Source organism: Ammodytes marinus (assembly GCF_949987685.1).
Source record: "Ammodytes marinus genome assembly, chromosome: 2".
Lineage (NCBI taxonomy): Eukaryota > Metazoa > Chordata > Actinopteri > Uranoscopiformes > Ammodytidae > Ammodytes > Ammodytes marinus.
This window is the reverse complement of record NC_137231.1, coordinates 17024942-17096785: the sequence shown is the minus strand read 5'-3', so window position 1 is coordinate 17096785 and position 71844 is coordinate 17024942. Positions and strand designations below refer to the sequence as shown.

Below are 71844 nucleotides of genomic sequence, written 5' to 3'. Positions count from 1 at the left end.
CGATCAAACATATTATTTATATGATATTTATATGATATTTATATTATATGATCCAAGATATTTTTGTTTGTGCATGGACAAAAGACATCCTAAAAAGAAACTTATTCTATTTATATATAAATACAGTGGTGGAAGAATCATCCCTTACTTCTTTGAGTAAAAGCAAAGGGGCGGAAATAGAAAACCGGAACCACGGTTGCAAGGGTAAAATTAAATGTTTAAAACTTGAAGATATCATCATGAAACTATGCCAGTTGATTACTGGTATTAAAACAATGAATTTTTGTATTGAAGTTTTTTCATTTTTTTTTATGTATATGCAAATTTAGCATATTTCACAGATTATGCACAAATTTGCATTGAAAAAACCCCAAAAATCGAGATATTGGATAATGCCAGAGTTGAAATCTTTATTGCATTTTGACATTATATAAGTGTGTTAAGTTTCTACAAAACAAACTTCCTCTGTGAGGAATAGTATGATCATTTTGGTTTGATAGACATGATTTGATAGTTTTTTTCACTACTCTGACCTAAAAATCTCAATTTCTAAAGCACATCAACTAAACTTTCCATAATCAGTTTTAGCAGTATTCTAAAGTTTATTACAGAAGGATTTTTCATATGTTGTTCATTGTCTGATTAATGAGACATTTTCGTCTTCAAAACATGCCGAAAATGCATTTTTAAGACCTGTACATAGTATTTTTTTAGTTATTAAATAAAAAAAGGCTGTATCTCGAATCTGTTCTGTTTGTACACAAATATGTTTTAAAAATGCAATAAAGATTTTAACTCTGGCTTTATCCAATTTCTAGATTTTTCGTTTTTAAAGATATGCATAATTTGTGAAATATGCTACATTTGCATATATATTCGATTTTTCTTTAGAAAAAAACTTCAATACAAAAATTATTTTTTAATACCAGTAATCAACTGGCAAAGTTTCATGGTGATATCTTCAAGTTAAAAAATTTCAATTTTACCCTCGCATTAAACCGTGGTTCCGATTTTCTATTTCCACCCCCTGTAGCTTTCCAGCAGTAGTTGACCAGGTTGTGATCCTTTACAGTAAGGTCCTAGATATCATTTCTGGTGAACAACCTTTTACAACATCCCATGCCGCTATTCAGAAAAAAGGGTGTTTTGCCCCCTGGGTATATAGTAAGAAGTACATACAGTATTGGAGTATAGCTGAAGAGCATGTCTGAAGTATGAGCAGTACAGCAGTGACAAACATGTGTTTATAGAATCAGAACAGAAAGCCAAACCATCATGATCCCGTCTGTCCTCTGCTGCCTGTCAATCAATGCTCATGAAACGGGCTGCTTTGGGGGACGAAATAGGCTGATGTTGAGAGTGTAAAGGCAGAATGATCAATGTGATAATCTGCCTCTCTTGCCTCCAGTAATGAAAATCCTTTCCTACTGATCAGATAATTCTACAATTCTCTTCTGCATTTTATTTAAAAAAAAAGAAGATAAAGAGTCCCCCAAAAGAAGAGCGCTCTCGCTTTCCCACTCCGAAAACACCTGAAACCAGCCGTGGTCTCTATCGTGTCTTTGTAGCTTAGCTGTAGTGAATGTGCCGACACAGGAGGTCTGATAAGGCCAACTCAGAGTAAAACACAACATGAGTTTTGGCCAAGAGAGAAACAGCTATCAAACAGGCTATTATAGGATTGGGTTACCACTCGCATTACAAGAGGCTTTGATACCTGGGATTTTATCTTTCAAGTTATCGTCTCACATCAAGAATATAAACACACACACACACACACACACACACCCGCACATACACACACACGCACACACACACGCACGCACACACACGCACACACACGCACACACACACCTGCAGTCTCCACTTACCTTTATCACCCATCTGTGAGTCAGAATTGGGTGTATGGGTTTTGTGTGTGTGTTGTGGTTTCTGGCACTGACAATGAGTGAGCAAGAATAACTAGATTTAGAATGTGTGCAGTGATGGAATGTTACCAACCTTATTTATTTAAGTTCTGTACATAAGTACAATGTTGAGGTGCTTTGTAGTTCTAGACTGCAATTTAAAAGGGAAACCTTGCACCCTAACCCTCCCCTTTTAATAGGTAAAATACTTTACCTAAGTAAATGTTGCTCTAAATACTTCTTTACAGTAATACAGCATAAGTTAGAATCGTGTAAGCGTGTGAATTTCAATACAGGACTTTTATACCTTGTAATAGTTTATTTTACCGTTGTTGTATTACTATATTTACAGTACCGATTTTGTACTCCTTCCACCACTTTGTGTGTGTGTGTGTTTGTGTGTAACTGTGAAAGAGACTGATTTTCTAAGATTCATTGCATTGCTTTACATTTCCAATTAGCACGGCGTCTGACATGCTTGCAACAATGCAAACTCTCAACACTTACACACTCTGGCCACACACGCCTACACAGGCATAGACAGGTGCACATGGAGATGCGAGAGCTCTTTGTTGAATGACGGGCTGTTTGGAGTTTGGATGGGGTGAGGGGGAGGTGGAGAGAGGTAGAAGTGGAGAAGGGAGGCAGAGGTGTGGAGGTGAAGACAGCCTGGACGTTCAGGAACAGACTGTCTTTGTGCCCGAGGCTCAGTGAGTGAATGCATGTGTTACTAGCTCAGAAGAGGTGTGTGTGTGTGTGTGTGTGTGTACGGAGGGGTGTGAGCTTCCTCTGCTCCCAGGTCTCAGCTGTGGTGTAATTGATTTAATGAATAAGAATGACATTTAGAATTAAACTACATGAATAGGGTCATATGTTGTGTGTGTGTGTGTGTGTGTGTGTGTGTGTGTGTGTGGACGTGTGATTAAAATGAAATATGAAATTAGTCATGATGAATAGCACCAAATGTATGCATGTCATTTAATTAACCACTGTGTGTTTCGGAGTGTAATCATGAATTAAACGTTCACCTGTGCTCCATCCTGCAGAGGGGGTGACAGGTTGGTCAGAGGGACGGTTTTAACAGTCAAAATGTTGTTTGCTTAATTCCTGCCCCAGTTTGTGGTGTCCAGATAAACAGTAGAGAAATTACAGTGACATGAAAGAGAGGAGAAATTACACGCAACAAATGATGATTGATTTTAACCAGGGAATCTTTGGTTCATAGCCTCAAACCCTGTATTACACTATGGTGCTCCAAAATAGTACTTTTTTAACTTAGTAAATAAGCACGACAATGGGACAATGGGACAATGTGCCATAGTACTGTATTAAAATAGTCATCATTAGCAAAAATCTTTGATTATGAAAACTGAAAATGATCATTTTTGTACTCTTTAGGTTCTTTTCAGGGTGCTTTATTATGTAGAACCCAGTTACCCAAATGTTATAGTGAATGTTTGGGAAGTCAAATCTAAAACGATGCATTCTACTCTACGAACGAGTAACTAGGTAACTAGTGACAATAGCTGTCAATAAAATGTATTGTAGTAGGAGCATCAAGTGGAAATGAATGAAGTGCAAGTACCTTGAAACTGTGCACATGAAGAATACTTCAGCTACTTACAGTAAGACCTATGGTGAGATCACAGGCTTCTGGCACAAACAGGAAACTAATATATTCTAATATCTTGGCCTGTTTGCATTGCCCACATAATCTCCTCTGACCATAGTTACTGTCAAATCCTCATTAGCTTTATAGCGACTGCATCTGTACATTTTATTATTTATTGCTCAATCAGTAGGGAGCTAGCAACCGTGACCAAACTTATGTCCGGCAGTGATGTGAGTGTACCGAGTCTGGTTGAGTCATGTGAAGATTGAAACTACCGGGTTATGACATATAGCACATAACATATCAGCCACAGAGACTCTCTGTTTGCACACACACACACACACACACACACACACACACACACACACACACACACACACACACACACACACACACACACACACACACACACACACACACACACACACACACACACACACATACGTACATATTTTTGCACATATATTCGCAGATGTGTGCATTTTACACACGCAAACAAGTCAAGCCAGGATGGCACAGTGTGGCAGAATGCAGTAGGCAGCAGAAGATTAAAGCCACAGCACACGAGCAAACAGCCCTACATGTACACCACACTGTACAAACTGAACATTAAAATAGCAAACACACTGCAGATATGCACACAAAGTAAAAAAATATCCAGAACTGTATAAAAGCTTCGGCACTTTCTTTGAAACCTGTCCAACTACAGTATCAAGGGGGGTTTGGAACAGTTTCAACTTCTTAGCAATAAAACTTTTCAATATGTATTTCAACCGCCTGCAGAATGTGGGTGGGAGGTTATTCATTTATGAGTTAAGGCTGTACTGTCCTACGGCTATAACAATAGAAAAGGTACAGGCTGCTTTGCATACACATAGCTGTGAATGCAATGTGAAGTGCCTTGTCATATGTGGCTGTTTACATTGCACACCTTGCACCTCCTGCAGTTTTGTTCTATTGACTGTTATCAACTGTTACCACCTCGTGAACAGGTTGGTGACTGGGCTCTATTCTGTTTCCAACCTCTGTTTTGTGTCTATCGAGCCCCTTGGAAAAAGCTGGGAAATACAGTAAGCCAATACATGATATACAAACTAATCCCTTCACATATCTACAGGGTAGGGTTGTTAAAGTAGTAGTAAAAGTACAATTTCTCTCAAAAATAATCTGGCATATTTGTTTCGGTGGATCAAGGAAATGACTTGATGCAACATATTAATATCACTGCAGCGAGAAAAACAGAGACGCATAACTGCATCAAAAGTTATGACAAGTATGAAGAGTTCAAAGTCAACATAAACTCGATGAAAATATACATGCATGATTTAATTGGGTGATATGTCTTGGGTGATTTTAATTTCTCCTTAACAAACAAACTCACAAGAAACACACCCGTGCCATGGTGCTCCTCAAACACTATTTGATCAGGCATGCAGGTAGGCCTATTCTACTGTCTGGGAGTGAATGCCATCAATACCAACTGCTGCTGCTTATAAAACTAATTTGCATATCCACCGCAGATTCTCACCGCACCCTTTTCTCAGGCAGGCAGCAACGCTTACCTTCGGTGTTCAAGTGGAAGGGTTGTTATTATTAATAGCAATAATAGCCTAATAATTAGGCTATAGCATTATTATACTGAAGGAAATAAAACCCGAGAACCAAACGAACTCAGATAAAGAAATATGGGCTCTCCAGTTTGACTCGATCGACTTTCACTCAAATGAATCAATCAAGTAAGATATACTGTGAGCATTAGGCCTACATCGGAAAGCCATTATTCACCTTGTTATAGTCTATACAATGAATCAATGGCACCTTACCGACGTTTTACAACTTTTATCTCCGGCATCTTCATTATGTTGTAGACTCCTGTCACACACACTCTCTCTCTCTGACTCGTGGTAGGCGGGTTTTCCGCCAACAGGGTTTGGTTGATTCTCTATTGATTTGTTGGAGGGTCAGAGGAGGAGGAGGAGGAGGAGGAGGAAAAAAGTGAAAGGGGAGGAGTGGAGGAGAAACCCCGGCCTGGCGAGGAAGATACACAGATAGAGAGAGAGAGAGATGTGATTGTGCGTGTTTTGGGGACGAGAGAGAAGAGCGCAGAGCGGTCGCGATCGAGGAGGCAAAAGTCCTACCGCGGAGGGAGCGCACTGAAATCACGTGGGGAAGTGTGGGATTTGTATGGGGGCGAAAGTAAAAGTGTCGTCCGAGTGAGTGACTTCTGCCTGCACTTTGCTTTTCCTGCTCTCTCTCTCTCTTTGCCTTTCCACCCCCTCCTCCGCACTGCATTCCGTGGAGCAGCTGTGTTTTAATGCCCCTGCGTATCCGAGGAGGAGAGAAGAGTGAGGAAGAAGAGGCAGAAGAAGAGGGAGAAGAACAAGAACAAGAGGTGAGAAGGCCTGGACACCACCCGCCCTTGCCCTTCGGAGGTCCGTCCACTCTCCCCTCCTGGCCCTGCATGGACGGGGATGGGGAGAGCCGGATGCTGTTACCGCGGGGCTGAGCGCCTCGCCTCCCCGTCTCTGGTGCGCCGCTTCCGGCCACTGCTGCTGCTGATCATCGCTCTCTGCTGCGGCGCTAACATAGGTGACTAACTGCAACAACTATAGTGTGTGTGTGTGTGTGTGTGTGTGTGTGTGTGTGTGTGTGTGTGTGTGTGTGTGTGTGTGTGTGTGTGTGTGTGTGTGTGTGTGTGTGTCGGTCATGATGATCGCAACTAATCTGTCATTTTACGCACTTTGTTATCCAATTTCCCTCTGATTGCTGTGTGCTGCGCCAACTGTAAGCATTTATCTAGAGTCTGTTGGGTTTCGTTGGGACAAATATACTTTATCATTAGTTATTAAGCGTGTGTAGAGGCATTGTGTGGTCGATCCTTGTGTTGGGCCCAGTGCTGCCTGACAATGGCTCTCTCTCCAGCGGCAGTGCAGCAGTCTGAGCACGGATCGAGTTTCTCCTCCTCTCTCCTGGGCCGTCATTCTTCTGTCTGCCCCTTAATGGCTCATGGAGGAGGGGAAGAGAAGGGGAGAGAGAGTGACTACCTCTCCTCATGTCAATGCATAACAGCTTCCAGCTTTACCTATGCACTAGGCCTATGGAAGAAAGCACAATATTTCAGTGTAAATCTGATCATAAAAAGTTAGGAACTGGGCGTTCACTTAGCCTATTGTGGAGTGCAGTTTATGTTCAATTGCATTATGCAAATGAATAGAATGCTAGAAATTGTATCAAAGTGATTAAAGAACACAAGGTAGACTCTTGAGGAAAAAGCACAGGTTAATGCTTCTCTGAACAGTAGTGTCTTGTATTCTGGATCTTTTGTTTGTTTTCTAATAAAAAACTCAGAAAACGGAGAATGAAACTAACAGATTGGATGTTCAGTGAAACCCAAATTTAAGTGAGGTGTTTGCGTAAAATGGTTATTATCATGGATCTGTTTGTGTGGAAACAAAAGCATGATTATACAAATGTTCTGGGGCTATACATGGATGTCATGGTTTGCCTACCTCTTATTTGCCACATTGCTTGTTGTGGTTAAATTGAATTGGTTAAATTTGGGAAAGGCACTCATGCATTGTTCATTCAGTGCAAATAGCTGTATAATATGCTCTTTCCAGAAGTCCTGTGTGTGTGTGCAGGGGCTCGGCTGTTGTGGCGGCTGCCTCTTGAGCAGTCACACCTCCAGTAATTAGTTTAACACGGCTCCGGCAGCAGGACAAACCCGCCTGTGCTGCACACAGCCTGGTGGGAACAGAGAGACCCACTTCACATTAAAGACCCTCTTGCTACCCTCTTGGCACCTTTTTGCTAAAAGGCGACACCTGGAAAGAATGTGTATCATTTAGTCTGTTTGGACAAACAGAATGTTTTATTTGTTATAACTTGCACTTTTTCTCAAGGCATTCTGACATGTTTCATTGTAGCTGTCATAGTAACTCAATGGTCTGTGTAAACCGGGGGGGGGGGGGGGGGGTGATGTCTGTATTGTTGACTATTGTTCTGAGTGTCTAGTCGAGGGAGAGAAAGAGTGTATGAGCTTTCTGTGGTATCTCTAAGCTTGGAGGCCTGTTTGTGTGATTTGAGCTCAGTGTGTGTGAGAGTGCACACAACAAGGTCATCAATAAGCACTTCACAGGCCATTCCTTGGGTTGAGAGAGGATCCCAGTAGATCCCTTTGTGATCTCTGGAGATCAGAGAAGTCAGAGGCTGTCGGGATATGGAGACAAAGAATCGCTAAAGCTCAAGCCTGGGAGGTTGAGCTGCTGCTGGATGCTTTGACCTCTGTGTGTGATGGTGCAGAGAAAGCCTCAGGTAAGAGAGATGACCAGGGGGCTGAGGAGGGCGGCAGGGGAATTGGGCTGCAAGGGTTTCAAAGCCCAAAAACAAAACACAGAGTTGGGCTCGGGATGGTGCCGATTTGGGAGTGGGGGGAGAAGAGATGAGACCTGTGTGATGATAAAGGCAGCGAAGGTGAATGGGGAGATGGAGTGAAAAGCACAGAAATAACACACAGTAGGGCATGGAAGGAGTGGTGTGGGCATTGCTGGCTGTTTTATTGTGTTTATATTGGCTACTTACCCTCAGGGCATGAAACAAACAAGGCTCTGGATGTGTTGCGCCCTTGTGCACTAGTTCCTCACATGAAGTGTTCTTTATTCTCTTCTCGACAGCATTGCTGTCAAGTTAGTATCCGTCTCCTCCTCGCCTCTACTTGCCACAAGCTTCCTGCCATACAGGCATAGATTGGGTTTTATTGTAAAAATGGAGGCGCATCTCAAGAGGGACATCAAGGGAAGTCTTGAAGAACAAAAAATATAAAAATATTTCTTTTGATACAGTATTTAATCAGAAACATACGAAAATCCTCGTATTGCTCAACCCCTTAAGATGGGGGACGAAAGTTCAAGGTCAGCTATAGAGTATTAGCACAATTGGATCTGATGTGAGACTTCAGCTGATGCTTGTTCGACCGAAAGGTTTTTAACTTTTCTATATAAGTTGTCGGTTGGACCCGGGTCCTTTGGTTTCAGGGTCGACTCCCTTCTTGCTGCGTCACCCTGATGGGAAAACGATCAGTGAATGAGTGCTTTTGTGTGATTTTAGAGCAGCTCATGATTCTGATACCCTTCTAAAAAAGAGATTAATCCCACTCTGATTAGATTGGGAGTGGTATTTAGGTACTGCGGGGCAGATAGCAGTAGGGAGAGAAGGAGGCTGTTGGTGCGCCAGTCAAAGATACAATGTGTCCTCAGTACTCAGGACTGTCTGTACAGTGGTGGTTGGCATGGCAGGCAGCCTGTGTGTGTGTGTGTGTGTGTGTGTGTGTGTGTGTGTGTGTGTGTGTGTGTGTGTGTGTGTCTGTGGGCTGGTGTCAGTATTTAACAGGCAGGAGAGAGATTCTGAAGCATGGCGTGAGTGGGGGTCTGTACCTGCACCCCTGATTTTCTAAAACTCAGAGCAATACTGCCCCCAAATGGTTGCTCCAAACTCTTTCATGCCCCAAAAATCAAATAAATGTTCAAAGAGGAGCTGGAAAGGGCCATTTGCTTGCATTGGTGATTGTGTCAGTGATGGTGTGAAATTAAAAACAATGTACTTCCTGGTTGAGCTTGGCTATTAGGAGATCATACCACCATCAGAAGATCACTGATTGTGTGCGTTTTATGTAGACACAACTTGCATTCTTTCTAAGACAACTTGTGTGTGTGTGTCTGTGCGCAGCTGCACATACACTGCAGAGCCTCTCTCTGGCCTAATCTAATAGGAACACACTGTGACTGATCCATTAGGTCTGGTCTCTAATCTCTCTCTCTCTCGCTCCAACTCCCTCTCTCCCTGATGATCTATGATATGAAAGGCTGGTTTGACCCTTGTTACATTCAGAAAAGTAGCAATAGATAAAGAATCAGGGGCAATTTCAGACAAAGAATCGTTCCTAGCTGTAAAGTGGTTGTACAAGGACTGAATATTCATTCTTTGGACGGGTGTACTTACTTGCTCTGGTGCCCATAAACCAACAGTGACAAGTGACAAAAAAACAAAACAACTTGAAGCTTTATTTATTAAAAGGTGAATTTTTGTTTGTGTACTTTACCTCTGTACAAGATCGCGAATACAATATCCTTAGAAACGACCACAGAATTTGATTACAAGCTTTACAAAGTCATGGTAGTGTGTCTGAACGCACAACACACTGTGTATTACCTCTCTCTTTCTGTCTATAATACCATATTCGTTATGTGCACTCTGGCTACACAAGCAGTATTATCTCACTCCTTGTGGAAAAACCTTCTTTATCTTTCTCACTGGATGTTCTTTGGTTTATTGCTTGGTTTATTACGCTCACAGAGAGCGGCACTGCTGATTGATCAAGACTTTTAACCAGCGGCCAGTTCTTTTCCCAGTTTTATTAGGTTGGATTGTAAAATGCCGGTAGCATAGTATGAAGTTTAACTTCAAAGTCGTCGGCATAGAGCAATCAGTTTCGGTCTTCTCCGTGTGCATGAACTTTCCATTTCTAGTTAGTCCAAGTTTTTAAAGATTTTTTTTTTGGCATTTTCAATGCTTTATTTATAGTGCAGAGAGACATAACTGAAATGGGGCAGAGAGGGGAATGACATGCAGAGAACTGACCATTCGAACCGGGTCTGCTGCGAGGACTTAAGCCTCATGGGGGGATGCTCTAACCACTACACCTCAAGTGCCCCCATGTGGGAATCATAGGCTGCTTTGCTGATAATATTTTTGCACCCTTCTCTGTCTTATCCAGGTCATTGCCAGGTGGCCACCCCTCAGTGCCGTATCCAGAAGTGCACCACAGACTTTGTCTCCTTGACGACCCACCTGGCGCCGGCTGTGGATGTTCTTCACACAGAGTTTTGCAAGGCTTTACGTGCGTACTCTGCCTGCACCCAGAGGACAGCCAAGTCCTGCCGGGGGAACCTGGTCTTCCACTCGGCCGTGCTCGGCATCTCTGACCTCATGAGCCAGAGGAACTGCTCCAGAGACGGGCCCACTTCCTCCACTCACCCTGAGGTGCTCCACGAGCCCTGCAACTACCACAGTCGCACCCAGCACTCCCACACACACTCCCACGTGCATGCCCATGCACACTCCCACGCTCACAGCCAAAGCCACTCTCGGCCTGGGTACCTGTTCTGCGGGCTGTTCGGGGACCCTCATCTGAGGACATTTAAGGACAGCTTCCAGACCTGTAAAGTGGAGGGGGCGTGGCCCCTCATCGATAATGACTATCTATCGGTCCAGGTCACTAATGTCCCTGTGGTACCTGGCTCCAGTGCCACAGCAACCAATAAGGTGAGGAGGGAACTGTTATAAAGGGGAAGCAGAGAGAAATGGGCCTTTTAGGCTCTAATTTGCTGTTAGTATGGCTAAAAGAGTCTTTTAAGTGAAAGCAGCTGCTGTAATCTAGTTTATTTCACTGTGTGTCTGTTAGAGAGCGAAATCTTTTTTATATAAAAACATCTAAGTTGCTTTTCTTTGCCCTAGAGTAAGACATTTTATCACTGGAAAACACCCTGCAATATGTTCCCCTTCTCTTTCGGTCTCCTTGTGAAGCAAATAGTCTGATGTTGTGGCTATCTCTTCTGACTGAAGCAGTGTTGTAAACCTAGGTTGCTTGATGGCTGCATATAGCCTGACCTCTAATAACATGGAATGAGATGTGTGAAAGGACCCACTGTTTACTTATGTGTGTTTGCAAGTATTAGTGTGTGTCTCATGAGTGGCACTCCTTGCACTCAGCTTAGAGCAGTATGTGTGTTAAAGGTCCTTATCCATATGACATAAAAAGACCAAATGGAACACACAATGTGATCTTTGTGGTGTTAGAGAAGCTATGTTGATGTTTCCCCCGATGATCTGCCCTTTCTAACTTAGTCGATAGCTTTAATTATTAAAACACATACACACCCATACAGACACTTAGCCATGTACACGCTGGCAAAAGACACACACACATTAAGCAAATAGTAGTTTGCTACACTGCTGAGCTGAAGCTTTGACCTTGAGTCAGAGGTGGGGCAAGTTATTAGTCATGATTATTAGACACACACACACACACACACACACACACACACACACACACACACACACACACACACACACACACACACACACACACACACACACACACACACACACACACACACACACACACACACACACACAACAGATCAACAGCCCTCCAGGCTTAATGGCCTGCCAGGCCTCATTCCTCACGGCTGTCATGTGAACAAAGCAGCCATTCACCGGAACTATGATGCTAGTGCTAACTGTAATGCTCACACCACACCCTGTAGCCACTGCCTCCGCTCTCCACTGGGGCCCTGTGTGTTTTAATGTTTGTGTGAGTGTGTGTGCGCATGTGTCAGCATGTTTGCATAGCTGTGTCAAATTACAACTTGTTAAAAAGTAATTTAGTAATTTCTCAAATGTAGAGTGGTGCAAGTCAATAACCTGTGTGAATGTGTTAGTGTGTGTATGTGTGTCTGTGTGTGTGTGTGTGTGTGTGCGTGTGTGTGTGTGTGTGAGAGAGGGCAACTGAGAATCAAACCTTATTGCCAGGACTGCAACATAGAACTTCTTTTTACTAACAATCAATTTGTGGACTTTCTTTTTCTGAGAGAAACACTAGAGAATGAAATGATTGACTTAAAATCGCAAATTTGTTGCAGATTAATTGCTGTTGATCAACTAATACATTTTCTGGGGCAGCAAATTATTCTCATTACCAATTAATTTTCCAATTATTTTCCCAATTAATTGATAAATCGTTAAGTCCAAATATAAAATAACATCCCATTTTCCCAAAGCGCAATCCTCAAATGATTAGTTTCTGTCTGACAAGCAAGCAGTCGAAATCCCAAAGAAATTGCATTGACTATTTGTATAGGATAAAGAAGAGATGCAAACCTTACACTTGAGTAGCCCAAAATAGTTGCAGATCATTTTCTTCTGATTGACTAATCAATTAATCAACTAGTTATTTTCAGTATGAAAAAATTATCTATGATTTCTTGTTTTAGCTGTACTCATCGCCTGATCAAAGTTATGTTTTTCCTCTATTTAAGGTATTGACTTGAGTAAATGTGAACTCTGCTATATCTCAGTTCATATCAGTTTGTCATTATCATTCATCCAACTTCTTTTTAAACTCTACAGGTCACCGTCATCTTCAAGCCCTATGAGGGTTGTACAGACCAGAGGGTCTACCAGGCCGTCACAGACAACCTGCCTGCTGCCTTTGACGATGGAACGGTGAGCAGCGGGGACCCCATCCACACATCTGCTGGCGCGGTGGACGGTGCCTCTGGGAAGGTGCGGGCTCTTTGGATCTCGGAGCGCAGCCCGGGGCGCCACATAGAGCTGCACGCCGGCTACATCGGGGTGACTGTCATTGTTCGCCAGTTGGGCCGCTACCTGACCATGGCGGTGCGGATCCCCGAGGAGCTGTCCCAGGCCTACGATGCCACCCAGGACCTGCAGCTCTGTCTGAACGGCTGCCCAAGCAGTGAGCGCATCGACCAGGCCGGGCACCTTCCCCTGCCCCTCTCCCCTCCAGCCCTCGGCCTACAGCTCCAGCAGCTGCGTCGGCCGGGCTACTCCTCACAGACTCAAGCATCCCCATACCCCGCCATGCAGGTTTTCAATGTGGAGGGGGCCAGGGAACGCTGCCGGGAGCAGCTGGAGGTGCAGGACATTTACTTCCACTCCTGCGTGTTTGACCTCCTGACCACTGGGGATGCTAACTTCACCGTGGCGGCATACAGCGCCCAGAAAGACATGGAGAGCCTCCACCCTCACAGGGACAGGTGGAGGATCTACCCCCGCGGCTCCACCAGCTCCACCATGCACTGCTCTGAGGCTCAACCAATCAAAAGGCTCCTCGCTCTGCTCCTGCTGTGTGCTCTGAGCGTGGAGTTGATGTAAGAGCAGGAGCTGTTGAGTGTGTGTGTGTGTGTGTGTGCTGGCATGCGTGTGGGCTTGTGTATGTGTGCGCACTTGACAATGTTTTTTTTGTTGCTGAGCACTGATACTGAGCACTGATTCCTCTCTCACACTGAGAGGATAAAGGCAGGCTGGACAGTTACTGGGAACTTGGGTTTTTTTTTGTAGAAGAGGTGTGTGCCCAGGAAATACATGCAAAACAAACTGCATGTTACATGGCAGGATGAGCCCTGTGGGAAATAACACAGGAGATGTGACTACGGCTTTCGCAATCTGTCTTCCCCTTTTGGATAGGGAACTTGACAGAAAGATTTGTGTCATGTTTCTGTGTGGGGGCACTGTGTGTGCGGATACACACTCCAAACTGTAAATAGCTTGTTTTCAGTGCACAGTGTAATGGCGTAGAGTTTTTTTCCCGTTGTGTCATTTGATGTGATTTTTCTTTTATACCTCAGACAGAGGATGTTTGTTTTAACAGAAGCACTTTATTTAGATTTTTATTTTTTACAAATCCGCATCAGTGTTTCTTCCTCTCACTTACTGTCCTCCACTAAATTCTCCAAAGGCTCAAGTTATGGAGCCCATCTATGATTTGATTTTTTGAAGCCTCTCAAAGTAAAAGTATGTTAATACAAGGAGCTGCCATTTTTGTTAAAGTGCATCATTCTTCCAGTATCTGACTAATTTATGGTCAGTCGGTCAATGTGAGTTTTTCTCTTTTGAATGTATTATGAATATTGTCACAGCAAATGCCATCAGCACCGTTTTGTTGCCGTATGAATTTGTTGTTTTTCCTCAGTCCTAATTTCAAATATGCGTGAGTGTCCGTGTGCGTGCGTGTGAATGTGCGAGTGTGGCTGCGTCAGTGTTGTTGTTGTTTTCTTCTGAACCAGTTGGTGAGGTATTCCCCTCTCTGTTGGCAAGAGGCTGTGACCATATCGGCTCATGTATGTTGCTCACCGTATTCTTTGTTGTGTTCATTTGAGCCAAAGACAGATAATGTATGGTTTTCATGTACAAAGGAAATCAGAACTCAGCACCAAACCAGCACCCTTACCCTACTCACCCCTTCTCCCCTCTTTATAACGTTGCTACTATAGACTGTTTTCACTCCTACTGCCAGAATGGACACGCTGCGCCATAAGGTGTAAGATACTGGAGTGTAGACGAAACACTGCAAATCACTGAGAAAAACCTTCACCACGCTGTCTAGTGAGACATGTGCTTCAGCAATGTGTTGTTGGAGATGCCAACCCCTACAACTATGAGCCTTTTTAATGTGCGCCATTATGTATAATTATGCCCTATTTTGGTTTGCCATATAGACTTAATATCAGTTTTTTGGCATTGTGATCTCTTACATCATGTGTGAGTGAGTGTCAGTTAGGTGAGCAGTGGCTGGTCAATGTTGAAATACTTAACTTATTTATGAACGTAGTGTCCTGTAGAGGAAGTTAAGCTCCATATTCTTGCTGTTGGATAATAATTTAAAAAAATGTCAGATGTGATTGTACTGCCACCTAGTGGTGTCTGTTGCTATGTGTGTTACTTCAAGCGCTCACAAAAGAAAAGAAAAGAGAAACAACTGTGTGCAAGTGTTTTATTTAAAAAACAAACAAACAATAAAGTCAAAATGGTCCAAAATGGCTTTCTTCCTGTTTATTTTTGTCACATTCTGTCACTGGAAAACTAAAAAAAGCAAAAGGTGTAAAATGTAACATGTTTATTATTTGTAAAACTATGAGTATGCAAACACATAGATCTTCCCACAAACACACAGATATGTATAACAGAATGTGCACTAACCCACCTGTCTGAGGTCAGGTTTCGATCAGATACCAGGTTTGCCCTCACAAACCCAATCTGCTGTCAACTGCCACAGTCGTCAACACCTGGGATGTCAATGACAAAAGGCTGAAAAAGGCGCGTCAAAAGATCTGTAGCGTTTGAAACCTGCTATCCCTGTGATCCTGACCGAGGATATGCCTAGCTTCCCAATTAATCCATGAGATTCCGATCCAACACTCAGAGACAATTATCATAAAGCTAACCACAGTGGCAGACAAGACCATGTCAACGTTTTCCAGTTCAGAAATCCCGATTGTCCAGACTTCAGACGAGAAAGAGTTTCCCCTCTGGGTAATGGGGTTTTTCTTTTTCATGGTCACACGGAGCATCAGAAGCCCTCTGTTTCAAACTATCTGAAAAGTCAAAAACATTGTTAAGATATTTGAAACTATTAGGCTACTTTGTATTTTGGACAAAACACATTTTCACATTGTCGTAACCATGAAGGCGAGTGAAAGGTCATTTTGCACCACTATCTTCCTTACCACTTAATAACGAAATAAGTTGTCATCAAAGTGTTAAAGACGATGATCTTGATGAGAAACAGCCTCATAACCACGACAACCACCGTGTTTGTCCACACAGCGACATCTGGAAAACCAACCACACAGACAGATGAAAGCAATCAACAACCTCTGTATAAATGACAGGGATCTTCGTAATTGTTTGCAAACAAATAAAAAGGACCTTCTATCTCTTCTTCCTTGTCGCAAATCTTGTCCCGATGATCTAAAATTATACAAAAAAAAAAAATAGAGTTCAAAACAAAAAGTGTGCTTCTTCTATTTGAAATGGCAACCGCATTCAGGATTCTTGTATCGTCGAACAATCCTACCTGATGAGGTGGTGTGGTGTTTCGCGGTGACTCTCGCCTGTCGCCTGCGACTCACAGAGCAACTGTATGACGGCCAGTCACTGGTTGCCACGGTGATGACGGCCACAGCGCCGGGGCCACGATGCTTCCTGTTAACTAGCGCGAGGCTGTATGGCGCGCTGGACACAAGGCCTTCTGATGGTGACCTCCAGCTGACCTCTAGGCGTCCTCTCCTGAAGTCACTCACTATGCAGACCAGCAGGCTCCAGCCCAGCCTCTCCCCTGACAGGTGCACTGGAGGGGCTAGAGATGCCAGCAGCACAATCCCTTCTACCCCTCCTAAAAGATGTTGGGAGGACAGAGAGAGAAGATTTAAATATATAGGACTAAATAGAAATCTTACTCAAATGCAATGAAGGCGAACACAGTGTATATACTGTAGTTGTAAACAAGAAGCTCTTTGTTTTGAGGTTTTACTGAATTTTAAAAATGTAGACATCAAAATAAATGCATAGCGTAACGGTTTCATTAAATCCTTTCTGCATTTAACATTATTGTCCAATAATAATGTGGGTGTAGTAGCTCCATGTAGAATGAGAGCATAAGCTGCAACCACTGATAGTATAAAAACCAAACAATAAAGGGTGTTGCATGTATTTCAAAACTCTTGAGCTATATAAATAATACTGACATTTTCTTAGTGGACATCTGTGATTTTTCACCAAACAGTGATGCATACATTTATAACAAACATTATAGTCATGTATTAACGAATGAAAAGCTCTTACCTGTCCATAAATAGATGATGGGAAGGTAAAATAGACCCCTGGGTGGCTCGGTCATGTCTGCTTTAGTGAGAGTAGCTCCAGTGAATACTGCCTTGCCTGTGTGTGTGTGTGTGTGTGTGTGTGTGTGTGTGTGTGTGTGTGTGTGTGTGTGTGTGTGTGTGTGAATTTAGGGCGTGCTGTATGGCTTTGCCAGGAGCATTGCATTATGGGGGATTGAAATATCTCATTGTCGTGACCTTATACTAACAATGGATAACCCCCCCCCCCCCCCCCCCCCCAACACACACACATCTCTGACCACAGCACATGCAAACCATTTTTCTCTCCCCCCACACACAAACAGGGAGACGATGTTGGGACAGGGCAGTAACTTTGACAGTAGGAAATCAGTTAAGTGTCATTAGAACAAATAACTGGAGACACACCTGCCAAAGGCTGTTACATCTGAGGTAAGAGACTGATCATATCAACACATTCAGAACATTAGACAACACTCATGTAGGGTACACCTGCACACACACACACACACACACACACACACACACACACACACACACACACACACACACACACACACACACACACACACACACACACACACACACACACACACACACACACACACACACACACACACACACACACACACGCAAACACACACACACGCACACGCACACAAACACACACACACACTGTGGGCGGGAACTGAGAAGAGAAAGTGAAACTCAACAGCAGGCACATGAAGGAAGGACAATGAAGCCAAAATGATCGAGGTAAAGCTTTTCTTTAGCATTTTCAGCTAATTTATTTATCTTAAAACATGACCACCAAAGCAGACCAAAGCATTAGTTTTTGTTTACTGAACTGCAATATTTCTAACAATGACTTCAGTTTCTGGCGATCTTGTGGGTTGTTGTTAGCTTACTAGCATAATCCTCATATTGTTTACAGTAGATGCAGCCTGCTTTGAACTGAAGTTATGTCTGTGCAGCTGTTGTCACCTTACATTTATAGCTGTGTCCTCATCTTGTTTGGTCCACATGGAAAATCTTGTTGCTCGCCTGTCACATGTTTGAGACTCCTTTAGGGAGGAGATGTGTTGTTGTGGTTGGGGCCTAAAACTCTGAACACAGCTCAGTTAGCCAGAATGAACTCAACAGAATGTGTGATGCTTTACAAAGTCCCAAACTGTTACCTTTAAACATACACACCTTACCCTCGCTGGTAGAAACAGATGACAGTGACCTTTGAAACCACAAAGGCTGGCTGGAGGTGCTGGGAAGACATTGCTTCTCTATTGGTGCGACTGGAAACAGTTTTGGTTGAACTCTATGTCATGGTCTGTCTTTGTCTTGTCTTGTTTTGGTGGTTCCCCATGTTTCCTGTTTTATTTTGGTATGTCTGTATTGTTCCTCCCCATGTCCTGTCAAGTTTCCTGTGTGATTACTGCTCCCTCCCCTAATGTGATACACCTGTCCCTCTTGTCTACCCTGTCTTGTGTGTGTGTATTTAACTCCCTGTGTGTCATTGTTCTGTGTCTTTGCATTGTACCTGTTGGTGAGTCTGTCCCTGTATGTTCTGTGTGCTTTGCCTTTGTGCCTTTTTGCGTTTCTGCAGTTTTTGTGTTTTTTTGGACAATAAATTACCCTCACTTGAAACTTTCTGCATTTGGGTCCTGCTTGCCTGTCTGCCTGTCGTCACCGTAACAGAATGCAAAGACCAGAAATGGACCCAGCAGACAGCTCTTTTGAGGTGGACCGTGAGGAGGTCATTTTTACAATATCTTGCCTCAAGAAAGCCTGGGAGAAAGGCCCCACACTCGCCCACCGAGAGGCAGCCTTGACTCTGGCACGTCGAGCTTTAGAATTACAGCCATGGCTCAGGGAGTCCCTAGCCTGGCTCCGCCCGCCCGCCTACTTCCGGCCAAATTAAATTTTCCCTTCAGTAGTCAGTCTGGGTGTACAGTGCATTTCCCAGTTTTACCGGAGAATCTACAATCGTCCAATCAGCGAACAGAGCGAGTGGCTGAGAACGATGACGTCGAAGTTGCGCTACAGTTTCAGTTGAATGCTGCGTTCCTTTATACTCGGAAGAAGGAGATTTCCAACTTGGTAGTTCCGAGTTCCGACCTGTCTGTGTTCCAGTGCATCTGCTCGCGAAAGTATGGACGCCTAAAACCTTTCTCGTCCAAATAACTAAACGTTAGGCTCTAACAAGTTACTGTTGCCAGGTACCGGTAGATTCATAGACTACAATATGTAGTGAAGTCGGAAATTTCCGAGTTCCCTGTCCAACTGGAACGCACCGTCAAAAGCCGGCTCATGACACACGTGACGACCAAACGTGATGCGATTGGTTGGCTAATCCAGAGTGGCACTGGGCAGATCCAATAGTTTTAAACTTCAACAGACACCCGCCTCCAAGTGAGTGAACGTTTGCCAATTACAGCACTTCCAGACCTTCTGTACAAATGAAATGAAGTACGATGGTCTGGTTGGACCAGGCTAGGGAGTCCCTACCGGAGTGGGCAAATAACTTTTTATACCCTCCGGAGTTTTGGTCTCCCAGCTGCCAGCACAAGCCCAAGCCTCTGCCCCCTGTCCCCAGCATCAAGCCTCTGACCCCGGTCCCCAGCTTCATACCTCTGCCCCCTGTCCCCAGCTTCATACCTCTGCCCCCTGTCCCCAGCATCAAGCCTCTGCCCCCTGTCCCCAGCATCATGCCTCTGCCCCCTGTCCCCAGCATCAAGCCTCTGACCCCGGTCCCCAGCATCAAGCCTCTGCCCCCTGTCCCCAGCATCATGCCTCTGCCCCCTGTCCCCAGCATCATGCCTCTGCCCCCTGTCCCCAGCATCATGCCTCTGCCCCCGGTCCCCAGCTTCAAGCCTCTGCCCCCTGTCCCCAGCATCAAGCCTCTGCCCCCTGTCCCCAGCATCATGCCTCTGCCCCCTGTCAAGCCTCTGACCCCGGTCCCCAGCATCATGCCTCTGCCCCCTGTCCCCAGCATCATGCCTCTGCCCCCTGTCCCCAGCATCATGCCTCTGCCCCCGGTCCCCAGCATCATGCCTCTGCCCCCTGTCCCCAGCATCAAGACTCTGCCCCCGGTCCCCAGCTTCAAGCCTCTGCCCCCTGTCCCCAGCATCAAGCCTCTGCCCCCGGTCCCCAGCTTCAAGCCTCTGCCCCCGGTCCCCAGCTTCAAACCTCTGATCCTGGTCCCCTGCTTCCAGCCGCAGCCCCCGGTCTCCGGCTTCCAGCCTCTGCTCCCAGACCCCAGCTACCAGCCTCCGGCCTCCAGCAGCAAGCTCCAGGCCCCGGCAACCTGCATACCAGCCCCAGCATGCCAGCTACCAGCCCCAGCATGCTAGCTACCAACCCGAGCATGCTAGCTACCAGCCCAAGCAACCTCAAGAGCCCCAGCATGCTAGCTACCAGCCCCAGCATGCTAGCTGCCAGCTCCTGCCCGAAGGGGCCCGCCCTCCGCTCCTGCCCGAGGGGGACCGCCCTTCGCTCCTGCCCTCCCTCCCCTAATGTGATACACCTGTCCCTCGTTGTCTACCCTGTCGTGTGTGTGTGTGTGTGTGTGTGTGTGTATTTAACTCCCTGTGTGTCATTGTTCTGTGTCTTTGCATTGTACCTGTTGGTGAGTCTGTCCCTGTATGTTCCATGTGCCTTTCCTTTGTGCCTCTTTGCGTTTCTGGAGTTTTTGTGTTTTTGTGTTTTTTTTTTTTTTGGACAATAAATTACCCTCACTTGAAACTTTCTGCATTTGGGTCCTGCTTGCCTGTCGTCACCGTAACACTCTACATGTTGTTTCATTGAAAGATGTACTGTATGTGTTTTTTTTACAGTAATCCTGCGCTAATGGCCTTCAGTTTTAAGAGTCATATTCTGATGTGTATGCCATCTGGACAAATCTTCCCGGACTGACGTTCAACACTCAACATCAGGTGGCTCCTTATCGCTTCACATGTTTGGAATGTGAACAAGTTCAACACTATAGCTGTCGGTACACTTTGCTTATTTAAAAAAAAAAAGATTATTCTGTGGTTGAAGGACATTTTCTTCCACAATGGTATTTCTGGGGCTAGTAGTGCTGTCTCTGTTCCGCGTGTTGCTGGTTGGTTCTCAACCCACCCAGAGTTCACAGCAGACATCAAGCCCTTCTCCCAATGCAGGAGAGCAGTCTCCTTTGGCTTCTGCTGATAATCTGTCCTTCCCTTGGAGCCGTCTTCGCCTGCCGAGGTACCCTTAAGTTGTTGTTTTACCGACATACAGGGAGATTGACAAGAACGTTGGTTGACCCCTGTTTTTTGAGTCTCTGATCCAAAAAAAATTCTTTATCTTAGGTACATCATTCCTCTTCACTACCACCTCCTCCTGCACCCCAACCTCACAAGTCTCACTTTTACTGGCTCAGTGCAGATCCAGATTGATGTCCAGAACAACACAAACTGGGTTGTATTGCACAGCAAGGGTCTACAGATCTCCAATGCCACCATATTGGATCAGGATCTGGCCCATCTGTCTGACAAGGTAGCTATGAATGCAGAGCAACATATCAATTACCGGTAGTCGTTTTTGAATACTATTTCCCCATGTCTTCCTGTTCTAGGTTCTGCCAGTTCTTCACAACCCTTCCCATGAGCAGATTGGCATTTTCTCTCCCAGGGTGCTTAGCAGCGGACAAAAGTACTTTTTGTATATGGAGTTTGGGGCAGAACTTGCAGAAGGCTTCTATGGCTTCTATAAGAGCACCTACAGGACCAGCACAGGAGAGACCAGGTGAGACCAGATAGATTGTTATCCTACACATGCAGGAAGGATCCAAAGAGGGACATGAAGATAGAAGATTTGATTGCGAATGACAATACATAACTCACCCAAAATGTTGATCATCATAGTACATTTCTGTCATGAATATTTTGACATGAGTGACTTGAAATAACTGCTAGCTCACTAGCCTACAATCCTTTTCTTCCTCATTTATTTTCAGTTGCGGCTTCCTAAAAAAATAGTTGTCTTTCAATAAAAAAAATGGCCATTTCTGATGTAATAACAATCCATTTTTAAGAGTTTAAGTTATATTTTGATCTTCGGGATATTATATTCTATCGCAATCATTTTTGGTCAGGATGATTGTGACATGACATTTTCACATCGTCCTATGTCTAGTTTCAACTACAGTAAAATATTTCTTTTGTCAGTGCAATACAGAAAGCATCTGCCAATTTCTCTCTCCAGAACCTTGGCTTCCACACACTTTGAGCCCACCAGCGCTCGGATGGCATTCCCTTGTTTCGATGAGCCAAGCTTCAAAGCCAACTTCTCTGTGCGGATCAGGAGAAGTTCAGAGTACATGTCTCTGTCCAACATGCCTGTGGTGAGCGTTGCATGGTTGCTAGTTCTCACAGATGCTCAAATGTGTTGTGTGGCTAGAAATTGGCTACAGTGAATGAGGTTTTGTTATTTTAGGTCAAGACAGTTGAAGGAAATGATGGCTTGCTTGAGGACCAATTTGATGCAAGCGTAAAGATGAGCACGTACCTCGTTGCTTTCATCATCTGTGACTTCAAATCCGTCACTGCAACGACATCTTCCGGGGTGCAGGTGTGGTCAATATATACAGTATATGGATTTTCTTTCAACCTCTTGTTATTGCAAATTATGTTGTTTTTAATGCTCTGTTGTGAATCTGCAGGTGTCCATCTATGCTGCCCCGGAGAAGTGGCTACAAACCGGCTATGCCCTGAAGGTTGCTGTCCAAATGCTGGAATTCTATGAGGAGTACTTCAACATCCCCTATCCTCTACCCAAACAAGGTAACCTTGGTTCAATTCGCACTTTTTTTGTCCCTTGTCCCTCGTTCATATTGTCACTGACTCAGTAGTACCCTTAACCATGTGTTTCCTTCTCTCAGACCTGATAGCCATCCCGGACTTCCAGTCTGGTGCGATGGAGAACTGGGGTCTGACCACCTACAGAGAGACCAGCCTTCTCTTTGATCCCCTCACATCCTCCATTTCTGATCAACTCTGGGTTACTATGGTGATCGGCCATGAGCTCGCCCATCAGGTGAGAGTGCGATGCTGCCTCTTCTGGATTATAATGGCATACAGGATTAAGGGTTTGATTTAGCATCAGTACTGTCTGTGGGGAATTTAAAACAAATATCTCCCCTGCAGTGGTTTGGTAACTTGGTGACCATGGAGTGGTGGAACGATATATGGCTGAATGAAGGATTTGCCAGATACATGGAGTACATTTCAGTGGAGGCCACCTACCCCGACCTCAAAGTGGTATGTGTTTTTGTGTGCGTGTGAGAATTGATGTAATGGTGGTAGAATACTTAGCCTCATATAGTCCTCTTTCTTGTACAAACCTACAGGAGGAATATCTCCTTCACACCTGCTTTGCAGCAGTCGGTGCCGACTCGTTGAACTCCTCCAGGCCCATATCCAGCCCGGCAGAGAATCCCACTCAGATCAAGGAGATGTTCGACACAGTCTCCTATGACAAAGTACGCTTTCATTGTTCTGTTTTTTCAGTCATAAAGTGCATCACACAGCTGACATTGACAATTCATTGAGAGTTTCCGATGTGTACAACCGCATTACCTGCTAAATCGAGAATTGGTTAAACAGTCAATACTTTGCATCATGGTAAATCAGCCTCTTAACACACTCCTGACAGTGCATAGCTATTGATCTCTATATTGATATACTCTCACAGAAAATGTAATCTTTTTTTTAACCATTCAAACTACCTTGATGACAACCTACAAAATAAGCTATAGTTAGCCATTGATAAAATAAACCTTTTCTGTCTCTTTCCAACACACCAGGGAGCATGTGTCCTTCATATGCTGCGACACTTTCTGACAGATGAAGTGTTCCAGAGCGGGATAGTGCGATACCTTCGCAAGTACAGCTACAGAAATGCACTCAACCAGGATCTGTGGGACAGTCTAGCCAATGTACAAAACACAAACTACTTTAATTTTTAAAAATCACTTCATGTCAATTAAAAAGAATAAGGGCAGCCAGACAGAATTGTATTTGTCAAAAAATAGACATACCTACCTTTTTCTGTAACTCCATTTATGGATCACTATAGTGCGCTGCCTGTTACGCTTGCACTTGCCAATATGTTTCTGTGAAGATTATACTCTACCTTTTTACAACCTGGGAATTATCAGAACAAGAAACAATCCGTTTACAAAAATTATAAATATCGTATTTTTCTGTCTGGGTGTTCTTAAAGGTCCTTTTTAGTTTAAGACAATTTATTGTATTATCATCATAACTGGTATGTTTGAATGCTTTAGTGTTTTTTAACTTGTGTTTCCAGTGCGTCATTGTTTCCCATTTATTTCATTATGGTACATAAACAAATTTGCTGAAAAGTTGCTTAAAGTAGGTAATTAATCATGGTGAACCTTAACGTCTGCTTTCATTGCAATCAGTGTCGTGTTATTTTTTCTCAGTAATGCGATTGTAAGTGATTTTTAAAGGAATACACTGCCTTGCCAGTGCCTAGCATCAATAACACAACTCTGACAAAGATTGAAGCAGACAGTGTCCATTGTAATGGATTAGCATTCTCAAAGTCTCTGCAATGAATATTCGTACAGTATGAAGGTAGAGTGATCACATTCAAATCATTTGTATATTGTGTTTAAGACATGCTCAGAGGAGGACTTCATCTCAGGAAAACACTGCTATAGCAGCAACCAGGCCTCCAAGAATGCAGTGAGTAAACATTTAAAAAATCACCACGCAGAAATCTCTTTGCATGTTTTACATAGGTTGTATTCTTCTGATGTGGTCTCACATTTTCTGCTAAAGTACTTGTTTGCGGGGGAACACATGGACCTGACAGCCATGATGAACACTTGGACTCTGCAGAAAGGGCTTCCTCTGGTGACTGTCACTAGGAAAGGGCCTCGTCTGCTGCTCAGACAGGACAGGTTCCTGAGGACAGTGCTGCCTTCCGACCCTCTCTGGTCTGCATTGCAACAGGGGTGAGCAAGCATGCACATTCACCGCCTATATCACGCTTTTTACTCGTGCAGCTTCTCACATTTTATTACCTTTGCGTTATTCTTTTTTTTTTTAATTATACTTTTTATTAATTTTATTGATCTTTCATAGTTTCCTTTGGCATATCCCTCTGACATACAAGACGGATGCTTCCAGCACCATCCACAGACACCTGATGACAACACAAACCGGTAAGAGGGGAAGAGAGGATATGCAAAATATAATTAATATGTACTATTTTGCTATTATATTGTTGGCCATCCTCACCTTTGCTTTTTATCTCTCCTTTAGACAGTTTACATATAGGAGAGGAAGTCAGCTGGGTGAAACTAAACACTGACATGACAGGCTATTACGTGGTTAATTACGAGGACGGCGGTTGGGACGAGATGGCCAAACTACTGAGGGAAAACCACACTGCTCTGAGCTACAAAGACAGGACTCACTTGATACACAACGCCTTTCAATTGGTGACGTAAGCATATATGTGTGTTTGAGCTTCTGTTAGAGAGCAAGAGAAGGTGATTTTTTTTTTCTGCATGTCTGTGGTTACATTTAAACATAACCGCTTTAAACATCCCACCTGAAATAGCACTTAAACTTTCAAATATTTTGTGTATGTCTCCAAAGTGCAGGTCATCTGCCGCTGGATAAAGCCTTGGACCTGATTGGCTACCTGGAATTGGAGACTCACAATGTGCCTCTCCTCGAAGGACTGGGCTACCTCAAGTTCTTTTACCGGTTGATTGAGAAAAGGAATGAGTTTGAGCTAACGAGCAACATTGCAGTAAGGAGTTAAGAGCACACATTTTATATGATTCTTATGCTAATGTCTGCATGAAAGGCCGCTTAAGTTGACATGGTGTTTGTGTGGCTGTGCTTTGTCGCAGACGTACATCCTGCAATTTTTCCGTGCTATCATCGACCGGCAGACGTGGACCGACAGGGGCTCTGTGTCAGAGCGACGCCTGAGGACAGAGGTCCTGTCGCTGGCTTGCCACCTGGATGACCCTCCCTGCCTGGAGCAGGCTCGACACAGCTTCAAGGACTGGCTTCAGTCCAACAGTACACTCAAGTATGTCTGTCTAAATTTATATTTCAACGCATCATTATCAGTAAAAAAGACACCAGCATGATTCACTAAAAGGTATACAGTGGGTAAAGGAAATTGGCATTTTTCAAAACAGATTTGGTAGAAATGGAATATGATATTCATAGTAATGTTTAACTTGTGTATGATCGCTTGGAAAAAAAAAGTTGTTATTTATTTTGTTATTTATTTTATAAACTATCTACACAGGAGTGGGCGCCGTCCACAGAGGCCTCCATGTTTCTACAGTGGCACATAACATAAAGACTTAATGGCCTTAGGTGTTTATTGAAAAGACGAAGATGAAGTACAATAGAATAAATAAATAAATGCATCTTCACCTCATCTTTTGATATTGTGGAAAGACTTGAGGCAGTGGTGGATGATGCCATCTTTAGTAACTAGCTTCCTCCCAATTTCGTTGTACAAGTTTGCACAATGACAATGAAGGCTGAAATCTGAAGGCCACTTTAGCGTAGGTAAATTCCTTGAACAGGAGTACACAGAGAACGTTGCAATCAAGATTTTTCAACAGTTAGATGAGGCCAACATACACCTTTTTTAGACACAGCACCTTAAACAGCAGCCATACCATGTTCTAGAATTAATTATATAGTTTGATTTTTCACCATGTCCCTAATATGCACGTCTCTGCTTGTGTTTACCGTAGCTTGCCCACTGATGTGGCCAGGATAGTGTATTCAGTTGGAGCTCAAGATGACCACGGATGGGCCGCGCTCTTACACACATACAACATCTCCCCCTCTGCAGCACAAAAAAACAAAATCCTGTATGCTTTGACCTGCAGCAGAAGCTCCAGCAAACTTCGCAGGTATATCTTCTCGCTCTTACATTTTACACAGTTAATGCTGCCACCATGTGGCGACTATAGAGTATTGAATAAAAGCAGTGCAGACAAAAGGTATCCAATCAATTCATAGCAAAAAATGTGTTGTATGTTTATGTGTTCTATTGCATGTATTCATTGCAGACTGCTGGAGCTAGGTCTGGAAGGGAAGGTGATTCGATCCCAGGACCTGTCCAGTCTCATCCTGATGGTGGCCAGTAACCCGCAAGGACATAACCTCGCCTGGAACTTTGTCAAAAATAACTGGGACACACTGGTTCAAAAGTTAGTCCAACATAAGAGAGACATTATTTATGAATTTATACTAAAATTCAGCCATTTTTCTGACATTTAAAACAAAGTACAATACCGTAATCGTCCACCAATTATAGATAATCACATCAAGCTGGTGTTGTGAGTTGGATGCACAAACTTTATTTAAACAAGCAAGTTCTGTCTTTCTAGTGGCTTCAGTGCAGTTCAATAGCTAGTGTGGTTTCTGGTTTGATAAAGATCAAGTTTCACAAGCAACACTTTGGTTACTTGATGCTACAACTAAAGCTCTGTGGCCAACATCTTTGTTGTCTTTCTGCTCTGCAGGTTCCAGTTGGGCTCATTTTGTATTAGAAACATCCTCATTGGCACCACAGGCCAGTTTTCATCTCCGGAGGAACTCACTGACGTAAATATGCTCTTATATCTTGAACTAAGAACTATGTTCAACAAGGCAATTAAGAGAGGTGATAAAAGTTATGGAATCAAAGTAATATGGTCTTAATTAACACAACGTCAATGCCTGAGAAATCTAACTTTGTTTGCAGCTGCTCAAGCTACTCACCTTAACAAACATGCCTACAAAACCCTTAGCATTAGCTAATATGTGATAACCTTGTTGCAATCATACATGTGACTTTAACTGTAGAAGAATTGTGTGTTAGTTTACCCAATTTACCATACTGTTCAGTTTGTTTGTGTTTTTGTAAATGTATACTGTATGTTTGACCCCCCTAGGTGCAGTTTTTCTTTGAGTCCATCAAAGAGCAGGCGTCTCAGCTGAGAGCTACTCAGATTGCACTGGAAAACGTACATAAAAATGTCCGTTGGGTTCAGCGGAACCTAGAGACTCTGAGGAACTGGATGAAAAAGCAAATGGAGTGAATGACAGCTGAAAAAAAGATGTTGCTTGTTAGATTTCACAGATATTTGAAAGTGTTTTTGAATGTGTGTGCATGTGTATTGTATTTGCAAATTGAAATATGCTTGACATCACTGAAGAGTTGACAGTTTTGTATTTAAAAAAGGCGTTTTGTAAATTCTATTGCAGCTGAGCAATAGAAGTATGTGAGGAGCTGTGTGTGTGTGTGTGTGTGGGAGAGAGAGCCATTCCAAAGTGACACAGATGTTGTGTAAATTAATTTGATGGGATAATAAAAGTGTTCCTTGTAGGCTACCTTGTGACAATTAGGTGTGTTGTGTTCATTGAAATGTAAAACAGTGTGATGTCCTCACAAGTGGTTAAAGAAAGTGTAGGCTGTGTGTTTTGTTCATCCTGCTGCTCTTCTTTTGATCAAGTTCTGGCAGGCTGTGCGCTTAAAACCGTAATCCTAATTAGAAAATGATTCAATTATTCAAACACACTGACAGAGACCATCTGGGTGATTATTGTTGGTGGTTTTTTTAAATAGTAGAGTTTCATACCCTCTTAGTTTTAACTGATTGCAGAGAACATTTCAAAGATCAAGTATTACCATAAGGCAAAGTGGGAGAGAACTGTTAAGAAAATGTGCATACGCATAGTGAAGTTTAGAAATTAGCCATTGAAAAAAATAAAATATATATAAACAAAATATATATATATATATAGAATAGATAAATTATATATTTGCGTACTTTTAAAATCTCCGCAGGATTTTCTAGTATATTTTTAACATTACTTGTTATTTTAATGTTGAATATAATTCTTTGTCTATTGTCTAAAAAAAATATATATATATTTAACTGCACTTTGTGTAGCTGAAAGTGTGTCAAAGGAGATACACTTCAAAGTGGGGAAGTAGAAGATTTGAAAGGGGAAAAAAAAGTAAGGCTTGATATGGGAGCTTGAGTTATGTGGTTTCAGGCCTCATAAGAATTCAGGGTTTGCAGTTGATCGAAAAATGTACAGAAATTGAATTATATTTATTGTTTATGCTTAAAGCATTCACAACAATACGTTTCAAAGTCACATAACAAGTGTGAAAGGGTTAGGGACGGGTTATTCGTTGAGGTTGACTGACATCCGTGCAACAATGTATATAAAACGAAGGAAGGCTATATTGAAGTATATAAAAGGAGGTATATGTGTGTGCGTGTGTCTGTGCGCTTGCGTTTTGCGGTCCGCCCCTTTCATCCTAACATCCAATAGGATGTCAGGAAGTTATCTCGATGGGAGGCTCTCAACAACTGTTCTGCGAGGAACGAAAGTGTCATATGCTTGTTGGTTTGTTTACCGAAAATGTCACAGTAAGATTTGTTTACATACTTTAGAATAAGGTGCAATTTTATTTTTTTAGACCCACGTGTCTCAGTCGTCAAAGCAGCTATGGCCTGTAAAGTTATGGAAACGAGCTAATGTTAGCTAACTGAATGTCTTTCAGTCAGTTGCAATTGTCAGAAGTTGGCTAGTTTCGAGCTAGCACCACCACGTAGCTAACAGTGAGGACAGACTGCTGCTGTTTGTTGTGAGCATCTGAAAGGGTTTGTGGGTTGTGGCCAGCGACAAAAAAACATCAGCTTCAGTCGAGCTGCCTGTAGACGTGTGACGGCTTCCTTGTTGTGGACGTGAGGAGCTGTTTGAGCTCAACCAGCCATGGATCCTTTCGACAGCAACAGCGCAGGTAAGGAGGGAAGATGGTTTAACAGACTGACAGACAGTGACAGCAAGCTAACAGCAGCATGCTAGCATACCTAACATTAGCAGCAGGCGCACACAGAGTGACATTCAACCGAGGGCACATCTTAAGAGGGCTGGATTTGACTTTTGACAAGCTCAATGAAAGCTACCTCAATGTTTACTGAGTGATTGGTGTCTCTTAAACAGCGAAGGGATTGCCAGGGGCTAAATTACATCGCAGTGTCAGTCTGGTGACGGTCATACAGTTGGATGATTACATTTCCCTGCACGGAATTGTCTCACAACGTAGAATGGGCTGTTGTTGTGTGACATTTAAGTTTATTCATGGGCCATTTGATTGAATTTGAACAGAACAAAGCCCGTATTAAATGTATTAATGTATTAATAGCTAGAACACTGACTGTCTTTTGACTCTTGCCAGAAACCCAGTAAGCCACTATTAAAAGACTCGAGTTAAAGTCTGTTAAAACCATAGACTGGTTCAAACACAGCTGCACTGTTTGCTTGATTAAGGCCTTTTGGTTTGATAATAGCTGTGTGTTTTTTCTTCTTCTGTGTGGGGAGCTGATAAGTCATGCCCAGCTGCTTTATAACCCCTGCTCTGGTCCCGGGCTTCTACAGTACAGGGCATTATTAAAACAAACACAACCTGCCAGTTAAAAAGCTATTAAAAAAAAACCTGTTCTCTTCAGCGCATGGTATTTTATTGCTGGTTAGTCAGCCTGGAAGAAGTAATCACCAAATCACAGACGTTAGACTTCCTGTTTTGTTACGTGTGTGTGTGTGTGTGTGTGTTTGTTTGTGTGTGTGTGTGTGTGCTTTTTTTCTTTTAGTAGAAGCCTCAAGTTACATTTCACAATACAATTTGATCAGATAATAGAGAAAACTTTTTTATTACTATGACTAATTAACCAATATATAAGTGTATTCTTCTTCTATTTAGTGTATCTGATGTCTGTTCTTACCAGAGCTGATTTTGTGACTCAATGGTGGGGTTGATAAATGTTTTGACTCTTGAGTAAACAAGTCATAACAATCGATTTGATGTGTTTTTTACGGGTGGTCTTATTCTTTTTAATCATATCCTCTGCACATTACCTACTACTTAGCTCTTGCCTATTAATAGACACATTCATACCAGAGAAGTGTGGTCCAGACAGAGACATGGTGACAGTCCATACAGTCTTATCACAAACACTTTACAGGACGGACAAGGAACAAAATTCACCTCATGCATTTCTGGGCTCTTGTCTTATCTGGGGAGCTCCCGTTGGTTTGGCAGCCATTGTTTGCTGTATGAAAACTGTCTTCTATCTCTCTCTATCTCTCTCTCTCTCTCTCTGTCTATCTCTCTCTCTCTCTCTCTCTCTCTCTCTGTGTCTATCTATCTGTGTGTGTGTGTGTTTTCCACACACATCCTTCATCCATTAAGTCTAAAATTGCATTGTCCTTAGCCTGCAAAACCATGAATGGAACATTAGGCAAAATAGGAGACTTGCATTGCATAGTGTTTCACTACCTACATTATTATTAAATCAGGAAGTTGAACATGCCTCCAATTGTTTAAGGAATTACTGAGGGGACACTCCGTCTGCCACGTGAATCTTGTGAGACGAGGCATAACTCTTCTCACGATGCTGAAGACGCAGTTTAAGTTTAGGGAAGTACAGACTTTTGTAAACTGCAGGAGCCTGTGACGCTGCCAGATGAGGAATATGTATTCTATTTGTTTTTATCTTTCTGAGGGAAGTTATTGTTTGACCACTGCAGTTTAATGAATCAGCTGTGAAGAAACTAAAGCCATTTTGGTTCTTAAGAGATTTTGTTATACAAGAGTTTAAACATAGCTGTCTCAGGGGCCTGACGAAACCAATGCTTTGTAGGTCAAAGCACCAGGAAATACTGCAGGAGGTATAGTGACAGGAAACTAACGAAACCTAGTCAGTGCCTTTTTTAAACAAGGCTTTATGTAGCTTTCACATTCTGTTACAATAACCGTCCTTTGTGTTTAAAAAAAAAAAGGCTTGCCACTGCTCTGAATTTCCAAAAACGGGCCATATATGTTTACGTGATACAGTGCAGCCAGCGTGAGTGTGTCAAAGAATACAACTCTTTTGATTTGGTTCTCTCTCTTGTGTCATTTCCCTTTTTTTGAGAGTCATTCGTCTGATTTCTCTTCCTGTCTGTGTGTTGCAGAGCGGGCCAACCTGCCGAGGAACATGATTGAGAACAGCATGTTTGAAGAAGAGCCTGATGTGGTGGATTTGGCCAAGGACTCGGCTGCATTTCCGGTATGCCTATGTCAGCTTGTGCTATGCATGCTATGCAGCACGCCTCCCGTTTCAAGGACCAGCCTGTGTCAATATATGCGCTATATATACATATTAAAGAATGCATATTTGCACACACAAGTGCATTCATTATTAAAACAGATAAATTGAAGAGATCAGAGCAAAATACAAACAAGGATCAGTTCAATGGAGCGTGGCCTACACTTGTGGTTAGACTGTGAAGCTTGTGACAGCACACTTTCAGTTCAGAACCGCTTTCTCTGGTTTATAAATTATTTTAGATCAGTCAGCTGCAACCATCTACAGTCAACACTGTAAGAATTAACTTTAAGCAAAAGGGAACTTAAATTTACACTCAACAAAAATATAAACGCAACACTTTTGTTTTTGCTCCCATTTTTCATGAGATGGACTTAAAGATCTAAAATTCATTCCAGATACACAATTGTACCATTTCTCTCAAACATTGTTCACAAATCTGTCTAAATGTGTGATAGTGAGCACTTCTGCTTTGCTGAGATAATCCATCCCACCTCACAGGTGTGCCACATCAAGATGCTGATCTGACATCATGATTAGTGCACAGGTGTGCCTTAGACTGTCCACAATAAAAGGCCACCCTGAAATGTGCAGTTTTGTCTCACAGCAAAATGCCACAGATGCCACAAGCATTGAGGGAGCGTGCAATTGGCATGCTGATGTAGCCCCTTTTACCCCAAAAATATAGAGGGCAGGGCCCTAGGTTCTTTAACCCAACTTTCTTTCTTCAATATTAGTTTGGATTCCCTATATATATTTATACCTATGACAACAGTACCCTTAATATTCTTAAACATGCACCATATAAACAATTCCCCCTAGGAGTAAACAGACAAACAAAAGGGTAAGTAATTAAATGTTTACTTAATTTTCTTATAAAATAAAATACAAAATTAATGGGCATACAATTCAACCCTTTTTGTTATACCACAGCTTAAACAAGAATGTACCTAAACTAAGCCGGCATATAATATTACTAAACAAAGAAAATAGTCCTTTCAAACACCCCCGTTGCAGGCCTGTTGACGATTAGTCCTCTTCGCTCCTTTGAGCTACACCACTTTACTCACAACGTCCATTTCGAATGTCTGCGGAAGTTCACGGTCGGGGGAAAAGGGAAACAAGAGGCAGAGTCCTCTTCACCAGAGGAAGGTGTAGCATCCACGTGGCTACACCCGCTATCTGGCCGGTGGTCCACGGCAGGTCCAGTGGCGTCGGGCTGTTGGCTGGTTTAGCTAATGACGACTCCTCTCAGCTAACTGGGCTAACTAACTGCTCCGGAGCTTCATGCAGCTTCTAGTAACGTCCGTGCTGAACGATACGGCAGCATGCACTATCAGGCAGGAACACTTGCAGTTTTTGGGGCTGATATGCCATCAACTTTAAATAAACTACAACTGACTCCTTATTTACGGAAACGTGAGCTACGTTTCCTACCCTCGTCTTTGCCTCTCACCAGCTCAGCCTCCACGCCGTCTTCTTCTCTCTCTTTTATACCCAAATTCAAACAATAAACTCTTATTTCAACCGGGTTACACTGACAGCAGGAATGTCAACCAGATCTGTTGCTCGTGCATTGAATGTTCATTTCTCCACCATAAGCCGTCTCCAGCAACTTCGCACAGCCATTGAAGAGGAGTGGACCAACATTCCACAGGCCACAATTGACAATCTGATAAACTCTATGCGAAGAAGATGTATTGTACTGCATGAGGCAAATGGTGGTCACACCAGATACTGACTGGTTCTGAGTCCCCAGACACCCAATAAAGCAAAAAAATGCACATTTCAGAGTGGCCTTTTATTGTGGACAGTCTAAGGCACACCTGTGCACTAATCATGATGTCAGATCAGCATCTTGATGTGGCACACCTGTGAGGTGGGATGGATTATCTCAGCAAAGCAGAAGTGCTCACTATCACACATTTAGACAGATTTGTGAACAATGTTTGAGAGAAATGGTACAATTGTGTATCTGGAATGAATTTTAGATCTTTAAGTCCATCTCATGAAAAATGGGAGCAAAAACAAAAGTGTTGCGTTTATATTTTTGTTGAGTGTAGCTGGATGAGGATACCTACAATTTGGTGTGTTTAATGGTATCGATATCTTCTCTTCAGAGCTATACATTTACCCCATTCAGCCTCTGGTAAAAGCTGCAAAATTCCCTGCTGTGGGACTTATGAAGGATTATCCTCTCTTAGTACAGAAATAATGTGTCATAACACCTCATAAACAAAGACTTATCAACCTTATGTTTGACCGTCTTATAACTCTTTATTGACACACCCCTCGCTGTCCAGTATAGTTTCAGTTATTCCCGCCTCTATACCATCACTCTCCTTTAAAATGTGACATCTGACCCTGGGCATCAATCCACCTGCAAGGCAACTCAGCTGTTAACTTAACATGACCAGGCAAGTCTGACACACAGAGTTGCCTGGAAGAGAATAACAGTGTGTACTGTAATACGTGCTTCTCTGCAGGCGTTTCCTGCCCTTGACCCTGACGATGTGACCTATGAGCCTCGGAGCTCGCGGTTGCTGGTGCGAGGCCTGGGAGAGAATGACATGGATGATGACGAGGAGGATTGTGAGTCTTCAGCGCGTCTGCTGGGCATGTCCTTCATGAACCGTAGCTCCGCTCTCAGATCAGCTTCTGCCTACACCAGACAGGCTCCACCCAGGTAAAGCACAGACAAAGGCCATCATTTGAATATAATAAAAATCAGTGATTCTTGAGAAGTGGGACAAAACAGGGTGCACTGTTGAAAAAATACAAACCATATGTTTAGGCAAATTAAATTACATGTACGTATCCAACATACAGTGCTGCTTGAAAGTTTGTGAACCCGTTGAGCATTATTGAATTTTATTTAGTTTAACCATTATTAATTCATTTTTATCAATACCAGCATTTTTTATATTAAATAACAGGTGTGTGTTTATCAATTCCACATTTTTCTTTTCTGACAGCAATTTGGTTTTTCTGTTGATGTTAGGTGCTAGTATGAACTACTATGAACATTTCAAATAACTTCTTCAGAAATTGTAAGTCGGTGTTGACGTATCATGGTTGTGACGCAGGACTTTCAAGATTTGGAATGTAAAATATTCTAAAACTACAACACTTATCAGAGCTTGTCTGACTCTAATGTACTCTGCAGAGGTAGAATGTGACAAGAGGTCCTTCATAGTGACAGCTGCCGCTTATTTTGGCAGATTTTCTTACATTTTAATGGATTGTCTGACGTTGGTGACAAAAAGTGTCCCACCACTTTGAAACCATATAAAACATGAATGTGTTGAAGACAAACAGTTGTTATTGATATGAGAGATTATTTAGTGTTGCTTTTGATGAAAAAAACACTTTTAATCATTAAATTACATTTTTAATAGGTTTTAATGCATATGAAAGATTGAAACCCTCTCTGTGGACACACTGTTTTGGACGTCGTGACAAGATAACAAGTGTCATATATTTGACATAATAATGATAAAATCAAATTTAAGGGGATAATTGTGCTCCAGACATTCTATTCTTAATCCCTAATAACATCTACAATTTTAAATATTTTTATTTTTAAAGATAACAGCAGTTACAGCAGCCTTTTGTCCCAGTTCTCAAGAATCACTGATATATAATATTCTGTACATTAATAAACTTTTATGATAACAATAATTGAATTATTCTAAACACAATTGAAATTAAAAGCTGTCCTTCTTAAGTGAGTAGCTCAACAAGGTTTTTAGAGACATGCTCATTTTCTACACATTTCTTTTCTAGTGAAAGCGGTAATGAAGGAGGAATATTCTGAACATTAATAATCTTGTATGTTGTGCCGTATGCCTAGATGCCTTTTTGTTTGTCACAAAGTAGTGCTGCATAAGTAATCATCATGTATTATTATATGGAACAGGTTCTGTGATTAGTTTTGGTGGAGTGTGTGGTGATACACATGTTGAATTCAGAAATATATAGCTTTATCGAGCTAGTAACTTAATACACCTATAGCAGCAAGTACAGCTCCATGGCTTATCTTTTTATAAATGTATTTCTTTCCTGACCTCATCTTTGACAAACATTTACTTAGCATAATAAAACCACCCTGCGGAAGTGTTGGTGAACAGCTGTCATTGCGGATTTATATATTTCCTGCAGGTACATTAAAAGTCCTGTCGGAAACATTGTTGTTTCATTTGCAGAGTAAAGAAATGGATCTGTGTTAATTAAGATGACGATTTTTTTTTCTATAGAGAAACAATTGTCATTGGCAACTGATCAGGTAAAAAAAAAAAAAGCAAGACTTTTAAGAAAGACTTGGTGCACGTAAATGTAATACAAAAAATAAAATTTTAATCAATCGGCCAAAACATTCAGTATGTGTGAACACCAAATATAAGACTAGATAAGAGTTGAGCAACAGAGTAACAAGTTAGAGTTTTATGTTCGTTGTGTCCATACCATCCTCCGGTTTTTCATAAACACTGCGTCTCCTTGTCACCTTGCATTTGTAAATGAGTCAAAGGGGATCATGGTAAACCTTTTTTTTTTTGCTCTCAGGCAATGTTCGAAACCCTCAGCCCGTACCATGGTTGTGTGTGTGTTATTCCTGGTGGTAGTGGCCTCAATGACCATGGTACTGTACTTCTTACCCGGATGCACATTTACCAGGGTAAGAAAAGTATCTACTTGTTGTGTTGAGATTAAGCATGTGTGAAGATATAGCTATATAGTTCTCCTTCAACACACTTCTCTCGTCACACCCATTAACCCTGGCTGACCCTGACCCTCCACCCCTCTCTGCAGATGGGATGCCGTAAGCCGAACAAGACTGCTCCCATTGAGCCGGTCTTCCCTCACTCCACTACTGGTGAACTCTTTCCTTGGGCCCAGTTCCGTCTGCCTCGTAGCATACGCCCTCTCAGCTACGACCTCACGCTGAAACCCGACCTCGACAGTATGACCTTCACCGGGAGCGTTGTCATCAGCATGTCTGTGCTTCACAACACCAAGCGCATTGTCCTGCACAGTGCTAATCTCAACATCACCAAAGCTGTCTTCAAGGTAACGGATTGAGAAATGGTTTGTGTACTGATGAAAGAGTTTAAATAGATTTAACTTTTCCTTCTGTGATTCAAACGTTTAACCTATTGTTCATGTTGTCTGGTAGTTGATGATTCATTTAGTCTTTTCCTCTTCCAGCTTGGTGATGGCCAGGCCAGTGATGTGACTGTACTGGAGTACAAACCCAACCAGCAGATAGCTGTTCAATTCACCGAGGAGCTGAAGGCAGGCCACTACTGTGTTCTGACCCTGGATTACTCTGCCAACCTGTCACACACCTACGATGGTTTCTACAACAGCTCATATATTGATAAAGATGGAAACAAAAGGTACACTTGGCTAATTGGCTGTGCTGTATCAACAGCTGAAATATATGCTGTGAGTTAGGACAGGAAAATAGTGGGTTTCTTCACAGCTAATCGTGTGATCTTTGGCTTGACTCATGACCCGCCTCGTAACAAAGCAGTTATTTGATAACAATTAGAAAAAGGAAATATGTGATTACACACAATTTATGTTACTTGCTATTTTAAATTGACCATCTCCCTCTTGTCCCAAGGGTCCTAGCTGCAACCCAGTTTGAGCCACTGTCAGCCAGGAAGGCCTTTCCTTGCTTTGATGAACCATCTTTCAAAGCCACCTTCCTCATTAAAATCAGCAGAAAACCAGACCACATGACTCTTTCCAACATGCCTAAGGTACTTAAACAATATCCAAAACCTGGTTGTTTTACCAGAATGATAACACCTGTTTAAACACCCCACCTAATGTGTTTGTGCTTATTTGTATGTATTCTGCTCATAATCCAGATATAATGGCTGGCAGTGATTGAAAGCAAGTCTTGAGATTTAAAACTAAAAACACCGACGTCCCAATCTAAAAATGTCACACAGTTTATTTTAAATTAAAGAAATGTAAATGGATCTTTGATAATAAAACAATTAATAGGTTTAATTTAGTGAGCTAGAAACCAGGTTTAGCAGTGTCTGTGCCAGATGAAATAGAGTTTGGCTCCTTGCCTGGCGAAATCATTGTGTATCTAACTATGGACTCACGTTGGAGTAAGTTTTGAGTATATTATCAACATCGGCTGGGAGTGACCTCTTCCTTATGCTGTGTGTTTTAGGCTAAAACTACTCCATTGCCCAATGGCCTGCAGCAAGATGAGTTTGAAAAGACCAGTGTCAACATGAGCACCTACCTGGTGGCCTTCATTGTTGCTAACTTCGCCCCTATCAGCAAAAATGTCTCAGAAACTCTGGTAGGTCTGACACGGATATGTCTCCTGTTTGCTTTCAGTGCTGGCTGTAACATTGCATGTAGTATTCAGTGAGGTTGTATTGTTGCTGATAAACTGTGTGTGTGTCTGTGTGCGTGTGTTTCAGGTGTCTGTTTATTCTGTGCCAGAGAAGAAGGATCACACTGACTATGCTCTGGACACAGCCTCCAAACTGCTGGAGTTCTACAATAACTTCTTTGAAATTAACTACCCTCTCAAAAAACTAGGTGGGCACACACAGGCACTTGCATGTTATGTTATTTTATCCTCCTCCTCCAATTGTTCTTTCTTTTCTTCCACCTTTTACAAACCCATCTCTCTTTTTTCAGACTTAGTAGCCATCCCAGACTTCCTAGCTGGAGCCATGGAGAACTGGGGACTCATCACTTTCAGAGAGACCAGCCTGCTCGTTAGCAATCAGTCCTCTCCTCTGGACAAACAAGTAGTTTCCTCTGTCGTAGCGCATGAGCTGGCTCATCAGGTAGGTGTATTTGTTTGTGTGTTGGTGAATGCAGCAGATAAGATGAACACGCTATAGGCAGATGCTAATCTATTTCTGATGATGTGTCCCCGACTCCCCAGTGGTTTGGAAACTTGGTAACGATGCGCTGGTGGAATGACCTGTGGCTCAATGAAGGCTTTGCCACTTACATGCAGTACACGTCACTGCAGACAGTGTTGCCCCAGCTGGAAATTGTAAGTTCACATGTGGAGTCAAAATAAAGGAATCCTCACATATTTTGAAGCAGAAACATTTTTGTATAGAACTGTGTGCCTCAGCAGTAAGATCTCCGCTTGTTTCGCAGGGCAATTTGTTCTTGGCCGTGCGCTTCAGAGCCATGGACAAAGATGCACTAAACTCCACCCACGCTGTGTCGACGGAGGTTAATACGCCGGAGCAGGTGGAAGAGATGTTTGACTCGGTCTCCTATGAAAAGGTACACTTTTATATATAGTTTATAAGTGGATAAGTGACTATAGATGCAATGTTAGTTGAGTCACTGAACTTCCATATCAAGCGAATACATTTCTCCACCTGACTTTGCACTCAGTCGTGACTGTTTGTTCTACACTGTGTGTCGAACCGTGTGCCTCTGTCTTCCAGGGTGCATCCATTCTCCTGATGCTGAGTGCCTCCCTACCAGGGGAACAGTTCAAAAAGGGTATCATTCAATACCTGAATGAGTTCAGAGGTTTCAACACAGACACAGACGACCTCTGGAACTGCCTTACAGAGGTGTGTGTGTGTGTGTGTGTGTGTGTGTTTCTGTTATTTGGTGTGGGGACATTAGTAGTTAATTGCTACATTTAACACTTAGTCTCCCCCTGTAATCTGTCAGCCCAGCCATCTGACATCTGCTGCATTTGGCTAGTTTTCCTTTGGTCACATAATGGGTCATCACAGAGCACTGGCAGCGGAGCACCATTATTAACTTAAAATGCAGTAATTGACTTGGGATAGTAGTTGATAATAATGTAATGGTCCTTAAAGACAGTTCTTCTTTTCACTTACTCCAGTGTATGCAGGACACTGTATGATACAGACAGCAGATTAGATAATTGCTTTCAAAGGATTTCTGAATCCGATGCCCTCAGTTTAACAGCAGTCTGCCAGCTCATTAACGTTAGCTGCCTCTGCTTATGGAGGTGAGGTGGAAGTTTTCAACAATGCTGCTGTTACTAGAATTATTTACCCAAGTATTTGAATAATTGAAACTGAATCAGGCCTTCTTGAAAGCAGGTGAAATTTACTTGCAAACAGCATACAAGGGTCAAACAACATGTATCACAAGTGGGCTTACATGATTGAATACAAAGAAATGAACAGTGTACATGGGATTATATGTCCGAGAAATGTGTAGGTGTATACACTCGGTTTGTGTGTCCAGCCCGTTTTGCTGGCGAAAGCAGAAACATTTTTAATTAGGCAGATAACAGGATATGGGAAATTTAGGGAGTCTTTTCTCCTCAACTATTGTGCACATGAATGCGTCATACCTCTGTATTGTGCCAAAATCTTATTAGGCAGTTTCTTCTTCAAGGCTAAACAACAACTTGTAGCAAAACACTTTGGAGTTCTTTAAGTTTACTGGGACAAAGTTCAACAGCCAGAAAGCATGTATTGTGCATTAAAATATTATACAATAAAGCAAATTAAATTCTGTTAACATTCCACCCTTTTTATAATATTTAATGCAACTTTTTGCAACACTTCAAAGCAAAAGGGCAAAGCATATGAGTAAATATATTTCAGTCAAGCAGAATAATATCAAGTACATCAACATCACAGTTGTGAAAATGCAAGTTTGTGTACTGGTGCAACATCGTCTATGTACAGTTTCAGAGAGGACAGTCTTTTGCAGAAGCCAGGGAACAGGAACCAAGATCGTCTTGATGGTCAACAAGTCCTTTTGTGGCATTCTGACGCAAAGTGTCCTTCATATCACAGTCACTGGGGGAATGGTTAGGCATTACCATAACCTATTCAGATTGTTCCTCAGTGTCCAATGTGTCCTTATTGAAGCATGGTCAGCTTCGTCTTCTCCTTGCATCTGAAACAGAATGAATTTGAGCAGTAACATGTTCTCAAAAGAAATGCTCATCATTCTGCCAGGGTTGTTTCTAAAATATCATCCTATCCATTTTGCTTGCTCTAGATGTCACAATTAACGCACAACAACATTTTAGGATAGGTTTGATTTCATTCTTCAGTTCACATTTTTTGTCTGTGTTTGGGCAGCATTCAAGCACACACAGGCAGGCAGGCCCTCCCTTTTCTGAATGGGACTGAATCACACACACACATTTTCCTTCAGATACTCCCATTTTTCACCTCACAGAGACTGCGTCTCCCACACACATTTTTTACATGTGCTCTCTCCTTCTCTCTTTTCAAATATGCATTTCATCTATCACATAACACATTATGATCACGTTGTTCAGCACACAAATCCCTTTTAACTTGTAGTTCAAATCAAAAGCATTGAACAATTCTTTTTAGTGAACATTTTCATAAAAAGAACACAAAAGGACGCTTTTTGTAAGTTTATGCTGGGACTTCAAATGATTGACTGCACCTTTAATCTTTAAGGTTTACTATGGGGCTTGGATTGGCGAGATATTCAGCTCTAAACTTTAAAGCTTTTAGACAAAAACAGTCATCATAACATATCTTTTGGATTCTGATCTAGTCAGAATCCCTTTTCTTTTCCTGATGCTCTCTCTCCCTTCTAGGGTGGGGGCATTCGCGGTACCAGTGATCATTTTGGCCACAATTGAAACACCCAGTTCGTTTTTTTTTTTTCTTTGGCCTTTCTGTCTTTCCCACCTTTCCATTGCTTTCTATTAAACTCTTTTTCTCTGCTGGCTCTTTCAGCTGTCGGGTGAATTACCTCATTGTTAATTACAACCTCCTCACAGGCTGTAACTAGCTGCCGGAGTTGAGATGTTAGTTCTTCACTTGTCTTAAGGAGGCTTTTAAGCTGGTCTTTGCTTATTTTTATATCAAATGTATCCATTTTACAAGTAATTTAATTTTTAAAATGTAAAATCTAATATCAAATTACCCAGTAATCTATTTAAACAGGGTGAACACCCCTATTCCCTCCAATTGATTAACAAAATTCACCAATTTAAAACTAGAACCCTCTATTTGATGCTCCCTAAACTGTTAGTAGTAAGACTAAATGAATAAGCTTTACTTATATACTTACTTACTTACTAAACACCTAGCAAACATCATGTGAAAAGTTTTTTTTTTCTTAGTGACCCCCCTTTAACACTAATCACAGCTTTTTGTCCTTCCTAAACAGTGAAACTTCATAAACACTCGTATGATGTCTAACAGTAGTTTTTTCAACCGCAACCAATTGTTTTCATAAGTTAAACTCTCAGTTTTATTCTAACTTCCTAGTGTCATGAAACAAAAGATAACTGCTAGACTTGGTTTTTTCAGACATCAACATCTGAATAAAAGGGAATGCGCCGAATCCCACACTAATGGCCATCTTTGAGACTTTATTTGTTGTGAGTGTATTTCCTCAAACACTACAGGTTGAGATAGGTTTGTCTCTAGTGCATCTTCCCAAACACTACAGGTTGAGATAGGTTTGTGTCTAGTGCATCTTCCCAAACACTACAGGTTGGCACCCCAACGTGGGGCCCGAACAGGGACTTGAACCCTGTTCAAACCACTCTATGTAAGCCAGTAGTTACCTTACTCGTCTCTATGTAAGCCAGTAGTTACCTTACTCGTCTCTATGTAAGCCAGTAGTTACCTTACTCGTCTCTATGTAAGCCAGTAGTTACCTTACTCGTCTCTATGTAAGCACAAATATAAAACAAAATCAGCTGTTAATATTCACCTGATTTCAAGAAAGCCTCGATTCGCTCAGGCTCTGGATTCCGTCACCCCCTCTCCGTCCAAGTAGAGTCTGCTGACGGCCTCTCCCTGTAGCAACGGGCTGGAGGTCTTCTGTGGAGAGTCCCAGACTCCCCCGTCTTCACGTGCAGGCTCTTCTTGTCCAGAGAAGAGGATGTTGGATCCGGCAACTCGAAGGACCATTTGTTACTAGAATTATTTACCCAAGTATTTGAATAATTGAAACTGAATCAGGCCTTCTTGAAAGCAGGTGAAATTTACTTGCAAACAGCATACAAGGGTCAAACAACATGTATCACAAGTGGGCTTACATGATTGAATACAAAGAAATGAACAGTGTACATGGGATTATATGTCCGAGAAATGTGTAGGTGTATACACTCGGTTTGTGTGTCCAGCCCGTTTTGCTGGCGAAAGCAGAAACATTTTTAATTAGGCAGATAACAGGATATGGGAAATTTAGGGAGTCTTTTCTCCTCAACTATTGTGCACATGAATGCGTCATACCTCTGTATTGTGCCAAAATCTTATTAGGCAGTTTCTTCTTCAAGGCTAAACAACAACTTGTAGCAAAACACTTTGGAGTTCTTTAAGTTTACTGGGACAAAGTTCAACAGCCAGAAAGCATGTATTGTGCATAGGGTTGCAAAGGGGTGGAAAGTTTCCGGTAAATTACCGGAAAGTTTCCAGAAACTTTCCACGGGAACTTTCGCTCGGGAATTTTGGGAATATTCAAAATTGGATATTATAGGAATTAACAAAATGGCGGTAATTTAAATGATTTTTTTTTCATAACCAACCATAAATCTAAACTTTTTAACACTATGTTTGGTCATAGGCAGACATCTATGCAAAATAATACAATCAAAAAACATTACATTTGAACAGATTTATTTGTAAGAAGAACTTTATCAAGTTTTGATTATTTTATGAACAATGAATAATTTCACTGAACAACAAAAAGATGAATGTTGAGTAAATTATTACTCATATGTCTGACCCCATTCAATAAATAAAGTCAAATGCCCCCCCACCATGTGATGGAGGAATGCACAGAGCATGTAGGGGACGTGGCCTCAGTACCCCTGCAGTAGGATGTGTGCTATGTGCAATTTGCCAAGTGTACTTGCATAAAATCTGGTTGTTTTAGTCAAGATTATGCTAAAATATATTGTCCCCAACTATATTTAAAATCAAAGCTTAAGCCTCTGTAAACCTGGTCTAGTAAAAATCAATTTATGATATCAAGTTCGGTATCTCAATAAACTTTAAAAAAAAATCTGATTTTAAATTAAATGTTCATAAATATATTAAAACTTAGTTGAAAAAACTGCTTTTTACAGTCTAGAACGTTTGCCTGGACTGAAATAACATAGTTAGGAGAATTTAGTGCATTTGGGTTGCTTTAAATTTAGTAAATTCCCGTTTATTCCCGTTAATTCCCAAAATTCCCGTTAATTCCCATAAATTCCCGTTAATTCCCATGGAAAGTTTCCAACTTTGAAAATTCCCGGAATTTTGCAACCCTAATTGTGCATTAAAATATTATACAATAAAGCAAATTAAATTCTGTTAACAGCTGCCAGTGCTCAAAGTCTATAAGTCTTAAAAAGGTCAATCAAACGGCAAAATAAGAAAAGTAGATTTTGCAGACGTTATAGAGTCAGACATATAACAATGCATAGAGAATGCAGGTTTCTGTTTATCAAAATACATCGCTAAGATCTGTAAGTTCTGTAACTTTTTGAGGGTATCATTTATTTTTTATTCAAAATTGTACTTGTTGTACCTGAAACTTCCGATACATCTGAAAACTACTCCCACTCATTTTCTTTTTCATAATTTAAGAAAACACAATCATCTTGACATTTGACTGCTCACTTGTCTTGTCCTCAGGTGGATATCTCGACGCAGCACCAGAACGTGTCAGAGATGATGAGCTCATGGACATCACAGAAAGGCTTCCCATTGGTCACCGTAAACCGCACAGGAGATGAGGTCACCCTCACACAGGAGCACTTCCTGCTAACAAGTGACAATGCCACGCACACTTCCAGGTGGGTGGCCTCAGCACACACACACAGAGTATAGAAACACACAGCTGTATGTACTGTACTGTATGACACTGTATTTGCACTCTCTTTTAGCTTGTGGAATATTCCAGTGACGTACATAAACGACAGCTGTAGTTTGGCCGCCGAGTGTAGACAGGTGTTCACCTTGAAGACAAAGTCAGGTAAAGCCCAAAGTATTAAAACTGCAGCATCAAGTCCTCGAGTCTCTGTGTACTGGAAAATGGTCAATTATTTGTGTGTGTGTGTGTGTGTGTGCACCTGTCCGTGTGTGTTTTCAGGGACTCTTAAGCTGCCAGAAAGTGTCAAGTGGGTGAAGCTGAACTTCAAAAACACAGGCTTCTACATCGTCCACTACGGAGACGAGGGCTGGGCTGCTCTCATTCAGGCTTTGTCGAAGAATCTCACTGTTTTTACACAGGAGGACCGTGCCTCGCTCATACACAACATCTTTGCTCTCTCCAGGTGGATAACATAAACACTTGTTATTTTTGATAAACTGAAGCATGTGACGTATTTTCCAAATCCTTTATTTGACTTTTTAAAATGCTTTCATTCATCACTTTTCTTTTCGTCTCCCTCACTGCCGTGTGTCACCAACAGACTGGGACGCGTTTCCTTCCGTCAAGTCCTCAACCTGTTGAACTACCTGTCCAATGAAACTGAGACTGCTCCTGTGACAGAAGGCTTGTTACAGCTCAACGATATACATAGGTTACTTGACAAGAGACCGGAGCACCTTCTCTTGGCTCGCATGGAGGTACATTCACATATGCAGACACTAACTTCTGGTTAAGAAATGTAGGTTTCAATCAGGTTTCAATACATTTTGTGAATTTACCGGTACTAGGACTAGTGTCTGTAAAATACATCCACAATATTGTGTTTAAAATCCTCAAAAGTTTGGATTACACCCGTTTTTAAAATTCTCTTTTTTCCCCCGCTTGTTTTATTTAGATTGGGAATTAAGATGAGGTGGTATGTTTAATAGTAACATGAAAGCAGTAAAGCTTAAGCAGTAAATATTAAGCTTTTAATTGCACTAAAATGCAATTTTTTTTTAAATTTTTTAAATCGATTTCTATAAATTATAATCCAACCCAACCTTGAACTTGACCCAAAGATCCCTAAATTTAAGGCCCAAGCAATTATTTTCCAAACAATCATGCTTGAGCACGGTACAGGGCAACTTTGCCTAGTGTGAGTGAGCCCTTACAATCAATTTATTCGATAAGTGTTCTTGTGAACTTTAAACTATTCCTGTGTACTAATGTATCCTGTTTTTTTTTGTTTTTTTTCTCCCATAATACAGCACTTTATTCTGACTCTTTTTGGTTCTTTGATGGACAAACAAACATGGGAAGAGGAGGAGACTGTGTCTAAACAGGAGCTGCGCTCAGCCCTGCTAGGTACGGCCTGTAGTCTGAATCAAGAAAAGTGCATTAACCAATCCAAAGCCATGTTCAAGCAGTATGATGAATCCAATGGGACCTTCAGGTACGGAAAGCACACAAGAAACGTTTTCATTTTAAATGGCTTTGAGTATTATCAGGATAATATACGTAAAATGATCGGTTTGTAAAAGTACTCATTAGTAGCACTGATGTTTGTGATCGTGGTGGAGCTACTTTATTTAATGTTTAGTCCTGTGTATCCAACCCAGGTGTTCGGCCTCTCCGAAGAGTCCCATTATGAATCTCAATATAAATGTAATTAAAATTATTAGAAAAAAAGAAAAAGGAAGCATAACGTTTAAAGGGGAAATCTGTTTTGTGCGACTGAAATGTGAAAAAATGCCCCAAGTAGACAGTAGTGGCCACAAGCCTTGATATACTGTATATAAGCCTTACAGTGGAACCCGCTAGTTTCATTATAAAAACAGCATTCTATTTAATGAACCTATGTTTCTTTATGTTAAATTGTTTCTGTAGGATTCCAGGCGATCTGCAGCAAGTTGTATACACTGTGGCTGCTCAAACACCTGAAGATTGGTTGACTTTGTTAAATATGTACCAACATGTCACCTATGATGCAGAGAAGAGAAAAATGCTACGGGGCCTAGCATCGACTCAGGACGCACGACGCATAGTATGGTAAGTGTTTGTGTTTGCTTCTGGCCAGCATCAAGCATCAACCACTTTCCTTCTCCGCTGATGATTTGTTGAGCATATGTTCAACTGATCACATTCAAAAAGTTGAGAAAACGTAGAATCCAATAACTTTAGACGTTATTGTCCCCACGATATTTCTGTATTGTACGCATAAAAGGTCTCATCTACCAGTGATATACAGTATAACAGTGATTAAAGGGCTTCACAAAATATTAATTCCCAGGCTGTGTGGACGTGAAGATAATGCAGTGAGTGCAGTCAATGTTGTTTCTGCAGAGAGCAGCATGTGAAGAGCACATTTCTCACTGTCTGTCTAGGCTCCTAAAGGCAGGTCTGAAGGGGGACATCATCCAGACGCAGGAGTTGCCTTTGGTCATCAGCACTGTGTGTAACGGCTTTGCCGGCTACTTGTTTGCCTGGGATTTTATTCAAGAGAACTGGGACCGGCTCATAGAAAAGTAAGCTTCATGTCAGCCTCATGTTTTTTTTAATCTAACATTTCACGTAAAAATTTAAAGATTGAACGACATCATTGTTTTTGTGTCTGTAGGTTCCCTGTGGGCTCCTATGCCATCCAGTCAATCATCAAGTCTGCAACCTCCCACTTCTCCACACAGGCACATCTTGATCAGGTGTGTATTCTAATATATTTATTTGCATGTATGCTGCATTGTATTTAACGGGTTGTGCATTTGTTTATGGGGAGATGTTAACTGTTTACATTATGTTTTTTTGTGATAAGGCAAGTTTAGTCTGGCTAACACCATTGTGTATGTGTGTGTGTTGTGCAGGTGCAGGGTTTCTTCTCCAATCTGAAGGAGCGCGGCTCTCAGATGAGGAGCGTGCAGGAAGCTTTGGAAACCATCAGGCTGAACCAGCGCTGGATGGAGAACAACCTGCCTTCACTCCAAAAGTGGCTCTAAAGCAGCAGCAGCCTCACCCAGTCCTTTGCCCAACTACGAGGCAACCCGGGGTGTGTGTCATCAGGACAACAGCGGTGTTTGCACTATTTTGGGACTGTGTCTCTTTAACTCCCTTTATCCAGGCCATAGCACATAGAGGACGTGCTCTACCTTTGTGGACAAGACTTGTTCCGGGATTGGTCCTGGGAGACGTATTTGCTAGCTCAGGGTGGCTTCTGATTGTGTGTCTGACAGGGAGATGTCAGATGCAAACACACACTCCTCACACTTATCGCTGACGCCCAAACTTCTCCTCTGCAGCTCTCATATAAACCTCATACCGGAGCGGACAATCATGCCTCGCACCCCCCCACACAGCTTTCGCTCAGCACTGAACTGTATGAGGTGTGTTATTGCCACTTAAAACAAAAAAAGCAGGATTGAACGATGTCAACATAAACATTATACAGTATATGTATGTTCTGCCAGTCAGTCCTGGGCTTTCTCTCAACCTACAGATGGATTTCACAGCGATGGGTTGGAAGTTGAAATGACTGGTACTTGAGACTTTCTTAGAATTAAGCTTTATATCACTGTGTAAAAAAAAATAGCTGCGTGCCATTCTGAACTCTTACTCTTGCAACCTGAAGCATTTCCTATGTAAGTCATGTTTTTTTGTGAGAAGATTGGTTGATTGATTGTAGCTTAAAATACCAAACTTGTGTTGACATCAATTGAATGTACTGGAAAAACCTTCCCACTGTGTACAGTAGATGGCGTAGGTTTGAATCAACAACCCATGTGTCTTAGGTGAGAGAATGCAGTACACACTGGAGCCAAATGTTCGTTTTTATTTCCTTTTCTTCCTCCTTCTATCAGATACAAACCCATTTTAGAGCTGATTGCTTTTTTGCCTGCAGTGCAGTCACTGTACAGACTCCTTCTTTTACGCTGTGTGCTTTTAAACTTGTAATTATAATGTAAATATGCTTTAACCTACAACTCTTTTCCATGCAATTCTGGATGTATTGTTTGACACATCTTGACTTTTAACTATTTTAAGATTTGTTTTTGTTTTGTATATACCGTAGAGTGTAACGAGGGAAATGTATTCAAAGAATCTATCAAGAGTCTTGGTCGAATGCTTTTACTGTATTTCTTCGTAGGTCATTTTCTGATGAATGTTTGTGTTTTAAGGGCTAATGTGCATATTGCAGATACAAAGCGAATGGTAGAACATCTATATCTTGGGCATAACTAACCTGCCCCATTTAGCTGTTGCTCATCAGCCAAATCAAAATACAGAAGGTTAAAAAAGCCGGGGCCTTGTGGCTTCGGTAAGTGAAGAGAAGGTTAACTATTTATCGAATGTCTACAGGTAACATGTTTCTCTCAAATTTTTTACATGAATTTATTTAAATACAGCTGGACACTCATCTTGAGTTTTATTTAAAGTTAAACTGCTTACCTGTCGGCTCCATCATTGTCATGCTATTCAGTATAATTAAGTAAATTACTGCAGAATTCTGTAAATTTGTTTAGGGTTCCTCCCTAACATCGTCATCATGTGCATCTCTTGTTTTTTTGGTTTTCATATCAGTTTTCAGGAGGGGAGCAGACAGTGAAGCCTGGCTCACGTTAAGTGAAGCGCCTTGGCTGGCAGGTGACAAATCACCAAAAGAGACACCATGTGTATATGGCATGGCTGTCTGCACCCTCCAGCAGTATAAAAGAGCACAGAATTGTCCATTCCAACCGAGGGCAAAAAGCAGCAATGAGACTCAGACCTTTCTGTTTGAGGATCTTATTGAAGCCATAGATCTGTCTGGATGTTATCATCAGTTTCTCAGATTACTTATTCCTCCCTCGACATCATATTTTAACAATGCTGTGACATTGCGTCAAACTGGTATTTGCATTTGTGTTGCTGATGTTGTTCAGGTACAGGGTTCAGTCAGCGTTGTTGAACCAGTGATTTTAGTAGAAAAAGCATCATGTTTGCAGGAAACCCCAATCAGATTGTCTGTTTTTGCACTGGGATGAAGGCTTTTTGAATCTGTGTTGCTCTTCAAGTGAACAAAATATAAATAAAAGTTGTTTTCTGAAGATGCTGGATTTTTCTTTTTTAATTGAAATACAGTTCATAGAATGGGATTTAGAGTCATGAAACGACATGAGAGGATGGGCAGAACCGAAAATAAAACTACTTCTGGGAGTTCACCGAAGCGTGTTCTTATAGACTAAAGAACAAAGAATAGAATAAAAGTACTGCTCCCACTGTTCTTAATAATAAAGAATATTGATCAGGGCCAATTGTGGAAGGACACCAGTCAGTGTAGACGTTTGGCTAAGTGCAGGAGGATCCCAAATAAATATGGGCAAAAGAGCAGCATGCAGTCTGAAAAAAACATGAGCAAGGCTGAAAAAAACAAAAGATGCAAAACGATATATGGCGGCAAGTGTATGCTGCTGTGCTGGGAACGTGAAGAAATGCAAGAAGGTGGATTAGATAAAGCTGCCCAAGAGAGTCCACAAAGCCGTATGCTGGGTCAACAACTTGAACCTGAGGATGGCTTTATAGCTGTTCCTCCTTGTGCAGTTTCACCAAGACTTGTCATACTTGAGGATTCAATTAGTCTTTATTATATAATGTTAATGGTTGTTTAAAAAAAGTTTCTATTTTAAAAATCAAGCTGCAAATCCTTTAAATCAGTGGTTTTCAAACTGTGGGGCGCGCAAAAAAAACATTTTTTTTTTTTTTTTTTTTTGAGTTTGTGTTTTTCATATTAAAGGCCTACTTCACAGGTTTGAATATGAAGGTGTATTGAATTCTGAGATCCTATGTAGTATAAATGTGCGAATTTTTTTTAAATCGGTTCATCCTAGCCTGAGAAAAGGCAGAAAGAGTGTTTTTTTTAACCCTATATTTCTCTTTCTCGTGACATCACAGAAAGAGAAATATAGGGTTAAAAAAAAACTTTCTTTGTAAATATTACTGTGATGTCTTTTACTGTGACATCACAGTAATATTTACAAAGTACTTTTTTTTAACCCTATATTTCTCTTTCTGTGATGTCACGAGAAAGAGAAATATAGGGTTAAAAAAACACTCTTTCTGCCTTTTCTCAGGCTAGGATGAACCGATTTTTATTTTTTTTGCACATTTATACTACATAGGATCTCAGAATTCAATACACCTTCATATTCAAACCGGTGAAGTAGGCCTTTAACATCATATTAAGCAAATGTAAGGTATCTTACAAAAAAGGAATACAATGTTTTGGTCTAGATAGTTAATAGCCTAATAATTAAATCAGATCATCTGGGAGATAATCCGAGGTTAACTGATCACGTCACATTCACGTCCATGCACAGTGTGTATTGAGTTTATTTTAAAACATTTCGAAATGGGGCTGTCCTCAAGTGTATAGTCTATAGCCTATTTCAGCCTTGTCTGTGGAAATAAAGATAGCTGGACAAGAGTTCTTCTGCTTCGTTCCTCTCACTGCATTTAAATGCATTAACAATATTACAGAGAAATACAGTATGTCTCGTTAAAGAAAAAGAGCTCCAAGCCCAACCCAGAGGACCCTGCATAATATTTTATTTTAAATAAATATTTTTATGGAAAATCCATGTGTCTTTCTTCAATAGCTTTTAATTCATCCGACCCAGTGTCTCCAAAATATTTGTTCACACAAAATTCCTCAGATTTAGCCTCTATTTTCCTCTGAAAGTGCACCAGATTCATGCATTTCACTTCAAAAAGGTAAAAAAAAATCTCCCGAGGGGCCATACCCCCGGGCCCCCCTAGGAGGGTCAGGATCTCTGCTGGCTACTAATTTCACCCAGCAGGACATTGGAGGCACTAGCAAAAAAACACTGGGTGGGTGAATGACATTTAACAATAGTCAATAATTTGGGCAAGTCTTTCTGCCTATCTCTCTCACTCCATTGCACACTCAGTCACTACTATCCATGCTTAAAGGAAGCAGGATTAAACCACTGGATAAAGATGTTTAAATGTATTTTAAAAAAGCTAAACAAAAACATACTTTGATAAAGATGTTAAAATGTTTAAAGAAATGTGTTTAAAAACGCACAAAGATGTTTAGAATGTTTCAAAAATATGTTTAAAATGTGTAAAATAATGATAAGATCTTTCAAAACACACAGGGATTTTGAAAAAAAAAGTTCTCTGAGGGGGAGGGCTCACTCTCTCACACTTTGAAAACCCTTGCTTTAAATCAAACCACTCTGTAAATAGTGTTAACAGTGAACTGCCTTGTACATGATGCATCTCATTTGTACCACCAGAGGTCTTTCTAACACTTCCAGAAACCTTTAGAATGGCTCTCATTCCTGCATTGAAAGCTGGAGAATATGTAGAGTCAAAACTATTACTATATGTGAAGTCTGTAAAAGAAAAAAAGTCCAGTTTTAAAAAGGATTTTTCATGTAGAACGACTACAAGTACCATGTACATTTTAATCAAGTTCACAGTGGCAAACTATTTCATTGCTCTGTTTGTATTTTGTGTGTTTTAGGAAAGCTGCTTTGTGCCTTAAAGTCTTGTTCTGGCAGAATGCCACACAGCTGGTATTAACACCCTCATACTTTCTTTTTTTGGCCAATTAACCAAAGGGCACAAGGTTTAAAGACAGAAGCGGGCTTTGTATTGAAATAAAAGAAGTAATTCCGAATTTAATGAATAAACTGTGTATGCTGTATGAGACCTAGGGGCAGGGGAGTAGCACCAAATTCTGGGTCCCTATACAAATAGTCCTGATGGGCCCCCTGAAAGACGGTCTTATACACATGGCTCTCTGAGAGAGATAACACCACAATATTTCATTTGATGAACTATTTAGTACTATTTGTGGAATAATTTGGAGACCCAGAATTACCCAAAAAGTATAAAGAAAACATTTACAGGTTTAACAAATCCAGTCCGCTTCTGGATTTTTTAATAATCCCGAAGCTCCTTCTCTCTCTCTCCTTTTTTTTTTTTTTGTTGTGCATTTTTATGCTTTATTTGATAGTGCAGAGAGACAGAGGTGAAATGGGGCAGAGAGGGGAGTGACATGCAGAGAACGACCGCGGGCGGGAATCGAACCCGGGTCTGCTGCTGGGCCCGGCCCGGGGGGGACGCCTTACCAACTGAGCTAAGGGCGCCCCCAGCTCCTTCTCTCTTTGAAGTCTTTTTTTTGTGGTTCAATATCGGCCCCTGGTCTTCGTGTCCCCGATTAATGTTTTTTAAAAAGTAACCAAAATGTACTGGCTCATGATAGGCCCCTGATCTTGTTGCGATGGTTGGGGGCCTATCATGAGCCAGTCAATAATTTTTTTGGACAATGGGATTGTTTGGGGCCTTCGAAGATCGGGGGATATACAGTACTGTATTGAGCTTGTTAAAATATTTTTTTTTTTGATGGGCCCCCCGCCTGTCACACTTGTACCCGCAGTCCGACGGCCCTGTCTAGGGGCTGTATTCACAAAACATTTTAAGATTGGTTCTTTTTTTTCCGACTTGTTAGTAACTAGGTCTCAGATCCGCTCTAATCAGACCAGATCTGTAGATCTTCTTCATAGTCAGTTTTACAGAACTCGTCTTGGACAGTTTTCAATTAGGTACAGAGATCCTCTGGGGGTTTCTTTTGTCCCACCTGTGCATTTATGTATGTACTGTATGCAGTGGCGTCACTAGGCTGTTTTATTCGGGGCTAAAGCCCCGGATCTAATTTGATTAGCCCCGAATCTATTTTGTAAGATTTTTTTATTTTTTTATTTTTTTTTCAAATATTTTGCTGCATGCTGCAGAGCCTGTGCCATATCCGCACGTCGCACATGCTCCCATTGGTTAGGAGTCTAGTCTTGCGTAGCTAACTGCTAGGAATTTCTGTTCGACTGCTCAAGATTTTAAGCCATGAATTGATGAACTTACATTGAAGAAAATATGTCAGTTTTCTGTGGGCTGTAAATAGGCCAATCTATGGGGCTAAAGAGCATGCTACTATTGATGATTGATTGTGTCAAGTGTCTATGGATGAATGCTAACATGATTTGTTTCCAACTTTTGCCTTACAATTACAAGTTACAATTTAGCTAACTAGCTAGCTGCCCACCCTTTTCATTTCCAATGGTGGCTGTCATTTCATTACCAATGTTAAGTGTCATAAATAGTTAACACTGGTGCTGAGTCATGAATCCTAATAATTAAATACCCAAAACATGTGATATGTTTTGAATTTGCAGAAAGTTTTGAAAAATACGGGATGCCTGAGAGCCTCACTGCATTATATTCCATTATAGTTGTTTCTTTAGGAACCTGGATGTTGTCTTTTCCTTCACAGAAAAAAACATTTCCACTATAAAATTATGCATAAAAGGCACAGATAGATGAATAAAAATCCACCAGAATGCAGGAAATTAAGTGTTTGACGCTCAAACATTTCCCTATAATTTTCCCCCAAAATGTTGAAATGAAACCTAGCCTATGACCCTGTACGCAGGTTGTAATATATTCATAGGTATGTTTTTTTAACTTTTTGGATTAAAAAGAAGGCATGTCAGTAAACTCCATGTCGGCCCTTAGTGTGATTATCATTTCATCATAGAGTGGCCCTTTGTTAAAATTAGTTTGACACCCCTGATATGGGTAATGTAAGGTCTTCTAACTTTTATTAATTTTACTCTAAAATAACTTGAATGGAACTTTAGATGTCTGGGGATAAGCAGCATAGCAGTCAGGTAGCTATTTAAAGCTATAATTACCTGCCTATTTTGTTTATTTAGGTAAAGCATTATGAAAAAAAAAGCACACTATCCTGTTCCCTCTTGGGCTAAGCCCCGGGTGTTTCAGAACCCTAGAAACGCCCCTGACTGTATGTACTGTATATGTTTATTTCTGTGTAATTTTAATCTTATTTATTTTGCACAAATAAATAGATAAATAAAATGTGTTATGATAGCTACCTACCTCCCAACCACTTGATAACCTACCATGTATGACACAAAGCCTGGATATGTGCACAGATGCCGATCAAGGGTGCTTATCTGGTCAAATGAACACATTGTAACGAAACACTTCAAAAATGCTAGCTGGCAGCACTCCAATGCCAAGAAGATGCTGGCAGGTCGACCTCTGTGTTATACATCCATATCACACATCCAGTCCATCACTAAGTCAATTAATCATTATGGAACTAGAGCCATTTAAACTATGCAGCTGGTCACCTGCCTGGGCATCTTCAGCTCTGTGGGCATCAGATTGATCTGTGTGACCCGTTTTTAGCGGGTCAGTGAGACGAAACATAACAATAACACTGATCACTGATATGCAAAGAGCACATAGTGTACTGGAATTTGTTGAAGGCTACAAGAAAAAGTGACATACTTGTTTCTTCATGAACCATTTTTAATTGGTGCGGGGTTTGGGCTGTCAACACATTTCACATCTTCAAGGCCAGTAATGTTGTTTATTGTTGTTTATTAAAAGCAGGTGCGGTTCTAAGGGGGGCGGACCAGCAGGGGCCAGTGCCCCGGAAACTCTGAGCTTGGACCCCACTGTGCCCCCCTCTCTTCTCTGTTAATAAAACGTCTTTTTTGTACAAAGCATTTACAGGTATTAAAGTGTATTTAGAACAAAAATTACAAATGACATCAATGTAGAATTTATGATTGAGAAGAAGCCGATTATTGTATTTGGTGTTTTTGTGTGCTGTTACTTTATATAGTGAACTAAAAATATTTTGTTCCAAGTTAAATGTGCCCCTCTGACAAAGCATCAGGGGGGGCCCCGGTCTGGCTCCCCAGGAAGATTTGTCTAGAACCGCCACTGAAAAGGTAACCCCTTATGCTGATACCACAGCTTTCAGTTAATCTTCCTGGGGTCCATACTGCACATACAAACCAAAACACATTACAAGATAACATTTCATAACACTACACGTATATACACATAAACATATACACATTCACATAACATATACATGTGCATGGAAATGTGGCTGCACTGGTTTCTAGGTTGAGAACTAACCTAGACACCTAGTCATGTTGTTGCTTTGAGGACTCTAACAGGACAGTCATCTGATGATGTTGGAATATGTTTGATGAGATGTTGCAGATTATCTTAAACACACAGGTGACCTGATCCTTGTGGTACACTCTGTCTTAGATGCAATGTTGGACGTCAGTAAAGTACACTGTGTCTTGGTACAGGAGTTTAGGATGGGAAGATAAGATTAAATTAGGTATTTGGGTCATTAGAATTGGCCGTGTCACATCTTATTATGAAATGATACTTTCAGAGTTCATACCGTAAAGGTTTAACTGTGTTGTTTCTAAAATCAAGCTTTTTAAAACTGTTTACAGAACTTAATGTGGTTGATCCAATTTTACACTTCTGAGTTTGCAAACATATTTGTGTTGCACTATGATCACAGCTCTAGTATGTGCCCTTAAAAGATACCTTAGCTGAGATTCTATATGTTTTATTAGTTAGCTTGCACCCTGCGTGGTAGCTGCTAATATCTATGATTGTAAAACCAGGGATAAGCACTATATAAGTGTAGCCAATGTAGAAGTCCAGAAATAAGGTGGAATCGTACATTATATCTGAAAAGGTATTTAAACGACAGTCACTTGAGGTCATGATGCATATTTGTTGAAAATGTTCCAGATCATGATTAACCTATGAGGGCTGATGGGTATGATAAGGCTCCAGACATTTATGTTACATAACTTGAAGAAAAGAAGACCAATAGAAATGTGCCAACTCCTTATTGGGACAGTTATGTCATTTTGAAAGAGATAGTGACAGTGACTGTCTACTTTATTTACCTGATGAGTTTAATATAACACTTGTGTCAAGTGAGGAAAGGGGGCACGTTGCACAATTGCATGCAACAATGGGGCATGTTCCCATTCTACATTTGGTAAACAGCCCATCCAGCCTCCCACCTTACTCTTCATTGCTCAACTGTTACAGATAAATTACTTTCGTGATGGAAGTGTACAACCGCCAGCCACATGATTAGAGGTCCCAATTGAATGAATGCTGGATGGTGTGATGCATATGAGACAGACGCAAGTATATTCATATCTGTAAATATCAGTGAATATGTATGTTTAAAAAAAAATACATTACTTGATTTACTTTAGTATCATTTTTTGCATTTGAAATTACTATTAGCGCCATCTATGCAATAAAGAAGTTACCTTCTTTTTGATGTAATGGATTCTTTGTTTATGGTTTATGCTAAATAAATAAATAAATTATAAATGATGCTAATTGTAATGCTACTGTGCTTGGGAACAACAAGACATGATCCCGAGGTGCGTATCGAGTATTTTGTCGGCATTAGTGCCTTTTGGATGTGAACTGAACTGTTGTGCTGCATGTTGGTAGAGAGAACTGTGTGAAAGGCTTTAGAAACAGCGAACTTGAATGTAAAAATGAGAGTTTACGATTGTAAAAGAACAGTAATAGGTATCAGCCTGAGTCATGCTGTGCATCAGAGGGCACAAGAGGCAATACCCTGGTCCAGGATGGCATCATGGCACATGATCGACAATGTGGCACACTGATAATCATGATGTTAATACGACTTTCACGCATCATGCAGATTCAACAGAAAACTTGGTTAACCTCTTGGTGGTTGTGCTTTCCTGATACACTTGCCTTTTGTTTTTAATTCTTTGTTCAGTTCCTCTCGGTGTGAGATGGAATACTTTTTAAACAGTTATGTAATTCAGTCCACTACTGGATTCTAATCTTTACAATTTATCTGATCTACTGCTACCGCTACTACTTCCTGCTGTATCTGACATGCATGGATTGAGTCCCTGCAGGTCCTTTGATCTATATAGGTTAGGGTGACATATTGTATGTACACTGCAGAAAACATTTTATCTCCCAACTGTTGTATTTTCCAATGTACGGATAACAGTTTAGTTTGTACCTTGACCACCATCCCCTTACAATTTTATTTCATGGCAATATTAAAGGATTTTTATAAGTCACACACAAATACTCATCAAAGTATAGGTAATAGATTAAATGACACAAGTTGCAATTATTAAGTGATATACAGTATAAAGTTGTTGATAGGATGTTGCCAGGGCCAGAGCAGGTTTTTGTAAATTCACCTAAATGAAAAATCTTGGAGAAGTTTCCATGCTGAAGGCTTCCAACCCTGTCCTGCTTCGTTTGTATATATGTTTGTACTCTAGTTGACCTCTTAAATACATGCAAATGAATTAAAAGCTGGAAAAAATGTTAGTCGGTGCTATGGTACATGATTGCTGTGATAATGTGTATGTAGGCCTATGGACCTGAAGCCCAAACTATTCAGCCGTAGAACTATTGCTGACACAATGTCCTACAGGCTCATAAACAAGTCACAGGCTGGACAGGAAATAGCAGGTGGAACAAAAGCATGTGCCAAAGGAATGTCACATCACATCTGAACCCACATGCATTGAAGTGTTGGCGAACCCTTCCTTTTCATGACTTCATTATTGAGCTGTTCAACCTCCAGATCGTCAGTTTGTAGCAGTACAGCATGTGCTCATGTATTCTTGTTGCTATTGTTCCTTTCTCCTATAGTACCGAAACAGCCATGATAAGGAAAGTGGGAGATGTCTTAACATTTTCAACTGCACTATTAAATGTGTTTGACCAGATGTGTTGCCCAGTGCTCAAGTGACAAGCAATCTGAACAAGAAAACAATCTTCGGTGAAGACCGAGTAAAAGACCTGGAATGTTACAGGCACATTGGCAACCTAAACAGCATCACCAGGCCAGAAAGACCAATAGAAGCACACAGCACTCTGTGGATCATGTCAAATGTAGTTTTATTCCTGTTATATGTTGCTGAACCATACAGAGGTTATTAACTGTATGAAAGTCAGAACAAGGTCTATACAGTTTGTTTGATTTTCTTCAGACGTGCCACAAGGTGAAGAGCAGCTCACACTGGAAAGTAAAGCAATGTTGTCCAACCTTGTTCAACACATACAGTCATGGTCCATGGTCTCCGGAGGCCAAGAACGTTACTAAGCTAAACTTTATTTTTAACCAACGATCCCCCGTCTCCCGACCACATGTCAAAAGTGTCCCTGAGCAGTACTGACCCCCAAATTGCTCCCGATAGCTAGCCTGCTATCAGTGTATGAATGTGTGTGTGAATGGGAACAGGCCGGGCGGGGCACGGGCTCTGAGAGTCAAATATTAATGTGGTTAGTATAAACATACACAAACATTCGCCAATCGTTCGCCGGAGATTACTTACAGTATATGCCTTTAAAACAACGTAACATGTTGTACTCCCCCACCCTAACCCAGGGCAGGTGGACTGGGTACCACAGAACTGAGTTTAGGGGGAATGGAGGCTGGCCAGGGAACCTGTATAACATTTGACCCCTTATAGCCTACTGTCATGTGCCTTGTAGGCTTCCCACCTAGTTGTGGCCGAGGTTCGAGTGTGTTAATCTCTTGTTTTCGCAGAAATTGTAGAAAGTTTGAGCCCAGCATCCATTTAATTTGTACTATATAAAATAATATTGTGTTGAATGCCTTTTTTAAAGTTTGAGTAACAGTAACATTTCTTTCTTTGATGAATTCTGGTGTCTCCATATGAGATAAATGTAGTTCTTTAATAAAAGTAAGCATTACTTTCCTTTCCTTTTTTGTGTGCCATACGGTTACAAAATTGGGTTTTGATATATTGTTGTACAGTTTTGGCATATGGATTATTTCAGTCGTTCTGCTACTTGTGTCTGGGTGTTGTTCTATCAATTGTGAAAAGCATTTGGACCCCTCAGGTAAAACAGAAAACACGTGTACCTTTTGTAGTTCTCCTACATTCTTAAAAAGTGGTCAGGGTAATTACTCTGTCAGTCTGTTTAAATTTGTAATGTACATTTTTGTGTCTTTGACACCAATGTCTTCAGGCCGACATTACCAGCCAGGTATAATTTGAAAAATGATATATGAGCTGCATGTCACATGCCTGAAATACCGCATTTCCCACGCGTTTCACACCATTGGGAGGACTGACAAGTTATTCACTGCACTTTAGGGGCGGTATCACGAATTGATACGAGTAAACATGAGTAAGGTGGGCCCATTGACTGAGTACCTCTACATTTAAGAGTTGTACTGCACAATAATTCCAGCAACTGATTTTGAACTTGCTGCTCCAGCTTCAGCTTTTCCAGGTATAAAAAAGGGAAATCAACAATTTATTTTTTCCCAATAGATGTAAAATCATTTTAAAATCAAATGATATTATGAAAGTGTTCCTCAGACAAGAGGAATAGCAGCTTATACCAACAGATGATGAAATGTGCTACTTTCAGACAACATTGAATAAACTGTCATGAAAATAATTTATTTAAAAAAAACACATTTGTATAAAACACATTTTACAGAGCAATTGACTGATACATGTCATTAAATCATCTCATAAAACATCAAGTTGACTTCATTTATAATTAAATATACCAATATTCTTCATACATTCATCATACATTTGGGTTCCATTAGTGTATTCTCTCTCTCTCTCTCTCTCTCTCTCTCGCGCTCTCTCTTTCTGTGCAGAAATGTAGTATTAAACATTTTCTGCTGGTCTGTCCTCATGGAGATTATTACATCTGATTTCTTCTTCTTCAGGGCCCTGTTGTTCTATTTCTATTTGCTGGTCTTCAACGTGTGTCTTGTTGTTTTTACCCTCCGATGCTAAGCTTGCTCTTCTGCCTTCCTCCACTCTTTCATACTCCCGCCTCAGTTTCTCTTTCTCATTTAGTATCACTTCATCTTCTATGGTTTTCCGCTGCTCCTCCCTCTCTTTCTTCTTCTTCTCATCTTCCTCCATTTTCTCCTGCTTTTTCAGCTTCCAGAAGAAGCGGAGATTCTTCTCGGGGTAGGTGACTTTGGCCAGTGGCAGCTTGAAGATCCTATTGGTCCCGGTGGTTAGGAGGAGGAAAGTGAGGGCAGAGAGACAGAAAGGCCAGGTGCAGGCTGGCAGGCCAAACTGTAGATGAAACATACATCATGTCGCAGTTAGTAACTTGTGTTTATTATAGGCTGATACATAGGGTATATATAGGTGAGAGAAACTGTGTAACTTACCGTGGACATGAGATTGGCAATGGCTGATCCGAGATATGCACAGAAAAATGCTGCAGAGGAGGAGGAGAGACATTCCATGAGATGACCTTCATGTGCATGTGATCACAGATATAAAGATACCTGGCTGCTCTCTGTCATTGCTGTTGTACATGGTTACATGTAAGATAGTGTTCTTATCTTTCAGGTGTTTACTCACCACAGGTGATGGCAAGCAGGTGCACCTGCCAAGTGAGAGCATAAAACATTCCTCCGATGGCAATGCAGGCTAACACACAGTTGTAGCCCCAGAGGCCAAAGTAAATGTCTCCAAAAGGAGCTGCTAGAGCCAATCCTGCAAAAGAGTAAATCACAGCAATCAGGGAAATAATTCTGGATATTTTGCACATTGACATGGATCTTTTTGCGGTCATTTTGGATTTAGAACATATTGATTGGGGCTTTAAATCATTCCTATGGTTGTTTTTGGGCACCTCTTCCTATATTTGCCTATCAAGGTATTGTCTGGTTCTCTCACCAGAAACCATGCCGACTGCAGATCCCAGGACGGCATGAATGCAGGTGAGAGGGGAGGAGATGAAGAGTGAGAAGATGAAGATCCCTCCTGTCCAGGGGTTGTCACAGCCGTAGACCTGGCCCACTCCCACAGGCACTGACATGAACAGCTGGATACACACAGAAAGATTCAACATAAATGTGGAAAGAAAACTAAGCATTTTTATCACCTTACTTATGCTGCCTAGTTTTTCTCTTGTGGTTGTGTAGAAACTTTCCCTGATTGACTTATCTGCCACTACCCTTTGGCGCACCTGTACAATGTGCACCTGTGCAACTTGTTTAAAATATATTAATAAATATTGCAGAATGGCAGGCGGCATAAATATCGAGTTATATATTTATTTATTTATTGTTATTCTTCCGGACAATTACACATAATACATAATTTTCTCATTGCATATTCATACATATTACTTTGTGTTATCGTCCGAAGGGAAGCAGGAGAAGCCAAAGGCTTATCGGGTCCCGCCCCCACTGCCATAAGATTCAGATACACAGATACACAGCTACAGTAAGAACATTTTTTTTTCTTTTTTTTAAGAAGATTCATTCTAATACACAGATAATTTTAGGTCTCTATTTTCCTCTCTGCCTGTGACAATGCAGATATGGCCTTGTCCATTTCTTCTCTAGTAGTCTAAACACATCTGCAAAAGTATTCAAAACAGTCAGTGTGTCTGCTGACCTCGACTACAGTCCCATAACATGCAGTGTATTTACAAATTCTTCAGTCAGAGAAAGTCTTCCAATAAAACATGTATGAACATGTATGAACAGATGTAATACAAACTGATATAAACATAATGGATAAACATATGGTGAAAATATAAATGTTAAGCCTATATATAGACATGGGAACACATAATATAAACATGTGTAAATATAATGTAAGGGTGCTGAGCTCAGAAGTTCAACATCTAATGTAGTCACGTTGTGATGAGCTTGCAGGGATCAAGTCATTTTCTATTGTTTGACCTGACATTGAAAAATCTCAGGAATCTTTCACGTGTAAATTGCATAATGTTGAAATGTCATCGGTGCACAGCATCTATAGATTGCCTGCCCCACAGAGAGACATGTAAATAGAGGTAATGTACAGTACATACAAAAACCCTGGCCCTTTACTGACCTTGGCTACATCGATTTCAGCCCAGGTGATGTTGGGCAGCTCTGAGCGAGGCTGAATGAGGACTTGGGAGAAGTGGTTGTTGTAGTGGCCGGTGGCGACCATGTGGAGACACACCAGGATGTTAAAGGGTAGGGTGAACACTGGCAGATCCCAACGACTGTTGATAGATCCCAGGGCACTGGACACAATCGGGCTGAAAGACATGGATATAACATCACTGGTAATCGATTCAATCCACATTTAGTTTACAACATAATTTAAATATATTTATCAAAATGAACAGAAATGTTGAGTGTGCCAGCAGCTTGGTAGGTATCCCATGACAATATTATGACCAGCACTAAGCTTATATTGAAACTGATCTTCTCTGTTTTGTAGGTACGAAGGGTAAAGAAACCCTCAGACTCTGCCCACTCATTTCATCCGGAACTTTCTCTCAAACTCCTGTTTGTAGATTGACTGTCGTCACAGGGCATCAGTCAGGGCAGATTGACGTAGTGGAAGATAACTTGAAGATTAACGTTACCTGAGTTACCTAACTGTTTAGAATCTGTTTTCTAGAAATTTCTAAAGAAATGCTAAGTAATTTCACCACTTTCTTTAAAGTCATGACTTAAATGTATTTACCACCATATGCCAGTAAACTCATTACTTTAAAAATATTATGTAGCGTGATAGCGATAATTGACCTGCTTTATTTTTTATTTTTAAATGGTGTATGTAGGCGCTTACCACATCATGGACATGAAAATGTTAGGTAGCAGGAGCCACCAGTACCAGTCTCCTGCATTGGAGAACACAGCCATCAGCAGACCCACCAGGATGCCATTGTAACCGTACAGACCAGCAGCTATTGCACCCCTGGGGAAAGAGTTTTAAATAAGTATATGAATAAAGGTTTTCCTGTGCAAAACATTGTACAACCGTGTTACAAAACCATTTCTCTGTATCCCGCCAAAAGGAAATTAACATCCAGTTCTGGTTACATTGTTTCATTACGTTTCTGCACTCTCCATAATTATGCATGCCTACAGTTGATCTGATTGATAACGAGTTGAAACATATGTTGGGGATATTGGGGATTTAATGTAAGTTTGATTGATTGACGACACACAGTGCCAATAAGGTATGATGTATGGACTGTAAATGAGTGTTTCCCCGTATACAGTGATACATATTTAATTTTTTATATATATTAAATACATTTATATTGAGTGTACAAACCTGTTCTGTTGCAGAATCAGGGCAGAAATGGTGGCAAAGAGTGTGCCCACAAAGCCATTGAGGGCCCACCAGTAGTTTTGCAGGATCAGACCAGCAAAAATGATGAGGCCACTTAGAGGGTTGTTTACGAACATCACCTGAGCAGCTCCTCGCAAAACCCAATCCAGCAACTGCAGCAAGATGAACTGTTCTGGAGGTGGAGAGAGAGAGAGAGAACATATAGAGTGTGTTTTTTTTCTTTCTTTCTTTGCGCATTTTTATGCTTTATTGATAGTGCAGAGAGACAGAGGTGAAATGGGGCAGAGAGGGGAGTGACATGCAGAGAACGACCGCGGGCGGGAAGCGAACCCGGGTCTGCTGCTGGGCCCGGCCCGGGGGGGGGGGGGGGGGGGGGGGGGGGGGACACGACGCCCTACCAACTGAGCTAAGGGCGCCCCCATAGAGAGTGTTGACATTAACCAGAGCTATTCAGTAGGCTGTAAACATTTCTGTCTGGGCAATTAAACGGGCAAGATACAACTATCCTGATCAATTTCTCATATAGAGTCAAAGTTATTTGTGCAAAACTGCCTTCAAATTATGCAACAGACACAGTGTGAAACAAATCGTGGGACTCTGAGGAATGTGATTGTCCAAGGTCACAGAAGATACATCTGCATATGAACAACAAGAGCTCATCCTCTTTTGATGCAAAATGTAACAATAATACTAATGTTGACTCAGCATTCCTGATCCTGATGACTCTGTCTAATGTTCTGATCAAATTTCTGTCTTTTGTCTCTTGCAAAAAAAATAAAATAATAATAACTTTCTTCTTCTAGTTTCCGTAGTAAGGGTCACGGTTTGACATCTGTCAGTGGCATAAATATATCATTCACTACCTTTCAGAACATGCCTGTTACACACTCTCATAATCTGTCTAACTACAAAGAGTAGTGAAAGGGGTTCAGTATGAGCCAAAAAGCACTGTGACATGTCAACAAGTTATTACTCATAATGAAACATTCTTAAAAAAACTTAATTTCTAGCTGCTTTAAGTACTGCTTTAAGTGGTGACTTACTTTCCATCCATTTACCAAACACCTCCATGTCTCCGGAGAAGTAGGAGACTCCCTTGAGGAAGCACGCCCTGGCCCTCTGCTGGTTGGTGTGTCCTGGCGGCACAGGCTCCTTCCCATCCTCCTGGGAGTTTTCATGCTTAGACGGCAGGTCAGTTAGCGCCATCAGGGGCTGGAGCTCCTTGAATTAAATTAAGGAATTGAATTATAATATATCCTAAGAGAAAAGGAGAAAATACATCACTCAGCAACACATAGAGTTCATCAGTGCTTGTTACAAGTGATAAGAAACAGACTAAAATATTTCACAATTAAATGTAAATAAATAAGAAATAATGTAATTCAATTGGAAATCATGTATATGTTGCTTGAGTTTCTGCATATTTTCTTGTAAGTGAAACTTAAGTGAAATAATAAATATATGATTTATTACATACAGTGACAGATAAATTTAAATTTAAATTCAGTGTCAAGATAACAATACACTTCTTGTATTGTATATTGCAGCAATTACTTTTTTTTACTTCTAATTAATCATCCATCAAAATCAATGCTCTCAGATGAAGGGATACTATTATTTAAATATAGGTCCACTTGATTACACATGGCTCACATTAATTCAAGTTTAGTCACTTTCTTTCTGTCCTACTGGACTTAAGGGACCTAATAAACAAGTGCAAGAGTTCCTACCTTTTTGCAGTGTGATCCAGTCATATGTCCCAGAATAGGCACAGGCTGCATGAGCTGCCAGCTTCTCTTGAGCTGTGCCACCTAGACTTCCAGCGCTGGCTTTTATAGCAACAGACCACAGAGAAAACCCCACCTCTTGTTTTCCTCTCCCACAATCTCAAAATAAATCAGTAGCACTCTCACAGTGATACTCCTTGCCTCATCCAAGTCTCTCTTGAAACACACTTGTAAACACCTCCCGCATTCACAGTGAAAAAATATGTGAAGCCGAGGTCAGGTCACTTACTGTACTTTGCTGTGGAATGTGAAATGTTGCATTTTCTGATCCATCTGTGTCAAAGTCAGCTCTTCGGGATGAGGGTGCTGTGCTGTAACATTGTGAGGAACAGGTAGGAGGACCCAAACACAGACAGATCTGTTATTGACTATTGAAGATTTTTTTTCTTTCTTACTGGCAGGTATGGGAAGGTGAGTTGGCAGGCAGCTAGATAAATCAAGGATTAAAAAAGAAACACTTCGAACTGTAGGAACCAGGAACAGAAGCAAACTAGAGTAACTAGTGTCAAAAAACAACACACACCAACATTATTGAAAGTGTTGACTGTAAATGCTAAACGTTCACTACTTACAGCATGGTCATTTTTAAGATGTACTTCTTCCTTCTGTTTTACATAACAGTGTGTAGAATACCATGGTGGGGTTCGAAAAAGAGCAAGGAGTTACTGGAACTAAAAGTTCACTGTTTTAGCGTGTGATACAACGTAAATCGTGCTCTTGATGCCATCTCCTGTGGGCTATGGGTCATTAACCTTGCTTCATGCTTGAAAACAAAACAATAGACAGTGCACTGCGTACAGTAAAATGCTCTGCATTTACAGTATGATGCCTGCACATCAGCTCCTACTCACAGGTTTGGACCACAGTCTAGCTGGTAGAGGTCAGAACAGCTTTCAGAGGTTGGTGCAATGCTCCTGTCATGTCATGCTAGATTTGGTGTGTCATCATCACTGATTCAGTGTTAAACACTCAGCTAGATTAGTTAATAGTGAAAGCAGTTGTAGCAGCATTGTGGACAGAGGTCTCTATCTTGGGGGTGAATAACATCAATGATTAAATGCATGGTACTCCCAACCAGACAGCATTACTGAGGAAGCCCAATGGACTAAATAAACAGCTAAAAGCATTTCAGAATAATTATTAAACTAGCAACTGCCAGTACTCCACAGATGTGAACATACCTCTACGCAGCTGAGGTATCAAGTCCACTAATCCTGACCCTGCAGAAGTTCAGATCCATCCTTGGAAACGGTCCTCTACTAGATTAGTTGTAGGGTCCCGGTATTGTGTGAGCTAGATCAATGCAGCCACTGTTGTGAGGATCACCTAAGCTTTTCCTACTTTGTTAAATCAAAATGTATGCTGTTGTGGAAGCCAATTTTATATTGATTAGTTTAATTCTACTCTTGTCACTACATTCATTATTTGATCATTGTATGAAGTGTATTTCCTCCCATCTTAACTACTGATGTATCCTGTCTGGAGTTTCTATTGTAATTAAATCAGTCCGATTGGGCTGACATCCTATCCATCCTGGAAGCTCCCAGATTCAGATTAGCATCGATGTCATCAAGAACCAAACTTGATTGTGCCATTGTTATTCTACCTATCTGACCATGTCAACCATTCTGTATAAAGCAGCTCATTTTGTGTATACAACTCAGACAAGACCCTGGCATTGCTCTGAGTAGGATGCTCTGGTCTTCTCTCCATGCATGAATGCTGACCATAATCATCTGTATTGTCTTTTGAAACTAAGTAAAGATTTGTTTTAATTTTGGACTATAGAGAAGTTTTCTTCAACAAAAAACTTCTTCCACAATGTGAAATAGGCCCATTGGCATGTGTTGATGAAGAAAAATGCACAGAGACTGTTTCATGTGTTAAATAAATGCCATTTGAACTTGTATTAATCTCAAACATAAGATAACAATATAAATAAATAATAAGAGCTACTGATTGTTTGCAGTGACATTCAGTTTATGGGCTTTGTACGGCTGAACACAATGCTCACACTTATGACGTAAGTATTACATGAGCATGTCATTAGTCATTCCTTTACCTTCACATACATCCTTTTGTTGGTGAAAGTAACTGCCGCACATTGTGGACAGAGGTTGCTATTTTTGGGTGAACAACCACAATGTTTAAATACCTGGGACTCCCGGCGAGTCAGCAGAACTGGACACGCCCCTTAGAAGAAACAAAATCAAAATTGGAATTTCAGTCCCAAACTCTCCTAAATAAACAGCTAAAAGTGTGTTAAAAGAAGAGCGTGGGATACTAGAAACTCCCAGTACTCCACAGATGTGAACACTAGGGTAGTCTCTATGCAACTTAGGGATAAAGTCCAAGAATCCGGACCCTGCTGAACTTAACATCCATCCTTTGTTACTGTCCTCAACTCAACAACTAACAGTACAGGGAATCATTTTGGTTTTATTCTGGTATTGTGTGTGGAAGATGAATGGAGCCACTGTTGAAGTGTTTACAGTGACTGACATGATGGACGTTGTTACAATGACTAGACACACTCCTCAAACACGTATCGTAAGTATAACATGAGTGTGTCATGGGTCATTCATTTAAACTGATGTTAATTCTTCTTCTTCTGTACACACGTGTAAGCCATAGTGTAGTTGGGAGAGGTCAGAGCTTAACATGTCAAATTCTCAGGGTGCGGTGCAATGCTGCTGGTCCTGCCGTGGGAGATTTGGTGTGTCCTCACTGTTTCATAATCAGAGAGAAGCACTGCGGGACTAACATTTCCCCTTCCCTGTCTTTCACAGCAGCAATCAAACATACTTTTGTACAGCATTACATGAGTACAGTGATGTTCAAGATTTCTTTCAGCAATGTTCAAAGAAGTATTCAGATCCCTAGCTTATTTACCCAAACTGTTAAATTAGACTGTGTGAGAAGTAGTACAACAACTCAGTAATGTAACATGGAGCCCAAACTAGATAATGCTTTGTTAGCTTGTACAGGAATAGAAGTATAAACTATCATAAAATGGAAATACTCAAGTAAAGCACCAGTACTTCAAAATTGTGGGTTAAATACTTGTGTCAATGTAGTAACCTTCCACTGATGTGTGTGTTTTCTCAGGGTGGCTGTGGAATTTGAAGATAATGTTTATTCTGTTTCACTAAACTATCATCAACATATGTCAATTTACATAATCATAAACAGCAGACACACACACACACACACACACACACTCTTACAGGGGGATAATGCGAGCACATGAGGGCGTGTTTTTTCCTTTAGCGTTTATTTAGTCGTTAAATACAATTACTGTACGGTTACGAAGCTGATGAGCAGCATTGATTGCTGCTGCAGACATCTAGTCATCGCTGGAGGAGGAAAAGGATTTGCCCGAAAAAGAGAGTGGGGGCCAGAATGAGATGTACAACATTCATGTTTGTCTCATTAAAAAACGAATGAAATGCGAGTCCAGACCAATCAAAACAGATATTTTTCCATGGATTGTTTTTTGAGAGTTGTTCTCGCTAAGCAGCCGGTTATGTTTTTGAGGTGTTATTTATAAATCTCACTTGCAAATTCTTTTTCCTGTTAAACTTTCCTTTGTATGTATCTATGTTGCCTTGTTTTTGTTGTTAAAAATTATTACTTTTAAACGGCGCCCCGACATTGAACTTTCTAGCTTCACCTTTGGGTTAGGTAACTGTGAAAGCTAAATAAACACTGGTGTAAATGGGTCAGAGTAAGTCAGATTGGTTCTTTTTGGGCTCCTTTTGGATGCACGTGCCCATCATCTTACATAAATGTGATGCTGCGGGTTACCTAACACTAAACAACAACAACAGGGTTTGTCCATTTGTAACCAGATTATTCCCCTGATAAGACACATCCCGGAAATAGTTTGAGTTATCAAACATCATAGTTGTACAGGGACATGTCCTTTTTCAACAGATCTGTTGATATGCTAGGTAGGTGAAACAGTGTTGGATGATTGCAAAATACTTCATTAAATAAAGTAGATATTCTTGTATTTGTGAAAATCAACATCAACCATAATAGTTCTACTTGTATTACGTCATGTAAATGTTGTTCCTAGTTTATGCTGTTTAAACAGTCGGCTCTCTGAGTCTTCACAAAGACTGTGGAAAATACAAACATCAAAACATTCAAATTGAGACTGAATAAGGTGACCTTTTAGCATCTCAAAATGAAAAGTGAACTGTTCGTGTAACAGCGAAGCTCATCAATGGCTGTCATGATTATATGTTAAAAAACACAAACAATCTAATTGATTATAAAGCATAGCACATGCCATTCGTTCAGGTTTGCGATGGCCACCCCACTCTACTGTAGGTCTGTGTCCCACCTTGGCTACCCCATAATATCCTAGAAACGCCACTGCCTTTCAGGTTCTAGTTTAACTGATTTATTGCACATGTCTTCCTGCACCTGTGTTGCCTGTGGCCATAACAGACACGAAAATATGGTCACCATTTATATGAAGGTCACCTAAATAATGCATTATAAGCACATTCATAAGACACAGATAATGCATTTATAAGGCTTTATAAAACACATTATATGTTTATGATCATGCTTGACAACTTATAACAAGTTTCATAAAGTACTATAAGTGGTATATAACGTATTATAAGTTCAGCATTCATATAATGCTTTATACCCCCATGTCAAAGTGACATCAGTGTTTGTATTACAACTCCAATATATATAATATTTGTAAGTCATGGAGGTTGTGTTCCCGGGCTCCAGAGGAAAAGGACCATCCAGATTGATACCAATACAAAGTTGAAAAGCCAGCGTTTGTGATGGTATGGGGGTGTTTTAGTGCCCTGGAGTTACGTAACTCGGTCCATCTCGTCCGGATACTTGGGAAATTTTCTCTGAACTCCTCCGCTCACAAAAAACACGACCTGATAAACAAAATCAGAGTTTCTTTAAGTCATTATTCCGTCATAAATCAAATGCTATTATTTTCTCATAATAATTGCCATAGACTGGAGCAACAACAAAACATTTATGTAATATTTTAACATAGTCCCTTTTGAAAAGTTGCAATAACCCATAACCTGTGTTACATGTTAGGGAGACTTTATGTAAGATATTTGAAAGAAAACCACATGTAAAGGCTTATCCAGAATAGCCAAAGGCTAGGTTGAAAACATAGGTAACACTTTAGTTTGACAGTCCACTGTTGACACTCAACAAGCTATCAGTAGATATGCAGTTGCATGTCAACAGTGAATGAGTTGATATTCAACAAAACTATCTCAACTGATAAGTAACATGTATTCAACTAACTGTAAGTTATATCTACTGATGGCGTGTTGAGTGTCAACAGTGGACTATCAAACTAAAGTGTTATTTAAAGTGATATTCAATGTAATTTTTCTTGTCTTACATCTTACTTAAAGCCTCAAAATACTGCTCATAATGCCTAATAATTGAGTTAGATAGTTAGTTAGTTAATAATGTGCAACCCAGGAATCCCATTTTCCTTTCAAACTGTTATGTCACTTTGACATGGGGGTATAAAGCAGTATGAATGCTTAACTTATGTTATGTCCACCACTTATAATACTTTATAAAACGTGTTATAAGTTGTCATGCATGATTAAACATTTATATTGTGTTTTATAAAGTGTGTCTTGTGACCTTCATAGAAAGTGTTACCGGCATGAATCAAATAGCTTTACGTAGTTGTTGTGTATTTGCCATGTAATCATGTCAGGGCTTGTGTAAATGTATGAATGTAATGCAAACATTGTGATTTCAAATACGTTATTGCAAATTAAAGGTGCTGTAAGCGGAAAGGTTCTTTTAGCTAACTTCCTGTCAGTTACTGCAGTTAGCAGTCCCCTCACTCGTCCCTACGTCACCACATTAATGCAGCAAGTTATCTATCATCATCTGATATCCATAAGTGTGATAAAACATGATAAAAACCATCAAAACAGACATTGGGAAGGATTTTTACCTGCTCCGCCATTGTAGGCGCATACACATTCACCCATCTGTTGCTCTAGCGTGCACCGGCAGTG

General features: G+C 41.1%; 4 protein-coding genes across 4 annotated transcripts; 3 read left to right on the top strand and 1 right to left on the bottom strand.

Moving 5' to 3' along the window:
* Positions 1-5590: 5590 nt before the first annotated feature.
* Positions 5591-15123, top strand: rgmb (repulsive guidance molecule BMP co-receptor b). The gene is made up of 3 exons (XM_080042369.1): positions 5591-6108; positions 10292-10839; positions 12706-15123. Exons 1-3 carry the CDS (start codon positions 5991-5993, stop codon positions 13471-13473), a joined length of 1434 nt encoding a protein of 477 aa, XP_079898495.1. The 5' UTR covers positions 5591-5990; the 3' UTR covers positions 13474-15123.
* A 2527-nt stretch (positions 15124-17650) lies between these two features.
* On the top strand, positions 17651-28350 carry erap2 (endoplasmic reticulum aminopeptidase 2). Its single transcript, XM_080039431.1, has 21 exons — positions 17651-17714; positions 20789-21182; positions 21287-21473; positions 21553-21722; positions 22182-22320; positions 22413-22547; positions 22639-22759; positions 22858-23012; positions 23123-23236; positions 23326-23457; positions 23782-23913; positions 24620-24688; positions 24785-24960; positions 25091-25170; positions 25271-25454; positions 25610-25766; positions 25870-26054; positions 26740-26901; positions 27061-27201; positions 27517-27598; positions 27928-28350. Exons 2-21 carry the CDS (start codon positions 21010-21012, stop codon positions 28072-28074), a joined length of 2841 nt encoding a protein of 946 aa, XP_079895557.1. The 5' UTR covers positions 17651-17714; positions 20789-21009; the 3' UTR covers positions 28075-28350.
* A 1033-nt stretch (positions 28351-29383) lies between these two features.
* On the top strand, positions 29384-50023 carry lnpep (leucyl/cystinyl aminopeptidase). Its single transcript, XM_080034709.1, has 22 exons — positions 29384-29792; positions 32006-32100; positions 34626-34825; positions 36703-36814; positions 36949-37206; positions 37345-37535; positions 37766-37904; positions 38333-38467; positions 38592-38712; positions 38815-38966; positions 39068-39181; positions 39292-39423; positions 39591-39722; positions 44763-44923; positions 45014-45102; positions 45220-45403; positions 45542-45698; positions 46251-46435; positions 46870-47031; positions 47367-47507; positions 47600-47681; positions 47841-50023. Exons 1-22 carry the CDS (start codon positions 29765-29767, stop codon positions 47970-47972), a joined length of 3102 nt encoding a protein of 1033 aa, XP_079890835.1. The 5' UTR covers positions 29384-29764; the 3' UTR covers positions 47973-50023.
* Positions 50024-60566: 10543 nt separating this feature from the next.
* On the bottom strand, positions 60567-65219 carry slc14a2 (solute carrier family 14 member 2; the record flags this gene model as incomplete). The annotated part of the gene is made up of 8 exons (XM_080035025.1): positions 60567-60989; positions 61088-61137; positions 61284-61418; positions 61602-61749; positions 62772-62964; positions 63504-63632; positions 63996-64185; positions 65057-65219. The coding sequence occupies 8 exons, from the start codon at positions 65217-65219 to the stop codon at positions 60567-60569; spliced, it is 1431 nt and encodes a 476-aa protein (XP_079891151.1).
* Between the last annotated feature and the right edge of the window lie 6625 nt (positions 65220-71844).

Coding starts and splice junctions, on each gene's coding strand:
- rgmb (XM_080042369.1), top strand. CDS start 5,991: ATGGGGAGAGCCGGATGCTGTTACCGCGGGGCTGAGCGCCTCGCCTCC. Junction 6,109..10,291: donor CTGCTGCGGCGCTAACATAG/GTGACTAACTGC, acceptor TGTCTTATCCAG/GTCATTGCCAGGTGGCCACC. Junction 10,840..12,705: donor GTGCCACAGCAACCAATAAG/GTGAGGAGGGAA, acceptor TAAACTCTACAG/GTCACCGTCATCTTCAAGCC.
- erap2 (XM_080039431.1), top strand. CDS start 21,010: ATGGTATTTCTGGGGCTAGTAGTGCTGTCTCTGTTCCGCGTGTTGCTG. Junction 22,548..22,638: donor CGACATCTTCCGGGGTGCAG/GTGTGGTCAATA, acceptor GTGAATCTGCAG/GTGTCCATCTATGCTGCCCC. Junction 24,961..25,090: donor TGGTCTGCATTGCAACAGGG/GTGAGCAAGCAT, acceptor GATCTTTCATAG/TTTCCTTTGGCATATCCCTC.
- lnpep (XM_080034709.1), top strand. CDS start 29,765: ATGGATCCTTTCGACAGCAACAGCGCAG. Junction 29,793..32,005: donor TTTCGACAGCAACAGCGCAG/GTAAGGAGGGAA, acceptor TGTGTGTTGCAG/AGCGGGCCAACCTGCCGAGG. Junction 38,967..39,067: donor CGCATGAGCTGGCTCATCAG/GTAGGTGTATTT, acceptor CCGACTCCCCAG/TGGTTTGGAAACTTGGTAAC.